The sequence below is a fragment of the Neopsephotus bourkii genome, unplaced genomic scaffold (assembly GCF_033783945.1).
Source record: "Neopsephotus bourkii isolate Nb327-2 ecotype Australia unplaced genomic scaffold, CSIRO-AGI_Nbou_v1 NB_973, whole genome shotgun sequence".
NCBI lineage: Eukaryota > Metazoa > Chordata > Aves > Psittaciformes > Psittacidae > Neopsephotus > Neopsephotus bourkii.
This window is the reverse complement of record NW_026901467.1, coordinates 767102-829128: the sequence shown is the minus strand read 5'-3', so window position 1 is coordinate 829128 and position 62027 is coordinate 767102. Positions and strand designations below refer to the sequence as shown.

The 62027-nt window shown below is 39.2% G+C and overlaps 1 protein-coding gene across 2 annotated transcripts; it reads left to right on the top strand.

The window, feature by feature from the left end:
• The first annotated feature begins 18719 nt into the window (after positions 1-18719).
• DPY19L1 (dpy-19 like C-mannosyltransferase 1) lies at positions 18720-61339 on the top strand. 2 transcript variants are annotated; one of them, XM_061359408.1, is made up of 23 exons: positions 18720-19334; positions 20135-20203; positions 25625-25649; positions 26847-26934; positions 27579-27716; positions 33122-33242; positions 34653-34746; positions 38635-38692; positions 41956-42047; positions 43793-43892; positions 45237-45314; positions 47158-47244; positions 48646-48705; positions 49295-49375; positions 50129-50230; positions 50948-51019; positions 52414-52463; positions 53532-53556; positions 55607-55726; positions 56590-56764; positions 57008-57107; positions 58479-58604; positions 59459-61339. In XM_061359408.1, exons 1-23 carry the CDS (start codon positions 19043-19045, stop codon positions 59613-59615), a joined length of 2310 nt encoding a protein of 769 aa, XP_061215392.1. In that variant the 5' UTR covers positions 18720-19042; the 3' UTR covers positions 59616-61339. The 2 variants fall into 2 exon arrangements, with proteins under 2 accessions (XP_061215392.1, XP_061215393.1); XM_061359409.1 differs by lacking the exon at positions 18720-19334 and adding an exon at positions 26113-26176.
• The last annotated feature ends 688 nt before the right edge of the window (positions 61340-62027 follow it).

Below are 62027 nucleotides of genomic sequence, written 5' to 3'. Positions count from 1 at the left end.
CTTTCCTGAATTAGAAATGTTGGCTGTATGGCGGTTTGAGATACAGTTATGCCAATGGTCTTACTGAAATCAGTAGGCTTGCCTGCTTGAAGTTAAATCAGTGTTTAAGTATTTCAGTGGCTCTGCAACTGTAAAACACTAGTGTTTTGTTGAGCCAAAGCCTTTGGGAACAAGTTGCCCATGCACCAAACACCTGCATAATTGGAGCGTTTATTTGCTATTGTCCCAGTGAAGATTCTCAGCTGCTTTCCCATAGTGTTACTTTGAAGAGATGGATGAGCAGCCATGATGACTGTAGGCTGCGTTGTGTTTCACATTTAGAAAACAGATTTATGTCCAAATTACCTACGATGGAGATGAGCAGTGCAGCAGACAAATTATTTGGAGGGTGTTATTTTCTAAGCCTCCTATGTAGATGCACAATGAATGCACTGAGTTAATGGGATGCAAGAAATACAGAGCAATAAATGGTATTTTGAATCATGAGTGAAAAGACCTTTTCAAATACACAGAAGATACTTAAGACTATACACCATCAGTTCAACATATATAAACTAACAATAATCAGTGATGATAATTCTAAGAATAAAGAATTAAAAGTGGTCTGATGCCCAAGATCCTTATTAGTCATTGATATAACGGTTGGTCAATGAGGCTCTAGGGACTTCTGTGGGAACTACAGAAGCTGGTCCTTGTTCTCCACAGTCATAACCAAAAGAATTAATAAAAACTCCTATGGTAATGCCTACCTCAGAAGTTTGCAAGAGAGGTTTCACTGAACAGTAGGATGACAATTTCTCCCAATGCAGACAGTAGATAGCTCACTACTGCAGCATTTTTAGCTCTGTTAACATAAAATTCAGTTCTACAAGCACATCCAGCAATATCTGGTATTAAGGCTGTTGGAAAACAGATTACTACAGGGACTGTGTTGACTAATTTGTTGAATTAAAATCACACAGCCATGCTGTATCATTTTGGTCTATTAGTTGGCTTTTAATTGTTTTTATTTCCACTGTGAAGCCTACCAGGCATGCCATGCATACTAATTTTTGAGTGGCTTCAGGTTTCTGTGTCCTAGAGAATCTCCTAAATTTCAGTCATGTCTTCACTAGCTTTGTGATTACCTGCTTCAAAGTTCTGCACTCTCCTGCGTTTGGAAAAGGGTGGTTGGGAGAAATGGTGACAAGATGAATGATTGCTGTTCAGATACACAAGGGGCACTCAGTTGGCTTTTCACCTGTTTTACTTCAGTGAACTATTGCAGGAGAACAGATCAAACAGGAAGACAAATTAAAGAAGGGCAAATGTTTGCAACTAAATGTGTAATTGATGATATTTAGAACAAATAACCCCCTAAAAGGAAGTGATCTAGTTCTTTGAACAGCTGCAGCTTTTCTCTGTTTAGATCCTTAACTTCTGTGTTCTGAAAGATTCATATAAGGGATGAGTTAGGTGGCAAAAATATCTTTTCCCTGTGTCAGAGGTCTGTTACCTACTCTGTCAAAGGCAGTGCATCCATAGGTATTTGTCACCTCAAGCTAGAACTACTTCTGTGCTTTTTTTGCCTAGGTCTCTGTCTTAAAGCATCTTAATATTCCTGAGAACAGTAACACGGAACTGGAGAAGTTCATGATGTCTTTAATTACAGTCTACACTGTCTTTCAGTCAGCTTCTGAGCACAATACATACCATAATTTTAACTACAAAGTACTAAATAATTCAGGTATATCAAAATCCACTCGAGTTCTCACAGAGCTGGAGTAAGTTGTGATTCTTAAACTGGTGCTCTGTGTTTCATAGGGTCTGCTGGAATCGGACTTCCTTCAATCAGGGGTCTTTCCACTGAAAATCACTCCAGTTCTGTCTGTACCTGCATTTCTGTATGCTTTTATGAGACAGAAAGTCCACTGATGTTCTCTGGTGTGAAAGCTGAGGGGGGGAGACCAGTTTTGTTCTGTTTACCTGACACCCTGTCCTAAAGTCGTGGTTGATAAATAGTCACACATCTATTACTATTTCTTCCTCTGTTCTTGCCTGGATTGAACTCAAGGCAGTCAAAAGAGGAATTAATTTATCTTGATGCAAATTGTTGGCTGTAAAATTTGCATTGATAACATCTGAACATGTACCCTGGGCTTTGGAATGGCAGGCTTCAATTACCCTCCTCTGAATGTCAGAGCTTTTAGACTTGATACACCAGTTGTACTACTCATCTTCAGCGATATTAACAAACAAGTTAGTAGTACTCAGGAGATTTATCAGCCCGACTTTATTTAATCACTCCATTTTCAGTTAACATGGTCACCCCAAACAGTACATTTCCAGAGGATGATTAGATTGTTTCAGATGGTTGAAGAATTTGGCCTCTTTGCTCCTTCATTTTACAATGCACAACTGTGCTTTTTTGTATGAACATATAAAAGTCTAACACTTGTGCCCCCTCATTTCCTTTACAAGGCTTTAAACATGTTTCAGCTGTTATTAAATGAATTAGTATGTACCATATAGCCTGCCTAGCACTTAAGACAACTTGGCATGGTTTCCAGTAGTTCTGGATGGACAACTACTTGTATTTTCAGTCACAGAAAATGTTTTCCTTCATACATGCCTGATGAGAGATCCCAAGTAACAAGGAAGAGCATAAGCTGAGACTTCAAAGCCATTAAAGATGTGGAAGCACAGCTCCTACTATGTTTTTAGCAAGAATCATGCTTCAAAGTCTTGTTTTGAAAGTCTTTGCTATAATGTTTGCTGTTTTGAAAGGTTCATGTGTTTTCCATCGACCAGACTAAATGTTTTATCAGCCCTTCATGCAGCAGTATTTTAAAGCTTGTTTTGCTACATGCTATAATATCGCGCCTATGTTCTCCTGTTCTTTCAACACTAGACAAACTGTTAGAGAACGCATGGGTCCTTTCTTTTTATTTGATTCCTCAACAGCACTTATCTAAGTTGCAGAGGTTAATTTATCTTTTCTTTCTTTGCTTGTGGGGTTTGAGACATCTGCATTTGTGGCTCCTCTTCTTAGGAGCTTAGTTCTTTCACACTTTGGGGAATAGTCTATTTACCTGTCTCAAAGGCAAAGCTGCCACTTTGACAATATAGGTGAAAACTGAATTTTGCTCCTTGAAATATGAGGGCTAGAGCTGTCTTGCCATGAAGGAAGCTGGGAGAAGCCAGAATATGAAATTACATGGAGAAGCACAAGATCAGCATGCTCTTACTGCAGCCAGCAAGTGATGCCTGCAGCCCTGCTGCTGAGCAGCTGCCCTGTATGTTGAAGTTCCCCTTACAGCAAAAGCAATTATGTTTTGCTCTTCAGGGCTTTGGTGTAAGCAAAGGTTTGGATCAGGTCTGTCCCCACCTTGTCCACAGGCACAGAAACACAGACCATTTGATGCTGAGGAAGTGCCTTGTCAGCTCATGCTAGAGCCACCTGAGTCAGTGGATTCTCCGTAGTGACCCAGCAGCTCTAGAAACTAAGAGCTGCAATGTTCAAGTCTCTCTCATGCATACAAAAACTTACGACTTAAAAGTATTTTTAACACTTGTATTATTCTGGCAATGTGAATTCACAGTGCAGCTGTGATGAGATGGACACTTTCACCAGAATGAATGCACTGGAAAAACTGGAAGACATAAATAGCAACTGTCCAGATGCTACAGTAGAAATAAATTGGAAGCTGATCATAAGATCCAAGTGGGTATTTAGAGTTAGTGTAAATAGAAATCCCAAATTAAGCAAATAACATGTAATTTTGAGATGAACTGCTCTATGTGCCAGGCATAAAACTTTGCACTATGTACTGTATGATACCAGGAGAATAGAGGAGACATTTTAAAACCTAAAATCACATGAGAAACTGCGAACCACAACAAAGAATACTTGGCTAAAAGTCACAGGTGCAATATGATCTAAACAAAACTAACCAAAGTATGGTTAGAGACAACTCTAGCTTAGGATGGAGGTTTTTATTATCACGTATTCTGAAGGAAAACCAGATCAAATATCTAAGTTTCTGTTCTAACAGATCCTGACTGAAGACAATGTTTAAAATCACCTGCAGAAGCATGCCTGAGGACAGGAAAAATCAATGTTTATGCTGGTTTTTGTGTTAGAATACACTGTTAATTCCCTGTTTACTGCTTTGTTTCTGGAGTATGTCCACATAAAACATGGCTGGGGCTAAACCAGTTATCCAAATACACAAAGACAACAAATGGGACACCCACCATGGATTTTTGCTCTATTTGTGATTGCCAACAAGGGCTGAGCATGCATGCAGATGGAGAAATTCTTTAAGGAAGGCAAAAAAGAGTCCAGAAAAGGAAATGGAGCACTTCATATCATCTTCATTTAAGTAATGAAAGCCATGAGAATTAATACATGCACCAAGCTGTTGGAATAGCATAGAGAAAAGCAGCAGAGGTCTGCAAAATTTCCCCCACTGTTGAATATGACTTAAATAATTTCAAAATGAAGAATGACTTCATTTTTGTTTCTCTCCAAACTTCACTGATGTTGGATTAACAAAAGCCTTAAAATAGATTCCTTCATCTGAAGCTGCTTTGAAAAGTAGTGCTCACGAGAAGCTGGTGAGGAAATCACAAGGTTAAAGAAAAATGCAAGCCTTAGCAAAAAATGTTACGCGATGGTCTGTACTTTCTTAGTAAAGCAATGATTCCTAAACACAATGAAGCTCGGGCATAAACCTGATTCTGTAAGGGCTATATATCTCTGTGATGGAAAGGACCGTAGCAGTGAACTTCTTCATGGAACACAACTGTGGTTTCTGCTATTTTTACTGGATTTCCTTATTTATATCTACAAGATGTTACAAACTAGTTGTTCTACTTCGCTCCACCCCACCTCGCGTGTATCAGATATCCAGATGTAGAGCTGTGAGGTGCAAGACTCATTTTAAATTTGAATATGGGATGGCTACAATCCCTATGATGTAATTTTAAGACTAAACCATGTCATTTAGGCATTAGGGCACCCTTCCTCCAATATCCCCCCCCCCCCAAGAGACACACTGACTTTTCTCTTGTACTTTTATTGTGAATTTTGTGATGTTTCGCTGTTCTTATTAAAAGCATGCCCATGAGAAACAAGTTTAATGAGAACCAGCTTCCACTGAAGGAAAAAGAAAAGGGGGAGGAGGGAGAAATAGGTTAACTAAATCTCCTTCAAAATTCAGGATACTAATATCTAAAGCACTTTACAATTCCAGTTATGTTGTCACATTTTTTTCCCCTTTTAATACTTGGGACTGGAGAGAGGAGAGTAACTTTTGTTGCTGCTGCTATGCCAGCAAATGCATTTATTTCTGATATAATTTACTCCAGTTACAATAACCAAAATAAACAGTGATGGCCAAGTGACTTTTCACTGTCACTTTATGCAGCTCTACTTAAGAATCTAAAGTAAAGGTTTTGTAGATGGTTTTTAGTTGGCTGACGAACAGGTAAAATAGGGGGTAATGAGTTCAGAATAAAATGAAAATGCAAAAATCCAATTTGGAGGAGTAGAAAGGGCTGATCTAAAAGAACAAGAACCATCATGCATTTGGGGTAAATGCGTGTTATTGTAGTCACTAAAACTATTTGACGGTGTCCTCAGGATAGTTACCACTCTTATTACCTCCATTTCAAAATGAAAAATTAAAATACTTGTTCACCCATCAAAATGGTTTTTATTTTTTATTTGTGATACATTTCCCTTTTTATTTCCAGCTGAAAAAAATCATTTGGTCTGAATTACAAACTCATTTCTGTTTCCAGGAACCACATCTTTCTTTTGACAAATTCACTAAGCACTGAACTTTGTAGCCATGTGGGGTCCTAAGCCACGCTCCTTCATTTAAATACGTCATATTTATATTATTATTCACATTCAATCCATTGTGCTTTTCATTGCTATGTGCCACAAAACAAACCACCCACCCAACACCCTCACATAAAATTGCAGTCCTGACTACTGTAAAAGATGACAAAATCTACTATTTCATTATATATTCTGTATATATAATTTCACAGACGGGTTTGTGTTGGAAGGGACCTTAAGGCTCATCCAGTTCCAGCCCCTGACACAGAGAGGCACACCTTCCACTAGTGCAGGTTGCTCCAAGCCCCTGTGTCCAACCTGGCCTTGAACAATGCCAGGGATGGGGCAGCCACAGCTTCTCTGGGCACCCTGTGCCAGGGCCTCAGCACCCTCACAGGGAAGAGCTTCTGCCTAAGAGTTCATCTCAATCTCCCCTCTGTCAGGTTAAAGCCATTACCCTCGTCCTGTCCCTGCAGGCCCTTGTCCAAAGCCCTCTCCAGGTTTCTTGCAGCCCCTTTAGACACTGGTGCTGCCCTAAGGTCTCCCTTTAAGGAGCCTTCTCCAGGCTGAACCAGCCCAGCTCTCTCAGCCTGGCTCCAGAGCTGACCTGCTCCAGCCCTCGCAGCATCTCCGTGGCCACCTCTGGACTCACTCCAACAGCTCCATATCCCTCCTGTGTTGTCCCACAGCTGGATCAGCACTGCAGGGGCGAGTCTCCCCAAAGCAGAGTTCAGGGGGAGAATCCTTTCTCTCGGATCTGCTGCTGAAGTTCTGCGGGGTGCAGCCCAGCACACTGCGGGGGTGGACCCGGATGAGCTTTACGGTCCCTTCCAACCCGAGCCAGCCCGTGTCTCTGTGAACAGCCCCAGCTGAGGTGCCGCCATCGGGCACTCTGCACAGCCCCTCTGGAGGACGGGCACCGTCCCGCTCCCCAGCCCGCGATCGGCGCAAGCAGAACGCGGAAGCGGAAACCCCCTCTCCCCGGCGCAGCACGACAGCACCGCGGTGCACGGGCAGCCCGCGCCCCCTGCCGGCAGCCGGTGGCATCGGCCGGGCCGAGGGTGGCGGACGGAGGGGGGTCACTGTCTCGGTTTGGTTTTGTCTCGGTAGCTCTGTGTTTCATGTACGTAGTGCTCAGGCTGCCGTAAAGCATCACCGCTTCTAGCATGCCTGCCAGAGTACATGTTTTTTCCTACTTTATTTTCAGCAAATATTAATGTAATAAATGCTGTCTGAACACGAGAAAACAATCAGCTCATACCCACATGCACTGCTTCTGGTTGCTTCCCTGCAGACAAAGCAAGTTGGGCCATACCTTGACAAAGTTATCTTTAAATACTTTTCGAACATGTACTCCCCACTGTAGCAGGCAGAAAACACACAGCCTGATTCTCATTCTTACACAAGACAATCTGTAACGCTCAAGGAGCCTTACAAGGCTTAAAGCAGAAGTCTGCAGCCACTTAAAGCTTGCTTTCCACACCAGGGTTGTGTAACTGAGTAAATTGTTCGGGTCTTGAGGTTCCTCAGTGTGCCACAACTCACACCTTACTCAGGGTAGAAGTATGCAGGTTGTATGCTAGTGTACAGATGCATGTATTTCCTTTCGTGGCAATCATTTTAATACATTGCAGACCTTCCTTTTGAGGCTCAGAAAGCATGCTGACAGTGTGCTGTAGAGACCTTATGATTTAGCCCCTTCCAATCCTCTCAACATTTTGTCCTCCTCCCACTCTTGCATAGATCTAAATTATTAATACAGAAGCCATCTGAACATAAAAACACACCCTGCTATTGTAAAGTGTGACTGGTGAATTACATTGAAATTGGCTAAATCATAGAATCACAGCCTGGTTTGAGGTAGAAGGGACCTCAAAGCTCCTCCAGTTCCAACCCCTGCCATGGGCAGGGACACCTTCCACTAGCGCAGCTAGCTCCAAGCCCCTGTGTCCAACCTGGCCTTGAGCACTGCCAGGGATGGGGCAGCCACAGCTTCTCTGGGCACCCTGTGCCAGGGCCTGAGCACCCTCACAGGGAAGAACTTCTGCCTAATGTCTAATCTAAATCTACCCTTTGTTAGGTTAAATAGTAAGGAATCTCTTGGTAGAATTACACAAACTCATATATGCTTATACAGAGACTTATTTCTGTACCTAACCAAGGAAAAACCACAAAATTAAGGACTTAGTTTCATAATTAATCTTCATGATTTTGGATTCTATATTCAAGTGGACACAATGAGAGAAATGGATTCATCCCCTGAAAGGGACGAATACAGACTCTGCAGGAGGATTAGAATGTCTCAGCTGGACTCCCTAGTGAAACAGGAATAAATCTCTCTAATGGAAATGCTGAAGTCCAAAGCACATGTCTGCCATAGCCCTGCCATCTCTGGGAAGTGAAGATGCATGCTTGAGTGCCTGTGGCGTTTTAATTCCCCCGTGTTCTTCCAAGGCATATTTGGAGAGATTTCAGAAACAGGAAAGAAGATTCCAATTCCATTAGTGCTAAAATTACAGGAACTGTAAAATAAGGATAGGGCAGCTTCGAAGACTCAAGTAGAAAGAGGACAGAAACTTGACAGTATTTACTGATGTAAGGTTTACAACAAGAGAAATATAAGAAAAACTTGAGGATGCCATTGCAATTTTTCTTTTTCTGAGGTGTTCGTTGGTGTGAACTCCTTTGATTTCTTTAGCCTTCCTTCCCTTCAAGCACAAGGGTTTCTGTTCTTCTTTTTCAGATAGTTGCGACAATGAGGAAGAAGAACAAGGAACATGCGATCCACGAGACCTTTGGGACTTATTTGTGGAAGCTCTGAGAAGGAAGAGACTCTGAAAGCTCTTTTGCTGCCTTCCCTCAAGAAAGGAAGGCAGCAAAAATTCATCACATGAGACAGACCCATTGCTAAATGTGTGCAACAGAGTGGATATCGTTCCATGAGAAGGCAACATTTATTGTATCCTGAGGTAGGGAACATACACACAAGGATGCCTTCTCAAGCTCTTCTATGCTTCAATGACTGACTGAGCTTTTATGCATTGTTTCAGAACTGTGAGACCTAACGGCCTCTGACCTAATATAAGCAGCAAGTCAGGGGATCCAGATTCTAGGGCCAAGATTCTCTCCAACATTTAGGTATTTCCTTTCAACCCTTAGCACTCCTTTAAAAACATACAAGACACTGAAAATACCTGAATCTGTGTTGGAGTTAGGCCTCTGTTGCACATTTAGAGTTATTTTCCAGTATAGCTTGTCCTCTCTCTTTCCTTCTGTTCTCTGACTTTTCATTGTTTTCCTCATTTATTGCCTGCTCCTCTCCAGTCTTGCTCCACACAGAGTCCCTGTTCTAACCAATACTAGCCAATTTGTGTCACAACTCCCTTTGTTCCTTGTACCGCCTCATTTTAGATCATCCACTGTACTTACAAAGTAGATCCATGGCAGACCCATTAGTGAAATTTGGGTATCTCTTTAAGACCCAGGTTAGTTTTCGACTGCAAACTCAGTGTTTCCTCCTTCTTTTAATCCCCCACCTCAAAACAAAAGCCCAGTCAAACCTTACAGGTTTGGTCCTGCTCTTCTGCTTCCAGAATTCTTTTGATTCTCTTGTTTGGGGGTTTTAGGGTTTTGGGTTTTTTTTTCAGTTGTCAAAATTTGAAGGTGTTGCCAATGTATTCCATTGTAGAAGACTGGTAATCTCTGAGTTACATTGAGCTTTCATGATAAACAACCACAGAATGGCAGCTTAGGGTAAAAGTAGCATTTTTGCTCACTCTTTCAGGAGCTGGGTGGTCTCTAGCTCACAGCTGGGTCAGGGGATATTTGGGATAAATCTTTTTCATAAAGACTCATTGAAGGATTAGCTGGTATATAATAATAAAAAGTAGGGCAGGAAGGGATCTTCAGAGATCATCTCCTTGGCTGAAGCCAAGATCAGTTTATAATTAAACCACCTCTGAAAGATGTTTATCTTACTCGCTTTTAAGAGCCTCCAACAATGGAGATTCCACAGGTCCTTTAAAGAGCCCGATGTTTAACTATTCTTTCCTTAGAAATGGGCCCTAACGTCTAACCTGGCCCAGACTGTAATTTTAGCTCTTCGCTCCTTATGCAGTGCTTCTGTCTCCTTGTAACTTTTTGCATGTTTGAAAACTGATATTACATTGCCTCTGGTTACTCTTCTTCAGGCTATTTTTCACATCCTCCTTGTATAGACTTCAAGGGTTTTTTTTCCTATGTGCATGTGTTTGGTGGAGGGGGAAATCTACTTTGAAACTATCATGGCTGATGTAAAATAGGAATGACAGTAAGGGATAAAGGAGATTATGAAAAATTCCTATCCTTCAATGGGTCAAAATCTTTTCTGAAGTGCAGTGCTCACTATCATTGGACACATTCCCTTAACTGAGATCTCACGAATAGTAACTGGAGTAAGTTGATGACTTCATGGGTGAGATATGAAACTCCTTTTCACATGCTCCAGTGTAACATTTTGTTTTTCCACAGCTGTACAACATTGTTGACTGATTTCGCCATAAAGAGATTTTTTTCATCAGTTTACCATAAAGTAAGCCTGTCATAATTTATTTTGCATTCTTTCCTCTGCAGTTTTTCCAATTATGCTGGCATTAAGACTTACAATGACAGCTGAAATGTGAAGGTTTCACACGGCTTGCAAAACTCACTTCTGCATATGCATATGGCAAGTAAACGTGAAGTTATTTTAAACCTGGTACAGGTAGTTTGTGAAGTTGTTAGTGGGCAACAAAGCTCTTTCTGTGTGAAAAGTGGGTAGAAGTTTTCCAAGGATCACCACAGCAGAAGGGGAAAGGGAAATTTTCTAAAGAGAATCATCTTTTTCTGACAGCCTTCCTGTGTTTCTCTGCTCCCCTGCATGTGATCCCAACAGCTTGTTCTTGTACCCAGAACCAGCACTAAGTATTCACCCCAGTTCCAGCATACTATTCTGCTCCTTGACATCCTTTTCTCCTTCCATTAAGCGACAATATTAAAAGCATCCTTCCTGTGAAGTATTGCTTCAGGAAAACCCGGGATTACAAGTGGGCCACAGTTTCCTTGCAGTGCAGGCCTGGGGCTCATTCTGGAGCCTCAGGTCTACTCAGTATCATTAGAATTATCTGTGGCTTTATGATGTGGCAGTTGCATGTTAAAAATGGCTAGATAAAGTCAGGTATGTCTGCTACATTTGAAATACATGTCCCATGTCCAGCAGTGCTGTTTTAGCATTTTACAGATACTTCTTATACATACAGGCATGCATGCAAACACACACGTATGTATGAGCATGTGTACACTTGAAAGTGCATTGTTTAGTGAACTCTCCTCATTTTGCTATCAGGCTAACATAAAAAAAATGAATGCTGTGCTATATTCAGGCTCCAGTCCATCTCAGTATGTACGTTGATATATATCACTAATGTAAGCTGTCTGGAAGGAAAATCCTCTGAACTCCTACGTGTCATGCTACAAGGAACCATGCTATAGGATCCCCTAATGGGAAACAAGTTGTAGCACCTTGAGGAGCTGGAGTGGTTGTACCTGCCTAGTGAAACAATGAGCCTGCTGCTGCTCTCTTGAGCATAAGAGTTGTTCTGTCAAGCTATAAATATTCAGAATGTGAAACAAATAGCATATTTTAAAAAGAAGTGTTCCCCCCTGTGCTTAACCCCTTCAAGTGCTAGCTGCTGCATGCTGCTTAGGAAGTGGGCCAGGCTAGGGGGTTTTCCTTGGCTATAGATGCTTCTTTTGATTTGAATTCTGTCTGCTAAAATCAAAAGCAGTTTTATAATGGTAGAGACAGGGTGGGCAGAGTAAATGGGGCTTTGGGGTGAGAGGGGAACTGTCACAAACGTTCTCATGTTCTTACTTATGAGAGATGGGTTGGCAGGAGGACAGAGGTGGATGGTCCATACAGAACAGTCTGTGGTGCCCCAGGGGACATTCAGAAGACAGTCAAACCACCTACAGTACCCCACATCACTTATGGAGAGAAATGGTGAAGGCAAATGCAAACAGTAGAGGAGCTTATAAATAACACCTCCATATGTAAGAGGTGATTTGTATCTGCAGAGTCAGAATGATCACGAGGAGCAGTACAAATCTGTGGCAAATGTATTTGCAATTTGTACTTGAAACACAGCCCGATTCTTCTTGCTTTGCATGTTGTGCCAGAGCTCTTCCTTATGTGGAATTACTTAACATTTACAAGTCAGGTGTGAGTCAAGCTCTGCATAGATCAGTGGTTTGTTTTAAATTAGCAGTGACTGACAAAGCAGAGTCAGCAAGAAATTACTTTCCCTGGCCAACCTGTTTTCTGTCTGATCAAACAATCCAGATCTGGCCTGCTAGTCTAGATGAAAGTGTACCTTGAAACACAAACTATTGTGTTTATTCTAGGAGAAAAAAGGGCTCTTTTTAGTGAATATATAAACAGTTGGAATATTGTTTCTTTAAACAAGATCACAGCATCATAGAATGGCCTGGGCTGGAAGGGACCTTAAAGATCACCTAAAGATGATGCAGAAAAGGATGCTTTAGACAGTAGAGGGCACTGTGACATCAAAAATAAGCTACAAACGGGGCCCCAGTACACCTATTTGTCAGCACAGCTGATGGGTCAGACGCGAAGGCGTTATTCCAACTGAAAGGGAGCGCTATTTGTTTCATAATAGTTTAAGAGACTAGAATGAGTGGTGGCGTGGAAAAATAAGGGGGGGGGGGGGGGACGACACAGTCTGATAGGTAGTATAAAGCCATGATGCTTACAATTGATCTGTATTTCCACATGGAAAAATGTTAAGAAAGGGATGAATTCCACTGAGTTGTTTGATGCTGTGACAGATCTTAATGTTTTGGGAACACAGTTGTTAAAGCCTGGTTTGGGTGCTGTTATTAGCAAGGTTTCAGAAACGTGTCATGAAACCTTTTCTCAAGTCATACACAGGATGCAAACAAGATTCCCAAGTCATGGCTCTGTCATTTAAGGGGTGTTTGATGTATAGGATCATACTGCTTTCTGTCTGGTCTGCCATTGTGCTTAGTTTGCCCAAGGTACTTTCAGTCTGGTGATAATGAATTTGTTTCTCCTCTACCTTCATTAATCCCATTAATCAGGGATTTCAGTAAAGGATATTCTGAAATCCCACTGAAATGAAGACCAGAGGTAGCAAAGGGTGAAACAGAAATAAACTTGCTAACATCTGAGCAGGCAAACTTAGCCCCTGCTGCTGTTCCAGATACAGCCGTCTGTAAGTATTTCACAGTGGTCCATAAGCTTCTCTCACTCTTTTGCCAAAATAGACTTGCCAGTATACCTCCAGCAGTGCAGGTTTGCTGACTTTGATACAGCAACATATTTCAGGAGCCCTACTGCTGCTCTGCCAGTTGTTAACTGAAAAGCTACTCTATGAGCACTTCCAGATCATTCCTTTTCTCGTGTTCTTTTCGAGTTCATTGCTGGCCTTCCCTTATTTCCACCATAAATGGTGTCCATATTTTCAATCTCGCATAAAGGACATCTGCCATAAATATAGTAATAGCTCAGCCCATGTTCTGTTGTTGTCACTTAGCTCTTACTTGTCACTGCAAGCTGTTTCCTCCGTCTTCCCTGATGCATCTTTTGGCAGCAGCTACTTAGAGACACACCAGATTAACACTGACTCTGCAAAAAAAAATGAAGCAAAACCATGGTGGCTAGAAATGCAGGTTAGGGTAAGCTGGATCCATTGGTTCTGCTTGTAATAGTGAGTTCTGTGGTCCTCAGATAACTTGCTCTACAATTTGCTCCTCCAAATAGAAACATAACGATATGCAGTTGCTGTGGCTGTGAATCATGGCATCTATGCCAAATTAGCATGACTACTCACTGTGGCCAAACGCCACGCAGTGAGAACGTGGAGCGTACAGCAAGAGAGCTTCATTTTGAAAGCTGTAAGGAGATTATGTCATGCAGAGGAGTTAAAAGTCCTCAAAACGGTGAAGTATTACAGAAACATTCCAGGCCCTGGTTGGGAGGAGATGATCGCTCTCCATGCTGTAAGAAGGGACATTGGCAAATCTCCCAATCCAGCTGCTCAACAGGGCAAAGTGCTGCTTTGATTGTTCTGTATGCAGCAAGGAAGGGTAACCGGAGATCTGTTAGACCTATGAGGTACACAGTGTAGCTTAATTTTGTTCCTGATACTCAAATTATTTCTTGTTCCTTTTTCTTTAATTATTTTTTCTTTTCAGAGCTGCAGGGAAGCATTTAAGGTAGCATGAAAATGGTAGAGGGAACTGAAAGCCAAGAAATGAGAAAAAGTCTGATGGAGAGTAATTGGGTTTTCTGAGTCACTAATGTTCTTCAGTGTTATTCTGGCAGCAGGCAGCTTGAGACTTACAATCATCTTTATAGAAATGAAGGAGGCAATTTCTGTGTCAAAGAGGGGTCTTCAGGACCTCCTGTTCTAAAACTGTGATTTTTTTTTTTTTTTTTTTTTTTTTGTTGTTGCCAGGGTAGGCAAGCTGGGTAAACTGTTCTCATTTGTTTCTACAGAAACAAGGTTACAGACATAGATGTTCCAGTTCAATATAATTATAAATATATATATATATATAAAATGCAACCGCATTTCTGCACTTGCTCCGGTTATATATTGCTCCACTTATATATAGTTATATATAGTTAAAATGCAAGCGCAATTTTTAAGTGGGAGAAGAAAATAGATGTGAACAAAGATGTGCAAGGAGAGATCAGATTGCTGTATTACTAACTCATCAGGAGCATATTTTTCCTTCTTCAGGATACAGGCAATGCATGTTTAAAGGAGTTACTCAAGGTGGAGATCTTTGTATATTGCAGAAAGAGAAATGACCCCACAAAGCTGTTAAATAGGACAAGGTACACACTGTAACTTGCTTGCCACTACGCTCTGCTGTTTTTTCCTGGCAGATTCCTCCATGTACAAACTCCAAGGTCAATCTTGCTTCCATATTTCTGCCTTAAGAAACTTCTAAGCCTTCTGCACTTCTATTCAGCCTGGTCCTCACAAGAAGAGGTCCCAACTATTTCTGTTCTCATTAAGTTTTTTCCTTAGGTAAGAATTTGCTTTTCTGTGGCTGAAGCTCAAGTAGGGTTATTAATGGGTTAAGTCATATATGGCTGTATGGTATGGAGCTCGAATTGCTCTGGCTAGCTAGTTACCTGAGGCTCTAAACTCCACATTGTGGCAGCTATGTTGCTGTCAGCACTCAAAATTGATATTTTAATGCTAGATTGTGTACATCTAACCAGCAGCAGTCACACAATTGCCTGCTGAAGAACCATACTTTCCAGGTTATGCCTTCATTGTGTACTAACCTTGGATTAAATAAACTAAGGAAAGGGAGCTGAAGTTCCCTAACTTGCTACATTGCGGTCCTGCTATTATTAAGTCTGCTGCTGAATGTGTGAAAGTGTGGGGGATCAACATAAACTTCGCAGAAGCAAAGCCCTGTGGTAGGTGGCAATGGCAGCCTTGGCATAAAATCTGGAGTGTGCTCTGAGGCAGTGCCATTGGAACAATGCAGAGCAGTACATAAAAAGGGAGCTCTGTATGGGCACTCTTACCCAAATCACCCTGGGAGAGAGAAGGAGTTGGTATTAGTAATAAACTGCAAAATGAAGGTCTCACTTGAGGGAAAATAAAAAGCAAGAGAACTGGTGGCAAGAAATAGAACAGAAGAAAAGATGATGTGCATGAAAGCATGCAAGCTCTGGACAGTTTGGTAATGTCCTGAGGAACAAATCCTGCTGGAGAAAAAAAATGGAGAAAGAACTGCCAAGGCAATGTGTTTTACTTGCAGGGCCTGGTACCTGAGGACTGTGAGTTATCTCCATTGACAGTGTGTCACATCCACCATCCAACTCAGCATCCTGGTTGGTATTTGGCACTAGGGTTTAGAAATATGAAGAGACAGTCCTAGTGATCATGGAAAACATGTTAGAGAGATAGGGAAGAGCTATCAGATACTGGTATGTATGTTCCAGGATATGCTTTGCCCTGGGAACAGCAGAAAACTGTGGAGCAATATTTTATGCATTTTGCTGTCCCTGGACAAAACACTTTGGGATAAACTAATTAAGATGACGTCTCTCCTATGGCCTAGTATATATCCTTCAGCACCTTCAAGAGTTGAGAGAAATCACATTTAATTTCAGAGTTATCACACTTCCCCCCTCCCCTCCCCCCCAACACACGTTTTGTTATAAACAGCAAGGTATGTGCGGGCTTACTGGGATCACTCCCTTTGCCGTGCTGTGCAGGATTAGTAATGGGCTGCTCTGTGTCACGATGTTGAAAATAAACATAGCACTTGTGAAAATATATGCGACTGATATGATGATATAAACCCGAGGTTTATTTCTTACTACTTGTGTGTCTTACATACAGACTGAAGCAAGTGTTGTTTTATTTTTAGATGTGTACTGCTCTGCTGCTGCTTTTCTGAAGTAGCATCGATGGTTTCCTTTAGCAATTCATAGTTGCTGAACAGACACCTTTATGTTTAAGTATGTGATGTTCTGTCTTTGCATTCTTATAGTAACTTAAACAATCTGTAGAGTCGTTCAGTTCAGTAGTACGTGCCTTTGTAATCCGGTTGTGTGAGTGGTACCTTTTGAAGTAAATTTTCTGAAGAATTTTAATAAAACAGCCTGAAGGTAATTGATTTGCAGCAGGCTGGAGCAGGCCCAGTTATTTTCAATGGTCAAGCCATCCCAAAACAATCGTTTGAACCTTAAGAATCTCGTAAGTGTTCCACGACATAAGTTAAGAAGCTCGTAAGTGTTCCACAACTCTATTGATTTTGGCAAAAAATTAAAAATAGGTTTCAGGAGTTAAAAATCAGCAGAACTCCTTAACTATCTGGAGCCTGTACATTTAAGACAGCAACAATAGACTCCTTAGGTTACTAAATTTATGACAAGGCTGCACGATTAAACCCAAATATAAATAAGAGCAGATTGTGGAACTTTTTCTCTTGGAAAGCAGGTGGGAAAATCATGTGTAGTCTTCAAATACTCAAATAGCATTGGTTCTTTTATGCTTTTGTTTATATTTAGTATATAATAAGCACACATAAGTGAAACTTCTGCGGGTAATTCACGTTGCAAGAAGGGTCTGTGTGCTCAGGAGACTGGACATTCTGTTAAGCTTGTCAAATGAAAAATACTATTTCTTCCTTGCTCATCTGTTTGAGATCAGCACACTGGCCCTTTGCAGTTATCTCCCCAGAACAGCTGGGGGTAGAAGGGCAATTTTCCCTCAACAAGCAAAGAAGTGTGGAGCTAGGAGTACTTGTGGACACAAAGGCCCCCTGTCAGTCCCATGGACTTGTTTGTTTTATCTGAGTGTAGGAGCTTGTATCTTTATACCCTGATTGTGGTAACAATCTTCCTACTACCACAGAGACAGCAAAGGCTGCCCTGTTTTCACACATTCATTATCCTGGTAACTGAATCTGAACCAAAATTACCTTCCTGTGCTAATGATATGCTGACAATATTAAATGTATTTTTTAAACACTATCTTAGTATGGTATTTGCTGTATAAGGGTCAAACCTTGTGTTTCATGGGATAGGGTTCATAAAAATAATTAGGAAAAGGAGATGACAACAAAGAGCAGAAGTTGTAAACATTTTGGAAAGAGTCCCACATCTGTTATGCCAGAGGAAAAGGGTGGAAAGGCCAGGAAAAGTAAGCAAAGAGTGGAAAGAGGATGCGGAGAGAACTCAAAACAGGTAGAAAACATGGAAGAGAAATGAAGAGTGAGCAGGGTTGAAGAAAAGCCTGAAGACAGCAATGAAGAGTATCTGGGAGGCAAAGAATATGTATGAGCAAGAAAGAACTTCCAGGGGAAAAAATAACAAGAAGTAAGGGAAGGAAGAGTGAAATGGATCCTTTCAGAGACGCTACAGTTAATGAAGAGGTTGTACCCTGCTCTATTTAATCACCAATGTCAAAAAGTGGTAATTAAATGAATTAAGCCTATTGTGTGAGTCACTGTCTGGCCACTGTTGTGTGTTGAGCAGGACAGCACAGGTAGGAGGAAGAAAGAACGTTTTGTTGTAGCTGGGTCGTGTTCAAGTGCTGTGTTGTGTATTCACCACCCTTCAAAGAGCATAAATCCGTTAGTGCAGGAGCTACTACAGTGGTTGCTGTTGTGAGGTACTGAGGATGGGTACTTCAGAAAAGTCATGAACAACATTTCTTCATCAGGGACTGTAGCAATAGGACAAGGGTTTAAACTGAAACAGGGGTCATTTAGATTAGATATAGGGAAGCAGTTCTTCCCTGTGAGGATGCTGAGGCGCTGGCACAGGGTGCCCAGAGAAGCTGTGGCTGCCCCATCCCTGGCAGTGTTCAAGGCCGGGTTGGACACAGAGACACAGGGGCTTGGGAACAACCTGATCTAGTGGAAGGTGTCCCTGCTCATGGCAGGGGATTGGAACTGGATGAGCTCTAAGCTCCCTTCCAGCACAGTCTCTGATTCTATGATTTTGAGTTTCGAGGGCCCGTGTTAGTTGCCCGCTGCTTGTGTTGAAAGCGCTCCAGCAGCCCTACCTCTGGTGGAGGCCACAGGGCTCGGTTACCACAGCACTGGCACACGGTGAAGCAAAACCACCTTTAAACTCCACAAGGAGGAGGAGGCGTTTTCTGTGGCCGGGCAGCACGGCAACAACAGAGCCAAGTCCCCTTCTGGCAGCGGGGGGAAGGGGGAGACACTCCAGAGCTCTCCAGCCTCCCTGCCGCGGGTTTCATGTGACCGAGGCCATGCTTAGGAACGGGCAAAGGAAAGGCGAAAAGGAAACCGCCTCTGGAGGGGGCGGCGGGGGGGCCTGCGTGGGGTTGGCGGGAACACCCCGCTCCCCGCCGCCGCCGGGCTGTGGGGCGGAGCGTGCGTGAGCGGCGGGGCGCTGGGAGCCGTTACCCGCCCCCACGTGGCCAACCGGGCGGAGCAGGCGGCGGTAGTGGCGGCGCAGTCCGGTGGAGTAGTCGCCGCTTGCTCCCCTCCTCTCCTCGCTCCGGTACTACGAGCTCCGCCTGCTCCGTCTCCGCCCCCCGGCCTGCCCGGGGGTGGTGGGGGGAACCTCCTCGCTGAGGACCGCCCCCCTCCCCTCCTTCTCCGGCGCGGCACCCACCCCCTGGCTCCGGCGGGGACTATGCGGAGATGGTCGTCGTGACCCGAGGCAGAAACAAAGAGTCGCCGCCGCTTAAGCCTGGCCAGCAGCAGCAGTCGCCGGGCGCTAGCCCCAGGGGCGGCCGTGGGCGCCCGCCGCACTCTCCCGGCCGGCAGGTCCCCGGCGGGGCCCGCGCCATGCGGAAGGGAGGCGGCGGCCGGCGGGGAGCCAGGGGCGACCCCCAGAGACCCTGCCGGGAGGGGCCCGCGGCGGAGGGGCTGCGGGACGTGCTGGGCCGCGGGCCGCTGAGGCTGCTGCGCGGCTGCAGAGACCGGCTCGGAGGTGAGGTGCGGGGTGAGGGGGGAGAGCCGCCCCCTTTGCCCCTGCTGGGCCGGGAGGGCAGCCTTTCTGCAAGGGGGAAGTGGGATGAGGGTCGGTCTTGCCTCCCTGCGCTCTTTCCGGGTGTCAGTAGACTTGTCCGGCACGGCGCGGAAGCCTCCGTGGTACGGAGTGGCTTCTCTCTACTGACTGGGGAAGGGGAGCGGCGGGACAGCGGCTCGTGGACACTGAGAGCGGCCATCCCCGTAGCCTCACGCCGCCTGCCTTCGGCGGGGTTGTGTCCGGCACGGCCGGGGGCAGCGGCTGGCGGTCGGCTGCTCTCCCGCCTTCCCCGGGCCCGTCCTCCAGCCTGTCACAACGGGAGGAGGTTAAAGCTGACAAGTCCCGCACCGGTATCGGAGGCGAGGGATAGGAAAAGGGCTTGTTTTGACACTTTAAGCATCCTTTGGGAGAGCAGTAAGCAACCCTCCCTCCGGTTTGTTTCTTGTTTAGAAGGGTGACTTTCCGTTTGAGCGAATTTGTCAATAGCATACCTATGTAGGAATTATCCCCTGAGAACTCGTTTTGACAAAGTTATTTCAGGACTTAAAAGCCTGATGATTTGAGTAGTCACCTTAATAGTCTATCTGTGATGTTCGAAGCTTTTATGTGTAGTTACTAACTTGCTGCATGAAACTTCTTGCAGTGTTTTTGAAGTCTAGTCAAGCTTTTTAAACAGAAAGTTGATGCTGCGGAGTTTGAGCAGTTTTCCTTTTAGAGGCTGTTCTTAATTGGTGCTTAAGGTATTTGTTTTCTTTTGGCAGTATTTGTGGATGACAGGAAGGCCTCCATCGTAAAAGCTGATAGCAAGATATGGCTCACTTTCCTTTTAGGTAAGTAGAAGGAAAACATTTGGGGGGGGGGGGAATACTGTTCTTTTTACCTTTCTTACTCTGGAGTTATAAAATGTATCAAAATGTATTTCGAAATACAACTCTGAAAACTAAAAGTGCATTGCTTGCATTGAAAAGGGACAGAAAACTTCTTACCTCGTAACTTTTGTAAAACTGTTATTGTAGGAGCTGGTGTGGTATTGGAACATTCGTAGGAAAGTAATTGTTCAGGTATTTATGGATCTCTCCTATCTAGTTATTAATTTCTAAGATTTGTAAAAAAAGGAAGCAACTCAATAAGTCATGTAATCAATATGTTTTGGAAGGGTTATGGGTAGGAGAACAAAGAACAGCAGGGGGTTGTATAGTCTGATGTTATTTCAAGAGTGAATAACAAAACAGCTAATAACCAAAGTCTTGGAAAAAGCACCAAAAAAAAATCTGCAAAATTAAATAAGAAATACATTCCTAAAATTAATAAATGTTAAATAGTAATTGTCAGATGTACCGTGAGTATACTCTGAAACCATTCTATTAGAAGACTGTCAGGGTATTCCAAAGATGCTGGTACTATTAATCACACCACCAGTAGTCCTTGTTGCCAGAGGGAGTTTCTTCAGTTTGATGAATTACATTGCAAAGCAGTAGCAGGGGAACAACCCTCGGTTTACAAACTAATTGATGATTAAACTGTTCCTGAATTGCTTTGCTTACCTTTGTTTATTCAGTGTTTCCTACACTAGTAGTTACTTAAATGATTCAGAAACATTAAACTGATGGTCAGAATTGAAAAATGCTTTCCTGTGATTGAAATCAGAGAGCTTTATCATTTCTGCAGTTGGAATTTGGCTGTGAAACCCAGATAACCAATTAAATACTTCAGGGAGCACTTTATATTTTTAATAGGAGTAAACCCTTAATAGCAAAGTATGTAACAGCATGCAGTATTGGCAGTAGCAAAGAACGTACCTATGCTAAATATGAAACAAGGGCCTTTGGTTTTAGTGTTGTTTAAATTTTTGCTGTTTTGCTGAAGCTTTAAGGTCCAGATTTTATTTTTTTGTAATGACCATTGAATTGAGGCCTTATTCTTGAAGACATCCTTTCTAGATTCTACAGAATCTTGCAGTGAAACGTCTTGACTAAGCTGCAAAAGTAGTCGATGCTTGCACATGCCTCATTGTTCCCTCATATAGTTCTGCTGTATTCCTACCTAGTCACTTTGGGGATACTTGCAAAGCTCAAGTTTCTGGCATGTTTCACATCCTGTTGTTTTACGGTGTGTCAGAATTTGTTGTTCTCTTGGTAAATGAGTTCTATATATTATGGCTTCATTCTTCTGTATTTAATTTCCAGAATTAGAATGCTTTTAATATGCCATTCATATTACTTTTGTTAGAATAGAACACAGGTGAAAATAGGAAATCTGATGAAATAAACTATCAGGTTTTACATAATAGCCCTAATCTGCAAAATTCTGATCGTACACTTTGCTTCTAGGGATTCTTAGGTTGGGTGAGAAAATGGCATCTGCAAATTCAAGTACATAGTAGCTGTCTAAATCTCTGTAGCGATAGGACTCTAGTATTCCTCTCCTTCATTCCCTCCCCAGTAAGGATATTAATGAGATTGAAGGATAGTAATTTTAGAGAGCTGATTTGCATGTTTTCCATCAGAATCTAGCTTAATGTAAGTCTGGATGCAGTCTGTTTGAAAATGCTGATTTGGGCACATAGTGGAAGTCTATGAATTAAGTGCATTGTCTCTTGAAATGCGAGTAATTGCATGAATTGCTGTGTGATTATAATAGGTCTTGGTTTTATGCTTATAATAGAGTGATATTGTGAAGTTTTATACAAATGTGTATGAAATCCTCCAAAAATAATTGTGTAAGTATTGACACTTAATGCATTGACTTTAAATAAAACATTTACTGAGGGGAAGAATCAGATTTAAATATAATGTTTTCTCTGTGATACAAGTGGTATGTTTGAATCTGAACTGTAATTTCCATATTAATAGATCAGTTATTTGCAACAATAAAATACTGCATATTTGGCTTATTTGGAACCACATGAATTTGAGATCATGAACAGTACAGCCAGTTAATGTGCATTTATTTTGACGTGTATTCTTAACTAACACATAATCTGTCTTAAAATGGATATTTTTTTATAGTTGGGGTGTGTGTATGTGTAAATGTATTTCAGCATCTAATCTGGTTGAAAATCTTAGAAATGTTGCCAAGAAATGAAATAATGCCTTGTGCAAATGTGTAACTCAGTAAGTACTAAGAAAGGTATGGATGGCTCTGCTGCTTTCCATACAATTACTGCAAAACACGTTTGTTTCTGGAATATGGTTTGCTGTGTTGCTGATGTAGCTAAATGGGCGTACCTTGAATTCCAGATCATATCTGTATTTGCTTTTCTAAAAAATGAGTTTGCAGTTCTCCATGAGAACTAAGGGAAATGTCCTTAGCATAAAAAAAAAAAAAAATCCAAACTCCTGAAACTTTCCTAAGACATTAAATTCCACTTAAAGTGAACTAAACTGAGCAATCCTTTTGTGATTTATTTTTATTCTAGAAAGCATATGTAAGAATGTAAAGTTCTAAATGAAAGCTTATGGTACTCATTTTGTAACTGAAATTCAGGCTTCTCTTTGAGAAAACAACTTTGGTGGCCAACGCGGAGCTGAAAAACTCGTAAGGAAGTTTCAGTGTAGTATTCTCCAACCTCAGCTACTATATATGAAGCATGTAACTTAAGGGAAACCTTGACTCGTAGAGGCAGGTAGTTTAGAGCTTGTTTTTGGTTTTTTTGGTGTTTTGGTTTGGTTTTTTTTTTCCCCTTTAGGTAATTCTGTTTTGGTTTTTTTTCTCTTCCTCTCCTCCTCCCATCTTGCCCAGTTTCACTTCACACATCTTTGTGTACAAAACTTCAGTGTTAAAATTGAGGTTCATAATGCATCATGCAACATTTACGACCTGCGGTGACAATGATGACAGGTATTGCCAGCAGCAGCATTGTGGTGACAATAAATCCTATCAGCAGTAGCACTTCCATGCTCTGTTGCAGGGAAAAGTGGTTTGGAGGTATACATTGGCACATGAAGTATACCTTCAGTGTACTCCTCTTCCACATAATTTTAATGGGTTTGCAGTTTTTTTCTTGTCCCTGCTGCTTTCCAGAAACAGGCAACCATATGCAAATACCATGCAGTCTGAACACACATCTGTGTTCGCTAACTCTGACTATACTCTGCATCCGTGTGCAGGCAGCTGATGTATGTTTTACTTCTGTGCAAGCACCTTGACCCATCCTGTACCATCAGGGTGGCTGATGCTGTGTGTACTGATCAGCACCGTGAAGAGTGACGCAGTGCTCAGCACCTTTGTGGCACATGCTGGGTGTAAGGATGGTTGTCCCTTCCACTTCCTCTGCTCCGTATAGCCTGTGTGAATAAGAGTGGTCGTTAACCATAAAGTTTCTCTTGGATTGAAGGCAACAAGTCTAACTGACCTTTCTATGACGCACGCCACTGCGTGCTTAGAGAGCAACCAAGACGTCTTCCGAGAAAGAGCAATGTGGTCCTTCTCAATGCCTGCCCTTTGTAGAATCACAGACTGATTTGGGTTGGAAGGGACCTTAAAGCCCAGCCAGTTCCAACCCCCTGCCATCAGCAGGGACATCTTCCACTAGAGCAGGTTGCTCCAAGCCCCATCCAACCTGGCCTTGAACACTGCCAGGGATGGGCAGCCACAGCTTTTCTGGACACCCTGTGCCAGCGCCTCAGCACCATCACAGGGAAGAATTTTTCCTTAATGTCTAACCGGAATCTCCCCTCTGTCAATTCAAAGCCATTTCCCCTTGTCGTGTCAATACATGCCCTTCTGAAAAGTCCCTCTCCAGATTTCTTGTAGGCCTCTTTTTTATACTGGGAGACTGTTACCAGGTCTCCCTGAAGCTGTCTCTTCTCCAGGCTGGACAAGCTCAGCTCTTTCAGCCTGTCTCCATAGCAGAGGTGCTGTAGCCCTTGGAGCATCTTTGTGGCCTACTCTGGACTTGCTCGAGCAGGTCCACGTCCCTTTTGTGTTGAGGGCTGCAACACTCATGCTGCCTTTACTTCCATGGTGAGCTCTGGATGTGTTGCGAATACTGCCCAAGTAAAATTGAGTGGCTTCTGCTCTCTGCAGATCTTGTCATGCTCAAGAAAGAGACGTAGACTGTTTACCCACCACTTTATCATCATTTGACTTTTTCATTTGTCCCTAAGACTGCCTTCCTTGTTCTGTATTTGTGTGACAACAGCAATGATAGTCTCCAAATGGATAAATGGAATGTAACTGCATGCAGAGTCTTACCTTTTTAGCAATTATAGTCCCAATTAGATTTGTTTTGGTCGTTGTGGTCTGTTTGGATCTGTCAAATTTACAGGTCAATGTACTCTGTAAATTAAACTTTTATGAGCTCATTAGGAAAGAAAACTACAACCATGACAAACAAGGGCTCAGTCTGCTTTGTACAGAGTAGCCCAATGTAGGAATTCACTAATTCGCCACTTAAGGTGTGATGTTACTAACTCGCACTTTCTCTAATCTACAGCTCATATCTAGTAACTCCTAACTTGTTCACCTGTGAGCAAAACTGTTATGTAGCTGATGGTGGGGGAGCTTATCTTTCCTCTTCCATCATGGTGCAGAGGGGGGTCTCCTTGATCATACTGGGAAGCACAAAAGCCTCAACAGTCCAGCTGATGCTGGATCTGCTTTAAAAACTCTGTGTAAGCTGATGTATTTATGTCTTCTAGCTTTGAAGTTTGGTCTGTACCATTTCTGTGAGTGAACAGATTCTACAGAAATTTACAGACAATCAATATGTGAGCATTATGGCTGCAGGAGACAGCAAGCTGAAGATGTGATGGCTGCATAATGGCTGTTAGCCCTCTCTGGCCACCAGGTCCTGCCTATGTGTTTCTTCTGCTTTGACTTAGCAGCGCTGCTGCTAGTATACATCAGGCCTTAGTATGAGCTATGTGTTAGCCAAAATCTGAGCAGGAGCTGAGTGAACACTCAAAGTAGTGACTTCAGAGTGTAAAAAATATTCATGTTTGTTATTTGAGAAATAATTCAGTTTTGTTATTGGTAGCTGAAAGGGGTGTAGTAGATTCTGATGGATCAACTTGAGTGATGCATAGGTGGGAAGTATTGCCTATTGCTGAATACCATAAGCATAATTTCAGATTTTCAGAGAACTGGCCATGAATGTTAATTCAGATGTTCCTATTTTTCTCTTCCTCTTGAGGCTGAGTACCTTCTGTGCATCCCTGAAGTAATACTGTAATTACTTTAATGAACATGATTTTGTGTTCAGTTATTTAAATATTTGAGTAACTTGGCACCTTTTGTTTTCTTTACAGCTGCTTTTGCAGGAGTCCTACATTGGTAAGGTTAAATTTATTGCTTGAGAGTAATATGGTATTTTAAAATAACTAAAATATAATTTTGGCTCGTATTTATGCAAGCTTTTGGGGTAATACATATATTTAGATCTTTCCTCTCAAAACTGTTTTCTTCAAGATGAATAATTCTGCTCTTGTGAAAGATTTCTTAAGTCTGTTCAGTGAAGAGCAAAGCCTACTTTCCAGGTGGAAAATTGTTGCTTAGCTATACAAATTCAGGTGCATTTCCACCTCACAGACTTTTTTTAGTCTCAGCGGATTTTGAAAGTCTTATTTAGATTCTGCTTTAATTTCTTGGTTTTACATCATCTTCTCTTTAACCTCTTCAGAAAAGTCTAGCCAATATTTTCTTTATGTACAGAAGAATGGCCTTTCAACTACTTTTTGTCAATGCAATCTTTGTGTTTCAGGTTCCCCCCTAATCCTCACTTATCTATTTTTTGTAGTATACACTTGAAGTAGAATGGCTTCCATAGTGGGTTTCCCCAGCTGCTTTTGCAGAGATAAAAAGTAACAGCTTCTGCCACCCTGTTTTTTTTTTCCTAGCTCAAAAAGAACTATTGATTTTTAGTAGATTGTTTCTTGCAAATTCCTGTTCAAAGGCAGAGTCATGTGCAGTGCTCTGTTTCTTTTTCCATCCTTTCTGAAGGTGAAGCTCCTCTTTGCAAATTTTGCCACCAAAATGATTTGCATTTTTCCTGGCTTCCCCCCCATACTTGCACCTTTATTTAAATAAAATTTTGTCTGTCAGCACATCTACACGTAGTGGCAGATAACTGTTAAAATACATGTCAAGAAAGATTTTTGGGGAGAAAAAGCATACAATACGTAACACTGTTATTTTCACCAGTTTTTAATCACTTCTTTTGTCAGGTATTTGAATTTTCTTTCCTAATATGTAGACTTTATAGTTTTAATAGCATTAAACTTTTGATCCTTCAGTTAAAATAAATTAAGAGTGTTATGACTAATTTCAGAGTAGAATTTTATAATTGCTCTATGGGTTCATATCTTTTCCATTTAAAATAATCTGAATGGAGGAGAATGTTCGTATAATATATGAGTAAAATGAAACGTTTGCTCTTCATTGAATGTTTTGCCAGTTGCTCCTTGGTATTGCTGACTTAGTAAAGGTTCGAAACCTCTATATTCAGTTTTAACTATTATTATTTTTTAACAGGTATCACATAACAACTCTTTTTGAAAATGACCGTCATTTTTCTCACCTCTCAACGCTAGAAAGAGAAATGGCTTTTCGCACGGAAATGGTTAGATTATGCTTCAAAAAAAATATAGTGATTGGAAAACTTCTGTCTATAATCTTGTGATGTTGGGCTTCCCAAAATTTCTTAATACCATCTGGATAATATATACCATCAATATATTTATACTGATGTCTTGCAACTAAGGTGCTTTACACTTTTACATGCAGAACATTTGTGTGTCTTGCAGCTGATTGCTATGAATATATCTCTTCACAATTCACTTCAAGTATAATTAGAAAATATGATTGTAGAGGACCTAAAATACAAAGCTGCAAGTATCTTAGAGCTTACTTTCACTTATAGTCTTGTTCACGCATCTCTTTAAATATTAATTTTTGAAATGGATAGATGTTTGCATACATATGCACCTTTTGGCTGCTTTCATTTGGAGAATTATGAAATACTGTGCTAGTGCAGTTACCAGCACAAATGAGAGATCTCCAGACATACTATAAAAAGGTGAAAGGAAATCCACATTGCTTGTTTCAATGGCACTAATTGGAGAGATTTGAAAAAGTAGATAGGACAAAATGATTTGACTATTTGTTGTATTACAGAATTTCATTTAAAAACAAAGGGTTTATGTGGCAGTTACTTACGCAGAAGTGTTCTCTTTAATCCTAAATAATAATTCTGCTTTCCTGTAGGGTCTTTATTATTCCTACTTCAAGATCATTATTGAGGCACCATCGTTTTGGAATGGAGTACGGGCAATTATGAATGACAGGCTAACTGAGTATCCTTTAGTGATTAATACCTTACAAAGGTTCAATCTTTACCCAGAGGTGAGCTACATTTTAAAAAATGATACCTTCTGATAAATCTTTGGTTTCTTTAGATTTGCCTACAAGTTTGTAAGAAATGTTGCTCTGGAAAATGTGGTTGTAAAGATATAGTGACTGATGAAGTGTTACTTAAGTTAGGTTTAAAACAAGACAGTTACTTGATATGTTGTGATTGATTCTCAGACTGCAAGTATCAAATGTGAAAACTTTCCAGATCTCAGTATTTCATGCCCTAAAGTTACAATCCAGTTCTACAGTTTTTGTTGTCTTTTGTTCTTTTCACTGAAAGCAAGTGTGTTGCTGACACTGCATAATTCAGGAAATACAACACATAAGGTATCAGTAGTATGTGACAATAATGCCTGTAGTGATACAGGTACTGAGAGGTTATTTCAGCGTGCATATTATGTAAGACAATGAAGTAGCACATCATAGTTCACTCTGGCCCTAAAATCCATGAATGGTAATAGTTTACTTCTGTGTTGCAGAAGAAAATCCTCTGTCGAAGACTGCTGGCTTTATATGTACTTGATGTTAGACTTATTACCTCGTTAGCTTAGGTTCCTACTTTGTTGGGGTTTTTTGTCACTAAAAAGAACATGTTTTTAATTACAGGAATGTCTGTTTTCTTTTCTCTTACGGTTTTGCCACTGTTCTGCAAACCTTTTGAAAAGGGGTATCTCCTTTGGTTAATTACACATCTGTAACTGTGCATAAGCAGCATCAGAATCAAGGACTAATAATGGCTGTAATTGTTGGATTTTAGGATTTATACTCATTCTCCTGCTTTCTCTGAGTAGAGCTACTTTTGGAAGCTATGTGTGTAAGAGTTCTCAGCATGAATGTGTTTATACAACTTGCATGTAGTGGTTTAATTTGTCTCTTAATTCCTTGCTCTGGAAGAACTAAATGCTATAGATGAGAGCTTTTTGCTACCCTCTCACTGGTTTGTTTTTTTTTTTTTGTGTGTGTGTTTTTTTTTGTGGTTAGTTTCTGCTTTTTAACTCCAGAGGGACTGCAGTTCAGTTCTAGAAATGCAGTATTAGGAGCACATGCCTTACTTGAATGCTATGAATTTATTTTCTTTACCTCAGAAAGATTTATTGACTTCACCTGTAGTCTGACTTGCAAAAATAAAAGGTAACTGGTCAGATGAGCTTGCTTTTAGAGACTCATCAGTATCACTGTGAAAGATGACTAAGTAAATTGGATGATGAAATCAAAACAAGAGCAATCAGATACAGTGGCTGACATTCTGTAAGAATGGTAGGTAGATTATTGTGCACAATGTGCAGGCTTGTCCATTCATTCATGATTTTCTAGGATCATACTGGCTCATAGAACTTGATGATAAGGTATGAATTCATTCATCTCTGCCTATGTGGGCAAGCAAAGCGGGCATATAGTCTCCTCTGCTCCATACAGTAATTTACTGCTCGATGCCTTCCTGTAAATTTTTTTAAGTGTATTTCTTGAGTACTTTGTTTCCACGTAGCTACATCTATAAAACTGTCAATAGGTGCAACTTGGTCTTTGAAGTATGTTCTCCAAATTTATCTAGCGTTACTTATAATGGAGTTGAGTGGTGGGAAGATTCATGTGGATTTATTTGCTGGCAGTGAATTTTTTCCTTCTGATACTCAGTATCCAGTCATGTTTTCGCAAAGTATTAATTTCCTATTTGATACCTTAGGATCTTCCCAACTTTTTTTTTTTCTTTCAGCACAGTAGTAGAATTAAGGCTGAATTTTAATAAAATGTTTGTTTAGTGGATTTCAGAATTAATATAATCAAAATTAGCCTTGGAATCCAGTTGCTAACCATGATGTTAAACCCATAAAAAGAAGTAGAACAATTCACTTGCAAGTACAGTTAGTAGTAGACATGAAAACTTCAAGAGAAAGAAAAAGGTAAAGTGACTCTATAACAATCACTACATCACCTGGGTAAATTATAAATATAATCAGTAAAAAAAAAAAATCTGTCAAAATCAACATGTCAGTCTTTGTAATTGTACAATATTGTAGTACCAGTAGAGTCTTGATTTTCCAAGTATTTGCTGCATAGTCAGGCTGTTTCTGTAGCTGTGGTGTTTTCATCAGTCATCCTTGATGCAAAAGGGTAGAGAGATAATGTGCTGATCTCTGTGGTGGAGAGATAATATGTCAGGTTTGCTTCCTGGATGTTCACTGTTATGGAGCAGTTTATGTTTTTGTGTGTAGCGTTGATGATGAAAATTGGAATCTGAATGATGCGCGTTGCAAAGACCGGTGTAGTTGGCATTAAAGTGCTTAATCAAAGGCACCTAATAAAAGGGGTTGACTTTGGTGTTCTTATACACCAGAAGAGTGGCCCGGCCCACAGAGACCTTGTTCTGAGACCCAGTCTTTTGTTTTCCAAGTTTTGCATTCACTGCCTCATCTGGTACAGGACAGTAGAAATTCCAAAAATGCTATTGTGCTGTAATTGACCTAGCAATTTTGTACTGCTTACTGATTCACTTGCATTTGTAATGCCCATGTGAACTGCTCCATGGGAAGTAGCTTTGGGCAAAAAATATCTTGCATGAAGTACCTAACCTGGTACTTTTGTAAGGAGTATTCATATGTAGTAACATCTGCAGCAGACACAAGCACTTGTGACATAAAAAGGTTAAGTTGATAAATAAGTAGGTTATTTTAGTGCAACATTGGTTCATTCCAAAACGTTTAAGCAAGTGTTTTATGTGCTTAGGGTAATGTCAGCTTCAGGGCTGGTGATGCAAATATGTTAGACAGATGTCTCTGAGCTGCCATATGCATTCTGTTGGCAGTGTACAAACCACTTTCAGGTGATAGGAGAAAAGATGTGGATTTGGTTCCCCCAGCCCTGTTGTTGCCCATCTGGAGATGGGGCAAATGTCAAGTTCATTTATGTGTGCATACTTAGTCAGAAGTGCCAGGGCACACGCATTCAGAAAGCCTGCAGGAATTCAATGTATTGTACTTTGCAGGACACAATATTGAGGCAGGAAGCCTTAGTCTATAAGTATGTAGTTATATGTTAAATCTGTAAGATTTACATTGTGAGAGTGTAAAGTCCACAGACAAAGTAAGCCATGATGATTGGAACCTTGGTATTAATCATAGAATAGAATCATAGAATAGTTAGGGTTGGAGAGGACCTTAGGATCATCAGGTTCCAACCCCCCTGCCATGGGCAGGGACCCCTCACACCAAACCATGGCACCCAAGACTGCCCAACCTGGACCTGAATACTGCCGGGGTGGAGCATTCACAGCTGCTTTGGGCAACCCATTCTAGTGCCTCACCACCGTTACAGTAAAGAACTTTCTTATATCCAATCTAAACTTCCCCTGTTTAAGTTTTAACCCGTTACCCCTTGTCCTATCACTACAGTCCCTAATGAAGAGTCCCTCTCCAGCATCCCTGTAGGCCCCCTTCAGATACTGGAAGGCTGCTATGAGGTCTCCACGCAGCCTTCTCTTCTCCAGGCTGAACAGCCCCAACTTTCTCAGCCTGTCTTCATACAGGAGGTGCTTCAGTCCCCTGATCATCCTCATGGCCCTCCTCTGGACTTGTTCCAGCAGTTCCATGTCCTTTTTATGATGAGGACACCAGAACTTTACACAATAATGAATTTATAGAATCACAGAGCAGTTGAGGTTGCGGAATGGATGTCTGGATATCTAGTCACAACGCTCTTCAGAGTGAAATGGAGCAGGTTTCTCAGGGCTGTCTCTGCCTGTTCCAATGTTTGATCATCCTCAAAATAAGAAACATTTTTCCTACGTATAAGTGGAATTTTCTGTATTTCAATTTATCATCATCTCTTGTCAAAAATCTCTCAGTTATCCTTACTCTATGGCCTCCTTTCTTGGGCAGCCCAGAATGAAACTCAGCACTGGAAATACAGTCTTAGCAGTGCTGAGTGGAGGGGAAGGATTGCCTCTCTTGTCCTGGTGATACACAGTTGAGAATACATTTGTTTTTCTTTGCAACAAGGGCTTATTGCAGGCTCAAGTACAGATTGCCCACCAGAAGTCATAGGTCCTTTCCTGCAACACTGGTTTGTGGCTGGTCAGCTCCAGTCTGTAGCGGTGCGTGATATTGTTCCTTCCCACTGCAGGTCTTTGCATTTCCCTTTCATGAGATTCCTGTTGACCCACTTCTCTAGCTTGTTGAGGTCACTCTGAATGGCAGCAAAAGCATCAATCTCTCCTTCTGATTTTGTATCATGCACACACTTACTGAAGATGTTCTCTTGTGCCATCATCAAATCTTAAGGCATAGAACGAAATTGGCACCAGATTAAAGAAACCAAAACCCAAACATAAACCATCCACAGCTGTCCCCTCAGCTACCAAGACAGTCATCTCAGAAAGTTATGAAATTGGGCAGGTGTGATTTCCCCTTTACAAATCCATGTTGACTGCTTCTAATCAGGTTGTTTGGGTTTTTTTATCCTTAGTATGTTCAGAAGTGGTTTCCAGGACTGTTTATTCCATCATATTTTCAGAGGTCAAGGTGTAATTCCCTATGTTTTCCTTCTGAAGAATGAAGTGACATGAAGAGTTTTATTAATTGTATGGGGAAAAGAAAGAGGGAATCATCCTTCTTGTACGTGTTTTTTGTGACACAGGGCCGAGACAGCTAATACTGCAGCGGTGAAACCTATTTTCAGCCTAGGAACCCCTGGGTTATAACTTTCAAAGCAGTTCAACTGAAATGGCCACATTACTCATTTATGAACTCTATAAAGTCAGTTAAATCCTGACAGCATAGCTTGGTAATGTTAGCTAGTGACTGCTGTGAGATGAGTCATCATTTTTTTGTGTATAAAATGCTGATGTTTTCTGTGTCGGATGTTGAGATTTAATTTGGGGTTTGTTATAAAAACATAAAAACCTTTGCATGGAAAAAAATGGAAATGCTGTCTTACATTGCATCTGGAAGCCCTTTCTAATACATGCTTAAATTTAACCTATCATAGTTTATCTGAGTAAAAACCCTGAAGTCTTCATCCATTATATTCTTGCCAGGTGGAAAAAAAAATAATGGATTTTAATGGATTTAATTTGGCCAACTGTCCTCTGTCAACAAAATCTGAGATTTTAATATCTGATAAACAGAAGATGGTATTGAAATATATAATTTTTTCAAATATTGCAGTTTGATGCATGGAATTATTTCTATTCTAAAGCAGGCAGAATTTTAGTCTATTAATGAACACTTGGTTTATGTCAGATGTGTTTAGGAAATTATGGTCAAAAAAAGCAAAGTAGTTGAGAAATTCTGGGTTTAAAAAGAATCCTGGGTGACGGCCATTTGTCATGGGAGGTTACCTTGAGCACTGAGTTGATCTCAGTTCCTTTTCAGCAGCTTCAAATCCTGTTTTCCACCCAGGTGGTCCTCGCCAGCTGGTACCGTATCTACACTGCCATTATGGATTTCCTTGGTGTACCTACAAAGATGTGTTGGACTGTAAACAGAGGAAAAGGGCTTAGTCCTGTTGAAAGCTGTGAGGGTGAGTTGTGTTTTATTCTAGCTTCTTCTGGAAGCATATAGTAGTGGCTTGATGTATTTCAGAAGTAATAAATGTTCCTGTGTCTTTATCACTGACATGTTTTCATTTGGCTAAGCCTGTGTTTTCGGCAGGTTCCCAGCAAAAGTGAGAAGTATGAAAAAAAGATACTTTGAAGAGCACTAGGGGTGAAAATGTGGGCTTTGTATATTAGATAGCTCCTCCTACCTAGGTTGAATTGGCTGTACTGTACTTCAAAACTTCGCGTTTGTAGTCTGAGCCTTTGTAATGTTGGAAGTGTTATAAAAATAAGATCTCCTAATGGTAATTGGAGGCCACTATACCTGTGTTAAATTTTTGTAGCTTTTGTAGAATCCCCAGTGCATTCTGAGTTCCTACATTCCAAAATCTTACTCTTTGTATTTCTTCCTCTAAGTACAACTTGAGAAGTGGGGAGGATGGGGAAACCAGTAACAACCAGACTCCTTTTTGGAGAAATCTTGTGTAGTGATTCTGCTGGGAAGAATCCTCTTCCTCTTGTTACCTGCTATTCAGCATAAGAATTCCAGTCGTATACCTTGATTATTTTTTAATTTTTTTTTTTATATCAAAGCTTGCATACTGCCATTTTTTTTGTGGTGTGTTGGGTTTTGTTTTCCCACATTTAAAGTATTGGCTTGTCAAGTAAGTATTATGTGATAAAAGTACCATGTTGAGAGGCACTTTTGAGATGTTCTACAGTCAGTTAAAGCTGAGTGATAGATGGTAGCTTGTAAAGTAATTTCATTTTATCATTTAAAATGTCTTTGTGTGCCGACAAGTTAGTGTTTTTCCTTTGACAAAGGCTATAAGAACTTTCTTCACAGCTTGACATAAATGGAAATAGTGAATCATTCAGAGCAATAAATAGTGAATATAACTTTTCATTCCTGTTTTCTGTAAAAACAAACCCAAACCAACAAAACTGCCAAGTATTGAGACTACCATGTTTGATGAGCATAACATCATCTTTCTTTAGAGAACTATCTTGCTGTATTTCCAGCAATGGTGAATACTAATTTCTACATACAAAACTATGAAGTTTTACTACCTTCTTTAGAGTGAATAAGGCTTTTTGTGCTGTACTGCTGAAATGATTAGAGCCAGGAGGGTATACAGAAATAATGGGAAAGAGAGTAACAAAAGCCTGAACACAGAAGTGAATGAATAAATTGAAAGATGTCCTTTACTGGAAAATCTCTTGGCTTCTAATGAAACAAAGTAAAGAGCATTGGATGTGATTTGCTGTCTTCTTTCTGTAGATGTATTAAGGTAATATACTGTGTGTTGTATTATACCGATTGTATGGTGGTTTATAAGCAATGTAATCTTTCCTCTCTGTTTAACAACATATATTAACTGTTTGTTTGTTAGGGTTGGGAGACCCTGCTTCCTTCTATGTTGCTATGATTTTTCTTTTGAATGGATTAATGATGTCGCTGTTCTTCATATACGGTACATACCTCAGGTAAGGCAGTTGAGACATATTTAGTTGGTGCTGTAGTTTTTTTTACATGGAATTTGAACAACTGAATGCTGAAATATTTTTACGGGATACTGCTTATTTGTTGGTACAGTAGTGGTGCTTTTTATTACATACACATTGCAACTAAAAAGATTACTGCAACAGAAAAGCTTTTTGCTTAAAATGATGGTGGTAAATCTCAGTGTGGTGCTATCTCATTGATACCACCAGGTTGTGGATAAATCAAAATGTTGTATGGGTTTTGTAATGGCTTTTGACATGCTTCTATTCTTAAAATTATCAGTGCAGGTAATCTTTTAAAGAAGTTTGGATGGCAGTATGTTTTTAACCAAAATTGGAGTTTTCCCAGTGCTTTGCGTGAAGTCATATTGCATGTCTTTCAACTCTAACTTAAGTGCGAAGGCAAAATATCTTTTAAGATGGTGCATTCTTTTGGAGATACGTACACAATTCCTTTTTTCTATGAATTTCTGTTTTCAGTATCCTTAAATTTCAGGAACTGTAATATGCTTTCATACAAAAATAGACTCTCCATTCGGCAGAAAACTGGAAGTGGCAGTTTTTTTCTGCTTACCTCTGTTTTAATTTGTCAGTTTTGCAAAACAGTGAAAGACTGCTACGTTTTCCTCTGAGAGATGTGATTGTTTTTCTCCCTTATTCCCTGGCTTTGCTGTCTTTATTTATTGTTTTTTTTTCCTGCTCTCCCTAAAGTTTGTGCTCATAGTTCATATAAAGAATGTGCAGGGCAGGAGCTGACAGTGAAAAGGGGAATTTGCTTAGTACAACTATTAGGTGTTTGTGGGTAAAGCATATATGTTTGTATTATTAAATACATTCCTATGTCTCATGTTTTGAGGAAGTAAATAAATTTCAAATATTCATATAATTAACATGTCATTTTTCTCTTAAAGGAAGTGTATGGAAACCCATATTTTATATGGTAATGTCATTGAAAAATTAGTAAGGTCTTAATTTCTCAGTACTTTATCAGTACTTGGCCAGTGTTGAATATAAATAGCTATCAAGTATTGATAGCAATTGAGATTTTAACATAAATGATTTGCAGTATAGATCTGTAGTCAAGATAACTAGGATATGCATGCAGTTCTTCCAGTGTGTAAACCACTGGCTTTCTGGGGTTATGACAATTAACAAGTGACTCTGAAGTTTCCTGCAGATAGGATTTTGATCTTATTTATTTATTTGTTCTGATGAATATTCATAGTTGGATACCAGATCAAGATGAATGCTTAGTCACTAAGGTTCCTCTTAGTCAAAGGAAAGACAGAACATTTACTTTTTTCCGTAAGGTGTGAAAAGTAAAATAACTGAATCTGAAGTAATTCCATTCTACTACACTGGAGTAGGTAATTTTGCGAACCGGCATAAGTCTTCTTCATAAAGCTGATTTGTTTCTGCAATGCATTTTGAAAGGCTTTTCATGGCCTGACTTACTTGATGGTGGTAAACCATCCTCTGATATTTCTCTTTATTTCCGAACTCATTAGCAGCTATCATTTCAAGTTTACATAATTGTGGGATAGGTTTGTTGTTGGGTTTTTTTTTCTTTTTTTTTCTTTTTTATATATATTCATAGAATGTGTGATCTTTTTGTTACAGCCTGTGTTTGCTTTTAGCCCTTTTGCAACTTTGACTAGTGATGGAAGGTGGTAGGAGAGTTTCTTGTCATTCTTTTCTAAGCTAGCATGTGTTCTCACATCTGTGCTCACTGTACTCCATAATGAGCTTGTGGAAAGAGTTACACTAGCAGAAAGCTAGGTGCTTTTGTAGGACTACTTCTTTGTTGTAGAACTTAACCAATTTCCCCACAAGCTTAGAAGATTGCCAGATACAGTATGTCCCTGCCCTAGCACTCTGTGTATGGTCTATGGTTATGAAATGCACTTTAAAATCTGACATAGTGCAAGTTAGTCTCAAGCTCTGAAGCATTCTTTGTTAAGATAACTGAAGCAATATGGTGAGAACTCAAGCCATTTTTTATTATTTTTTTTATGGGCAAAATAATGGCATTTGAATGATAGGTACTTTTTGCAGTTGTAAGATTCTGCCTCCCCCCCAACCTTCCCTGCCCCTCTATTCTGGTAGTCAGGGGACAAAATACTTAAGCAGATTGTCAAATACTGTGTCTGGAGAAAATTTCCTATATTTCCTTCTGACAGTACTTCTCCAATATTTTGTTTCTTGCGTGTTTATCAACAACGAATTACAGCATTTCCCCAGATGACTTTAAGCTCCAGTTTACTGTACAGAGGGACTGAAAGACCAGCTCTTTCATTATTCCAGAGGTCACTCTTACTGCACAAAGCATAACTGTTTTCACTTCTTTTAAGAATACTATGTATTAAACTTGGACTATTCTCTGTTAAACATGGGGCAAGTAGGTTCCAACTGAAGGGCATGGACTTCACCATTTGTAGCATGGTGTGGGAGTTTCAGTGGAAACAGTTACCTTTATACTGCTGTAGAAAGGCATAACTACTGTCTCATGTAAGGGGTAGCATTGCACTGTTAGAAGACAACCGGTCTGACTAAACACTATACATAACCCTCTGTGAAACAGGCTCCATTCACTTCCCTTTCTGGAAAAGATACCGGCGAGGTTCATTTGCCTGTTGTGTGCTTTACATTTGCTGATCTTTTCTCATGTGACAAAACAGTGATTCCTTATAAAGGCTGCTATCTCTGAAGCACTCATAATACAAACAAGACCTTTGTATTCTGGGCTTCACGGTTTTATCACAATATTAACCTTTACCATGGACGTTGAATTTTGTTTCTGGTTTGGGGTGCTTGGGTTTGTTTTTTTTTCCCTATTTTTTTAGTTTGTTTTGTTTCTGAGACTAACATATTTAAAAACAAGCTCATTCTTTTAGTCATTTTGGGCTTCAGTGTGGATGCTTTTAAAATCCCTGAAATGAAAGCTTTGCGTTGCATGATGTGCAAGAATGCACAGTTCTTAGAGATTGTTTAGCACACAGTTGGTATCTTTAACCTACAGGTTTTGCACCCAGAACTCACTGATTCTGTTTAATCTGTGTACTGGTGATAGGTGAAGGATCTGGAAGGATCTGAGGGTTATTTGTATATGCTGTCATTCATAGTAGTAGTGCACCTGTTCTTTAACAAAATGTTCTTTCTATCAGAGGACATGAGTAAATACATATCTAATCAGATAAACAGGTACCTTACCTAAGGCTGTCTTGTGGTGAGGTGTATCTATGTAATATCTTTGGTTTTAGTGGTGACTCCATGGTGCTAATTATTCAGCAGGTGAATTTGATTGCTTCAGAAACATTTAAAAATCCTCAGGGGCTTAAAAAACTTTCTCATGTTAACATCACAGTGTCTCACGTAAGAGTTAAATCGTATCTTTTGTTGACGGTGTCATGAATTAATTAAATATGTTTTTGAACATATTTGATTTGATTAAGTTAACATAGTCTTGGATACAGACCAAAATTCCGTCTTGGTCTGAGCATGTAAATTTCAAAGTTTTCTGCAAGGGAAGAAATACTCCATTTATACTGCCTGGTTTTTAGGAAAAAAAAAAAAAAAAGAGGAAAGTTTGGCACTTTCAAGTCCAAGCTCTGGGTGCAGCAGATGAAGCACAAGTTGTAATGATTTAAAGCAAAGTTAGTGGGGAATGGAATAACTATTTTCAAAATTATTGACATTAAAATTGCTGTTCTGCAGAAAAGAGCTGATGATCTGCTCTGAAATGAACGTTATCTTGCTAACTGGTATTTTCATATTGTATATATTGCTTTCCCTTGATGCTTGAAAGCATCCCTCCCAGTAGACTTAGCTGTACGTAAGTGTTGCTTCATGTTTTCTCTGTTCTTTCCACAGTGGGAGCCGTCTAGGAGGCCTTGTTACTGTGGCATGTTTCTTTTTCAACCATGGAGAGGTAGGTCTCCCTCTGCAACCACCACCTCCTTTCTTCTTTCCTTTAAGCTAATTCTCATTTCCTTAAAGATAATGATGTTGGTTATTTGTTATAACCCAAAACTGTATAGCACATGAGTGCTGACACACACACAAGCAAAAGGGCAAATAAATACAGTACTGGTATATTATAGCCAGGATACACAGCATTTAGAAACTGTATATATATATAGAAAGAGAGAGAGAAAGAGAGAGAGAGAGAGAGAGAGAGAGAGAGAATTCCAGTGCTAAACTTCTTTAGTAAGCTGCATTACAGATAAAAACCAAACAGAACTATCATTTAAAACATCTCCCTGTGGCCCAGTCTCCCTGTCATGTCATTGTTTCATACTTTGGAAGAAAATTCACGCTTTTATTCTGATACACTTAAGCAGTGCTTCTGGGTTTTAATGTTAATTTTGTATATATAAATGTATATAAATATTTGTTCTATTTTATTTAACATGCAGCTGTAGTGTTAAGATTTTCTAGCTGGAAACGAGCTACCTTATGATTTTGCTAAGGGTTAAATTTATGATTTGTTTTCTTTACTGAGCTGAACTTGACAGAAGACTGAGTAGGAAGAATATGAAATTGCCCATAACAAAATCACAGATGCTTCTATTCATAGTGAACTTTGATAGTTTGCTTATGAAACAAAAATGTGTATGATGAAATAGCTATTTTAATTTTAAGTTTAATTTGAAATACGTTTCTCTAAATATCTTCCATCACTCAAGCATTTTATTTGTCAGGTCCAGACCAGCTAAATGTTACAGTTTCTACACTGTTTTTTTAGTGCTGTAAGAGGCTAAATACAAAGTTTTTGGGGGGTTTTCCATTCTTAATGGCATTCTGAAGTTAAGTGAATGTTTTGTCCTTTGCTAGGAAATACTGACTGAGTAGGCACTGTTTTGCCAAGCCTGTAAAGGTGATAAAATGTAACTTCAGGAAGGAGCAAGTTGAAAACTGCAAAGGTAGTGGTAGCAATAATGAAGGGAAGCATTTACTTCACAGGCAGTTCTCATCCATAGGAGACTGTAGGAGAGCTCATCTCTATGGATGACTTGGGGGAAAAACACAGTTAATGTGTGTATTTTGAAGAATGGCATGAAATTAGGTCTGCATAGCTCTATACAGATGGCATCTGGGCTTAGGTGGAGCTGAAGTAGGATGACACTGATTCAGGCTCAGCTGTATGGATTTCTGGAGAGCTATTACTCTTACAGAGCAATACTTACCTACTTACAGAGGTGCAGTGTCCGATTTCAGTTGGCTCTTTGCATTTGTACTGCAGTTAATGATCAGTTGTTTGATGTTGTGCATATTGAATTATGTTACTACGTGTACTTGTGGTCTGGCTTCATTGTGCATACTTGTTGAATCACATGAGGGGTATGCATGCACATGTGTTTATATAAGAAAGCTGTTTTATTTAACTCTTTCATTGTGGAAGTCATCTTGCGTGTGGTTCAGCAGCACATACAGTGATGCTCAGCCACTCGCTGAAAATTTGCTTTTGTTTTCTGGAAGGATAGGACTGAGCAACATGAGTAAGCCTGATCTGCAAGTCTAGGCATCTCGGATCTAATGCTGTGTAGAAGTGGTTAGCCTTCTGGCATCGAGCTAATGATCTTAAGGCAGTATGTGTTTATTTGTGTTGTGCTTGTGCTACTGTGTTTTAATGATTTCAAGCTTAGATGGAGCTGATGTATTTATACCTGCAGCAAAGTTCGTTTACAGCCTTGATAAATCATCCACAGATGATAGCCCATAGAAGAATGGGCTACATTAGTCAATCCACTTTTAAGGAAATGCTTCCTTTTTATGGTTTTATATGCTCATCATTTCTTTCCTGTCTTCATCTCCTCCAGTATTGAAAGATTCGGTAAATGAAATGTTGCTATAGTCTTGAAAAATAATCAAAAAGACTGCTTTAGAATAATCATCATTATATTTACTGCTAATGAAAATAATATTAAATAACCACATCTGTGCAGTCAGCCGGAGGCAGCATATTAGTATATATGTTTATGAAAGATTAATTTTAATGGTAATCTTGATGCAACTTTTACAGAGAGTGCTTTTAGACAGCAAGGACTGTGATTCATGTGATGAGCTTCTGCACTTTGCATTTATTTTACACTGTTCATTTAATGTATTTGTGAAATAGCAAGACAGTAAGGAAGGAATGGTATCATGTTGGTTCTAGTGACCTCCTAGGTAAAACAGCATTTTAAAAAGTGATTTTAAGATTGTAGCAAGTGAAGGAGAAGAAACATCCTGGCATCAATATTGTATAAGATTTCATAGATTCATTAGGGTTCATGTTAAGTTGAACGACTTTTTTTTTTTTTCTTGTAGTTGTAAAGAACCTATTTCTAATTGTTAGTACAAATCTTTTGCTAACCATTTCAAGCACATTTGTTTGTATGTCAGAGTTGTTCTGTAAAGTTGTAATTATGCTTTTGATGGTCAGTGCCATATGCAAGCACTTTTTACGTACAGCTGAATATAAACAATGAAGATAATAGTTATAGCTGAGCCATTTGCCATGAACCTCAAGAAATTAATGGAAAAAAAAAAAAGGCTTTTTAGTTGACTTCATTGTATTATGCTTTGCTGTATTAGGGTTAAAAAGCAAAGTATGCAAGTTAAGAGCTTAAGAGCTCTTTAAGAGCTCAATTTCATGTGTTAAATTCTACCTGCATACTTTTGGAGGGCAGCTTTGGATATTACACTTCCTGTGCTTTTATTAGTAGAAATGTGAAATATTTATAACCTATAATGAAGAGTATGTTGGTTTATACTTCCTCTCTCCACACACTTTCTCCGTCTAAGTGTGGCAAGTAACTGCCTGAATTTGGAGAATGGTTTTCATTTCTTGAGTGAGTTAGTTTCAGTAGAAGCAGGGACAAGCAGCTGCTGTTCTGGCTTTTTTCTTGGATGTTCTCTAGCTGCCACATTTAATTTTGGAACAGCAGTGATCTATTTTAATTAAACAGAGCATCAGAGACCTCAAGTCTGGAAGCCGCTTCCTTTTTCCTTCTCTTTTATGCTTCCTGGCTTGAGTTTTTTTTAAGTTTGTGAGCAAAATCTGATGTAGCTTGTGGGGTTTTTTTTTGTTTGATTTTTTTGTTTGTTTTTAATTGAAGTATCTGTGGTCCATCTTTCTGATATACAAATGCATTGTTTTATGGAAACGTAGCAGCAACTGTTATCATCTAACCCAGTTCTTACTTTTAGTGCACTCGTGTCATGTGGACTCCACCTCTTCGTGAAAGTTTCTCATACCCATTCCTTGTGCTTCAGATGTTGCTCTTGACCTATATCCTCAGGTACTTCTCAATTTATACGTAGCTCTTTACAGTTATTTAAAATGTTGAATGTAATAAGACATTTATTTAAATGCATTTATATAAGTGCCTCTGTGTGCTATAGCAATGATATTATTAACATAGAAACTTTCCTGTGGCTGTTACATTGCAGACGCTGCACCAGTAGAACTGCAGTCATATTACTCACTTATTAAAAGGAAAAACTTTGCAACTTGAAGACATGATTAAAATAAAAATCAGAATTACTGTGTTGACAAATACGTGTCTAAACTAAAAATCAGAATGTTTGGTTGATGTCACTTCCTTCCCATGAGAAACAAGCTGATACTCCATCAATTGGTTTTGTGCCTCTTGGAGAGTGGTATGTTGGTTGCACTCTAGAATACGCCTGTGCTATGCAACAGAGAATGCTATAGGCACTCATAAGCTAGTATGTTTGTACAGTTTTCTGACTAACTAGTCTAATTAACTAGTTCAATGATTAGAGCAACCTAATTACATTAATGCAGGGATGCTCTTGAGTTCTTAGCCCTGCTTTTCCCTTGTTTCTGGCTTGCAGCGTGATTGCGTTATTGTCTTGCCTCTGTTTTGAAAAATAAGCATGATTGTTAATACTTGAGGGCTTTTCCACCAGCTCCACTGCATCAGATTTGCAAAATATTTATGATTTAGATGAACATTGTACTTGTAGCCCCTGTTTTTCCTTTATTAGCTCATACTGATTTGTAGTTATTGATGATTAAACCAAAAATATTTCCTGGTTGTCACTAATTTGTGGTTTTTAGGTGAGGGAAAGCTACATACTGTGTAGAAAAATATTTTGAGGATTTGTAGAGGGATTGCTAGATGTCATATCTGTTCATTTAATGCTATATTGTGAGGTCAAACAGAATCTGAGGAAGTTACACTTTAAGTTAGGTGGTCAGAGCACGTACGTTCTATACCTATAATTATGACACTTCTGGATTAGATAGTCACTTCTGTTCTTCACATCTCGGTACATAAATAGTAGTTGGGCTTGCATATTGATGAGAAGTAGATATTAATCTAAGCATTTCAGAGCAAGGTTCGAAAGAAGGGATAAAACATTTTAACTTCCTGTTTCTCAGTTACAATTCCTGCGTCAAGAGCAGCTCTGTTTAATGTATAGCAGTATTCCAATGAAGTATAGCAACTATCTTTGGAACAGAGACTAGAACTTATATTCTCCATTATTCCTATCAGTTGTATCACATATATATAATGTATTATTTAATGCATTAGACTCATGCCCAGCATGACTTCCAATAGAAGTTAATCTTGAGGCTTTGTAAAAGATGCTGAAAAAGATATGTAAATATGGAAGAAATGGGAGACAGAGGAGTGAAATTGCTTTCAAATGCAGACTGTTCTGAGAGCAGTTATGATCCCAGCTGAAATCGGAATGGTGGTGACATGCCTGTAGGTGGACGGTGGCAAGTTACATAGGTTGGCCTGGTGTATTGCATGCTTCCAGGAGAAGGCTTGTTTGGTAATGAGGGACTTAATAGTTAAGAAATGTTAAGCATCAGAACTATTATTTTTAGAAACTGATGGAGAATGGATATTAAATTTACTTGAGCAGTGTTATTTGTGGTTGATCACAATTACTAGCTAAGTTCCAAGGTAACTTTGGTTTTGTTGCAGTCTCAATTGTACTTTTCAATAATGTGCAAACACCTGTGTAATTTTACTTACTGATGCCTATTCTGTCTCTTTTTCCCAAGGATTCCGAATATTAATACGGGAAGCTTGATTGCACTGTGTGTTTCTAATATCTTTTTCATGCTTCCCTGGCAGTTTGCTCAGTTTGTTCTCCTAACACAGGTAAGATTATATTCACCTCTTTATTTTATCTAGGTAAATTGACTGTCATGGACAGACAGCCACTGGATTCACAACTATACGGATGCTTTCCTTTTAGCCAGATATCATTTTTCCTCTCCGGGAAGATTCACACCATTTAGCGCATCAATATTTTCCTAGTCTGAAACTTAAAAATTGACCATTTACACCACTCAGCATTCTGGTTCTGGGAGCAGAAAATTTATTTTCCCCTTAAAAGCAGCCACCAGCCTGAGATCAGTGTATTAGAACAAGTGCAGAACAAGAACAAACTTAGTATATTGAAGTACAGAAATAAAAAAGGTATCGATCTTGGATCTCTTTAGGCTGTTCTAAATTTTTAAATGGAGCAATGTTTGCATGGCATGTAATATCTGGCATGATTTTGCATGATTTCCTATTTAATTTTAATGAGCCTGTCAATCGTGGCATAATATTAGTGTCTGAGAGTTTAAACAGTTGAGATAACTTTAGCAAGTGTTGAAATACAGCAAATGCTAATGTGCACAGAAGGCTACTGTCATATAGCACACTTTCTTAGTGTTCAAACTGATTGAAATACAGCCCACTGATTGAAATCTGTCTATGTCTCCATCCCTTTTCATTTGTCTGTCTTACTTGGATGTTGCCTGGCTTGAGTTGACAGCTTTGGACAATCAATATATGCTGCGATATGAAAGTTTTCTAACTGCAGAAGAGGAAGCCATTAAATTCTGTAAAAATTATCACTGTAATGTGTTCAAATGCTGGGCCTAAAATTTGAAATTGCAGATTCATAATGTCATTAATTTCCTAGGTGGCTTTTAGTAGAATCATAGAGTAAGTTAGGTTTGGAAAGGACCTTAAGTTCATTTAGTTCCAACCCTCCTGCTGTGGGCAGGGACACCACGCACTAAACCATGTCAACCAAGACCCCCTCCAGCCTGGCCTTGAACACTGCCAGGGACAGAGCATTCACAACAACTAAGCTGTCTAATCAATCACTCTCATTTTTCTCAGCAGCAAATTATGGGTATTCCTGTACTTTGCTGAAAAGTTAAGGCTAAAAAATGTTGATGAAAGGTTCTTTTGGTTGGTTGGGGAGTTTTGGTTGGTTGGCTTTTTTACATCTAAGGGTGAAAGATGATGTTTTAGTGCTGGGTTTTGGTGACTTAGGTTTTTATAAGTACTTAGCAAATAAGTAGCAAACAAAGTTAATGATTCTTTGAGTAACTAAATCTCTTTTCAGTATGAATAGCTAATGATTGTTTCAATAATCTTTCATTTTTGTATGAATGTGTATACCACTGCAGATTGTTTTAACTTCTCTTTCACTTTTGATTCTAGATAGCTTCATTGTTTGCTGTGTGTATTATGGGTTATATTGACTCCTGCAAATTACAGAAGATACTCACTGCTCATATGGTAATGCTTTTTAAAAAAGTTAAATCCCCTCAAGTAGGTCAGAACACCAAAAGACCCTTTTTGTCTGCAGTGTTTTCCTTAGTTGCAAGGTGGTTGAAAAGATACAATAATAAGGGATGGAGGGGCCTGTATATGAATATTTGATCTTATGCATAATTATATCACAGTGTTAGAAACTAGGATCCCTGTGGTGCACAGGAGTTTTTGAACTCCAGAAAGCCTGCCAACCTAAAAGATATGTAGAAATATTTTTCTTTCCTTTCTCTCTGTTCATGGACTTGAAGATACTGCCTCAAGCAATGCACTGGAAAACAGACCAAGTAATTAGGTAGAAAGGTAAAAAAGGCAGCTTTCATCTCAGGCCGTATGTTAGCAGAAACGAGATAATAAGGTGTTATTAAGTCAAAATTAGAGAATACACTCTTTATCACTGGGGATGAAGAACCCCAACTAAAACTGGACTTGGAAGACTGTTGTAGTCTTGACCATTCAGAGGTGTTGTGGCTGGGGAGATGTTTAGAAAGGAGGACAAAGAAGATAAACTATTAGTCTGAGGGAAAACCATTTTTTCATACATGGGTGAGAAAGCAAGGGAACATAAGTAAAAAGTATGCAAGTTTCTGTATAATTATCTTATTTTCAGGCTTAAGATTAAGATAATCACAAGTTTTACTACAAGTTTTGCTGTTTAAAGTGAGATTACTTGTAAACTCAGCAGAAAGAGAATGTTTACCACAGAAAAGCTTTGAGCAAAATGGTATTTCATACGTTTTCAAATGTATTTTGAAATACAGGAAATGATAAAATAAGGGAAGTGGCAAGTTCTTATATCTTTCTGACATAAACCTGGAACACCAAATGCTTGTTCCCAGTCAAATTTGCCAAGAAAACTTGCAAATAATCATCTCAGTTTAATAATCTTCTGACAGAAGCAGGATGAAATACTTAAGCCTTTCCACTTATGTCAATAGCTGTATCATATTTTTGGTGCCAAAGTGTCATAAAAAGCCACTTTTCAGTTAGCTAGGCAGTTAGGTTATATCACAGAGAAAGCTTAATGAGGCTGTGTACACTGCCAGTCTGTGTTTTGTGGTGGTTTTAGTTTTTGCAGTCACCCCCCCTTCTGTGTGGAAAATGAAAGCCTATGTCAGGAGGGGAAGAGAAAAGCTTGCATATTTCAAAAGTAACTACATTCTTTTTCTTTAGTCCTCTGTGTAGAAGACAGATTGATCATTGATTTTACTCTCCAAGACAGAAAATGTAATTCAGCTTGCTTTCTGTTAAAAAGAAAGCACAGTAGATGAGGATGACAGATAAAAAATGTATATCAGCCTTGACTTTCAACCTCATATAATTAAGTGTGTATAATCAGAGTGCTGCTTCCTTGCCTTTGGTGAAGAGTATATGTTAAATATATACTTCTCGGTTTGGAAGAAAGAAGACAACAAACATTTTGTTCACCATTTCTGTGTCTGGGCAGGATTCTGAAAGATAACAAACAGGATGGAGAAATAATACTGTCATTTACTGAGTATGTTAGGAATAACTTCAAAACTGTAGCTGTTATATCATGTAGGGTGAGCTAGTCTTACGATCAAGTCTTTTTGTCTCTTAAATACTTCTAAAATATAAGTTAGCATAATAATCTACATTTGGCTACCTGTTGCCATGAAGTCCTTATAACAATTTTTTACAGACCAGTTCTGTACACTGGAGTATCAGGCTTGCACTTGCTGTGAAGTTGGTGTCTTTAAATTGAAAGCTGTTGATACAGGGTAAATGTTATACTTGGGCAGTTCTAACCTTTTCTATTTTAAATCTAATTATTTTTATTGTCTTTCAGGTAGCTCTTGTAGTGTGTTTTATTCTGATGTTTGGTAATTCAATGTTATTGACATCATATTATGCTGCATCTTTAGTAGTTATCTGGGTAAGTTGAGAAAAAAACCTCATTTAACACACTAAGATTGTAATGCTGTACTGTTATGTATGTGTTGATATAAAATGTGAAACTGCTGCATTACCAGATAGTTGAGAAATCTTTCACATGAGAAACAGAATTATACTTACAAGATAGTTTATGAATGGGTAAATACTAATTAAAAACCCCATGTATTTATACCAAGACCTCTTCATAAGAGAAATTAAGTTAATGTTAGAGTCATGGAATGGCTTGTGTTGGAAGGGAGATTAAAGCTCACACATTTCCAACCCCCTGCCACAGGAAGGGACACCTTCCACTAGAGCAGGTCGCTCTAAGCTCCGTCCAACCCAGCCTTGAACACTGCCAGGTATGGGGCAGCCACAGCTTCTCTGGGCACCCTGTGCCAGCGCCTCAGCACCCTCACAGGGAAGAACTTCTGCCTAAGAGCTCATCTCAATCTCCCCTCTGTCAGGTTAAAGCCATTCCCCTTGTACTGTCCCTGCAGGCCCTTGTCCAAAGCCCCTCTCCAGGTTTCTTGTAGCCCCTTTAGGCACTGGAGTTGCTGTAAGGTCTCCCCTTAAGGAGCCTCCTCTTCTCCAGGCTGAACCAGCCCAGTTCTCTCAGCCTGGCTTCAGAGCTGCTTCAGGCTTAGTTCTCTTGTTATTATATTTTTCCTGTTTTTATAGAAATTTAAAATTTATCACGTATGTGTTCTTGACCAGAGTAATTGGGAGACAAGAACATAAGCAAGGACCAGTTTAAATGCTTCTTTACTGATTGTTAAAACAGAAATACAGGACAAATGATGAAAACTGGTTCAAGACTGTTCAACACTGCTGAGTCATACTACCCTGTTAGTGAAATTACTCACTGAAGGCTCTTCATCTAATAATTCATTATCTTAATTTTTCCTTAAATACAAATAACAACTCTCAACCTCTTTCAGTTTCCTATAGGTTCTCTTAATGGATTTATGTACATAGGAAATAGGAGATAAGATTGTGTGGACAGATCTAGTTTAGCATACTACAAATCGTCTCCATTTCTGATTCCTGTTGCCTCTCCAAGAAGGTTGGGCTGTAACAGCATATGTAATTCAGTTTCCCATCGGCTTTGATTCAAAGAAGCTTAAAACTCTGTAATACAGAATCATACTCGTTAAGGAGTAGAATAGTCTTCCATTAATTGTATATAAACTGCAGTAAGAGATTTTATCTTAGTGTATTTTGCCAGTGCAGGATGAAATCAGGATATTATATATTCATATTTAGTTTGTATTAATTATGTAGGGGGAGTTAATAAATAGCTGTGTGGCACAACAAACAGAAAAAAAACTCTCATCCAGGGTACTGGAATATTTTGTTACTATATGATACCTGAAAATGTACATTGATTTTTTATTATTAGGGAATTCTTGAATTGAGTCCAAAAGTCTTGAAAAGCAGCAGAAGAGAAATCTATGTATGGGTAAGGAATATCCTATATTTTGAATTTCAGAATATGGCTTTTTGTTTTAGTGAAATACAGGAAAGACTTCTGGTTTAGTAGTAACTGTAGATACTTGCTTTATACTTTCTTCAAATTCTAACTTGAGATGATCTTGAGAAAGTACTATAAATCAGCAAATTCCTCCAGAGATTTGAATGACCAGAGTCGTACAGCCTGATAATATGGAGAGCCTATTGTGAGAAGTAATCCCTACACACTGGTGTGTGTGAAACAGAAGTGAGAGTTAGGCTGTCCTACTTAAAGTTGACTATGGTACCACCTCTGCTACAATGCTGTGTGCAGCAGTAGAGCCATAATATAAATCAGTTGCACAACATTATTTCATCTGTAATAGGAAATACAAATAAACCATTAAAACACCCCAGAGTACTGAAGCTTGGGGAGTGTATTTGGTTAGGAATGATTGTGTTTGTTGGTGACAACATAGGGGAATTTGTAACTAGTAGCTAAATTTAGTGAGCCTTTTGAAAAAAGGGAATGTTTTTTTAGAAGTTTGTTGAGACATGTTAATTTCATTCTGAATATATATATATATATTCTTTTTAAGGTTATTGAAGGATGTGCCTGGTTATTTGGGACAGTCACCTTGAAATCCCTAACTTCCTTAGTGTTTGGAATAGCTGATGATGTAAGTTATCTGAGTATATGTTTAGTGTCTTCCAAAAAATGTTTAACTCTGAATTGGCATCTTACTGATACACTTTCCTGAAATCCCAAGATTTGTATTGCATAAATGGGAGGATTGCATATTTGCTTTCTCATTTGCTATATATTATTACTTTTAGGTGTTATTACTACAGTTTGTATAAAGGCAAATGTTTTTAGTCATGTGTTAGTAAAACACTCTGGTGTGTTTGTTTTTAAATCCGGATTTAGAGAGCTTTATTTTGGATATCTTCTACCTACACCTTTATTTATTTACTCAATTTCTTAGTTCACTTTCCTCTGAAGCTAATTTTTAAGATGCTTTTGAATTCCTTGTTGTAACTAGGGCTCCTTGCTTCACTTCAGCCTCTTTATTGTCAGATGCTACTGCTAAAAGCCTGTGTACAGATATGCATCAGGGGCAAAAGATGGGAAGCTCGTACCTTAAAATAGGAGTATGCATAATTATTGTTGAACCCAGTTGCAATGGTAACAGCCTTTTTACGCTGTTTTCTCCTTTTTACTTAACACAGTCCAAACTGTGTTACACTCAAAGATGTCATTTAATAGATTTTTGGTGTTCCTATAATAATGTTGTAAATGACACAAACTTCTGTTCTAATTAAAAATGTTTCTCATATATATTTAAAGTACTTTGTTGTGGAATACAGGTCAGGTTTTGCTTACTACATCTTTTTTTTCTTTCTTCTTCCCTCCTACCTGTGTATCCTACCAGGCTCACATAGGAAACATATTGAAATCTAAATTTATTGGCTACAAGGATTTTGATACGTTAATGTATACTTGTGCTGCAGAGTTTGACTTCATGGAAAAAGAGGTAATTAGATCAAATAGATGATTATGGAAGAGGGAACTTCTTGTTCTATCTTAATTCATAACTTAAAACATCTGAGAGCCATAACCTCCTACTGCCATCGTAAGTTCAAGTACTTAGTCATGAAATTAGACAAATTATTGGACTTAAGCTAAATTTAACTGGTTTGATTTCTTCTAAATGAAGTAAAACCAAAACTGAGTTTTGATTTTGGATCTAAGAACTGTGTTTGTTTGTATGAAAGAAGTGCTTGCTCAGGGATGTATGAAAGGTTACTTCAGATTTGATGGGGCTGTCAGGACCTGGTTTAAAATATCTTGAAAATGAACTGAGAGCTGCAAAGATCTTGTGTGGTAGTTTTAGATTACAGAAAAGCATCCTAGTTTAATGTTAGTAGACTTTTCTTCGTTCGTCAGTATCTAGATAGGCATAACCTATAAGCAGTCTAAATTTCAACACATAGCACTCAAATTCAGATGAGATACAACTGCTTTTCAATCTTTGGATGGCTTGCCAGAGAACTGGGAATAATTGGTAATGACTCTAGTAGTGCTATGATCTCTGGTGTGATTTGAATTTCTTTAAGCTTGCTTTGTTCTTGCTGTATATTTAATTTTACATATTACTGAAGGAAGAACTCTATATGGTTTTCTTTAAAATTACTATTGAAGTGATTATAGGTGAAAGGGAAGCAATTAATGCAGTTTATTTCCATCATAGACTCCAGTAAGGTACACAAAGACTCTGCTGTTGCCAGTTGTTCTGGTTGTTTTGGGGGTAATCATCAAAAGGGTAAGTGATTGTTTTAATGAATTATCTTTACCTTCAGTTCACTTTTCTGATTGCTTTGAAGGCATCATTAGATACGTTGAGATGGGAAGAAGTTAATGTGGTGGCTGGGTGCCTTCCAAGCAGTGTTCTTATTCTCCATCCTCAGGGTAAAAAAAAAGTTGAAAAAGGACAAGGAGCTCACTCACTGATTTAATGTCATGAGCAAGACAGACTTGAATTGGGGAAAATGAATTTAATTTATTGTCAGTTAAAAATAGATTAGGATTCTGAAAAACAAAAGCCAAACATAAACCAGCTTCCCTTCATCCCCACCCCCTTCTTCCCAGGCGCAGTGGGCCACTTCCACAGGTTTCAAGTCTTCAAAGAACTGCTCCAGCAAGGGTGCTTTCCATAGGGTACAGTTCTTCAGGGACAGACTGCTCCAATGTGTGTCCCTCACAGATTGCTGCTCCTGCCAGAAAACCTGCTCCTGTGTGAGCTCCTCTCCAAGAGCTGCAGTTCCTGCCAGGAGCTGCAATTCATTCCAGGAGCTGGGCTCTCCATGGGTTTCAGCTTCCTTCAGGGCATGTCCACCTGCTCCGGCATGTTGTCCTCCACAAGCTGCAGGGTGATCATCTGCTCCAGCATGGTCCTCCATGGGCTGTAGTCTGAAAACCTACGTCACTGTGGTCTCCAAGAGATGCAGGGGAACTTCTGCTCTGGCACCTGGACCTCCTTGATTTAACCTTGGTGTCTTCAGGGATGTTTCTCTCCCAGTTTTCCCACTGCTGTCTCATAAAGCTGTTGCACAGTATTTTTTATCTTTTCTTAGATGTGTTATCAACAGAGGAACCACCAGTGTCAACTGATGAGCTCAGCTTTGGCCATTGGTAGATCTGTTTTGAAGCTGGCTCTGTCACACAGAAGCCACCCCTGCAGCCCCTCTGCTACCAGAACCTTACCATGAAAACCCAGTGCAGTTAGATGCAGGGTTTCAAAATACCTACTTAAATTTCTGTGTTCTCTTTACATAAATTTCTACAGAGGTTCAGTCCTGAGTCAGTGGTAAAACTTGCTTTGATGTTAAGTGCCCCCCAGAATTTTGTCACTTAAGCTGATGAGTGCTATAACTGAAGTTTATAACTGTTTTTGTAAATTTGATTATGTATAATCCATGTAAAAACAGCTTACAGTTTATACAGGAACAGATGGGATAACTGCTAACGGCCTGGCTAATTAAACATCCTCAAAAAGAAGTTTCTACTAAAACATTCTATGCCTTTTTTCTTGCCATTATCTTCCAAATGAGATTACTCAGGTGTAATTTAACGTAGCAAATGTTGAAAATGCTTCAGAAGCTTTAGAATGCTTTTGAAAGTTTATTCATACTTGTTGTTGGCTCTTGTTTTCTTCAGGCAATTAAACATCTTACGTGGTCCTTATCTCAGGCGGGCCAGTGTGAAAGGTAAATATTGTCTTCTTTTTCAATGTAAAACTGAATTAACTGCTGGAAGTTTGATTCACTGTCTGATAAATAGTTCATAATTCCACATTATGTTGGTCCTTTTTGAAAGGTAAATTATGTATAGTTGAGTTACTGAATGGTTTGGATATACTCTATGTAGTATTTTTTATAGGATGTCTAAAAGTAAGTTTAGCTGCTTAACTTAGTTTTAGACATCTTAACCCTCTTCTCCACAGATTTTCTATGTAATACTTTTTCTGCTCTCTTCCTAAATCAGTATTTATTTATGTGCCTATTTGCTTTTCTCCTATAATCAGTGAATGAAAATTCTTCCCCATTAATTTTTTTCTATCCAGGTTATAAAGATACCTGAGTTTCATTTTTAGGAAGGGATCCCAACCGAATCTGTTTTGTTTTCTAACTGTCTGTAATCCATGCTCTACCAGCCATTTGGCATCATCTGTTTGTGCTGTGATCAAGAGCAATCAGTTTGTCTGACTGAATGTAGTTATTACCCCGACATATCACTGACCATTTCTGTGATTTCTGCTTTCCATCGTCTAATGACTGTTACCAAAATTTCCACAGATGGGAGCAGGATTCAGCATCCTGTCTTCACACACGTTTTTGAAGAAGTATACTTGATTTTGACTCTTCACATTTGTATTTCCTTCTGAGAATCCAAAATTAATCTATATAGTACCTCGGTAAATAAGTGACTCTACTTTTGGTACCAGTGCTCTGCCTGTTTTATGCTGCTGAGATTTAATTTTCTAAATAAGCTGTTCTATAGATAAAATAATGAATGGAAGTAATTAAAAAGCTGCTAAAAATAATCTTAGTTTTCCAAATTTTTCCAAACAGATATAGGTATTGAGGAAGATAGTTAACTGATTAGCGCGGTGTATTTCAAAGCTTGCTATAGAGGGGGAAAAAACATAATCTGTGCAGGCATTGGTTTATGCTTACTGGATTAGCTTAGTCGTTTAGAGCTGCTATAGATGACTTTAAGGTAAAACCAGGGCTTCTGTAGTACATAAATAATGTGGTTTTCTGTTTTTCATTCAGAGAGGAACGTTTTAACCAGGGTGAGGTAAGATTCTTTTTCTACACTATTTCATTTGTGTGTTAATGCAGATATTCCAGTATTGAAATACCAATTGCTGATACGTGGTTTATTTGGTGAAATACCAGTCTGCTGATACGTGGTTTATTTGAAGCTAAGTTATTAGTATCTTTTATTCCCTGTGGGTCTGGTATGTCACCAGAATAACTCTGGAATGTTGAATAAAAAGAAACATACTAATTAATGATGGGGTGCCAGTGCAAGAGAGGGGTCTTGGACTTTTGCTGTGGCAATGCAGAAAGATGTTGAACTGGACTTTTCATTTTCCCAGTGTAGACTTAGAAGAAGACTGATTCCTTTACCAGGGTTTCACATAGAATCATAGAATTGTAGAATAGTTGGGGTTGGAAAGGACCTTAAGATCATCAAGTTCCAACCCCCCTGCCATGGGCAGGGACACCTCGCTCTAAACCATATCACCCAAGGCCTCGTCCAACCTGGACTTGACCACTGCCAGGGATGGAGCATTCACAACCTCCCTGGGCAACCTATTCCAGTGCCTCACCACCCTTACAGGAAAGGATTTCCTCCTTATATCCAATCTAAACTTCCCCTGTTTAAGTTTTAACCCATTACCCCTTGTCCTATCACTACAGTCCCTAATGAAGAGTCCATCCCCAGCATCCCTATAGGCCCCCTTCAGATACCAGAAGGCTGCTATGAGGTCTCCACGCAGCCTTCTCTTCTCCAGGCTGAACAGCCCCAACTTTCTCAGCCTATCTTCATATGGGAGGTGCTCCAGTCCCCTGATCATCCTCATGGCCCTCCTCTGGACTTGTTCCAACAGATCCATGTCCTTTTTATGTTGAGGACACCAGAACTGCACACAATACTCCAAGTGAGGTCTCACAAGAGCAGAATAAAGGGGCAGGATCATGAGTTGTTAAAATTCTGTTTCGAGACATGCCATAGTGAAAAGGATTCTACATGTGGTTCTTTTGATAAAATTATGCCCAAAAATGTACTGCATCCAGCTCTGGAGTCCTCAGCACAGGAAAGATGTGCACATGTTGGAGCAGGTCCAGAGGAGCTCATGGAGATGCTGTAAGGGCTGGAGCAGCTCTGTTCTGGAGGCAGGCTGAGAGAGCTGGGCTGGTTCAGCCTGGGGAAGAGAGGGGGAACGTACTGCTATCTTTCAGTACTTAAAGGGAGCTTACACGAAAGATAGGGACAGGCTTCTGTAACAGGGCCTGTTTTGATAGGACAAAGCATAATGGTTTTAAACTATCAGAGGGTAGATTTAGACTAGATACAATGAAAATATTTCTTATGATGAGGATAGTGAGACACTGGCAGAGGGAAGCTGTGGCTGCCCCATCCCTGGCAGTGTTCAAGGCTCGATTGGACGGGGCTTAGAGCCACCTGGTCTAGTGGAAGGTGTCCCTGCCCGTGGAAGGTGTTCCTGCCCATGGCAGGGAAGTTGGACTAGATGACCTTTAAAAAGGTCCCTTCCAACCCATCCCTAGGATTCTGTGAAATATAATTGAATGGTAGATCTCTTATGTGGTTTTGTTATTTGCAAGTGAGTGAGGACAATGTAAAATGTTCTTAGCAGCAGGTTTATTTGTGGTTTGTGCTATGGGAGTCTCATGCCATTCAAAATGTGATAATCAGAGCCATTTTTGCAATCAGTGCTTTTATCTCTGATTTATCACAGCACTTGTGGAAGTTCTAAGTTCAGTGTTAAGAGTGGTGACATCTCTGATGCTGTTTAACCATTTCTGAAAATACTAAAGAAAGCTGCCTGTGATTGTGTGATTACCAAGGATGATTTTTATTTGCTTCTTTCATTCCATACTTAGGTATCTTAGGTATTAAATGGTAAGGTCTCTTTGCCTCTATAAAGGGGTTATACAAGAAATGTTACATATGTTATTGTCTGCTTATGTTTTAAACTCTTCTGCGTAGCTAGCCATTTCTTCAGCTTCTTTTGGGTTTATTGTTAATGTTTGTCCTTATACAAATGAAAAGTATGCAAATATTCTGTTTCTGTGTGTTTGTTGGGGTTTTTTTGCAGCTGGTGTACCATGCACTGCAGCTGTTGGCATACAGTGTCCTAGCTATTTTAATCATGAGACTGAAACTGTTTTTGACACCACATCTATGTGTTATGGCTTCCTTGGTGTGTTCAAAACAGGTAAGGTCTGTTTTTAATCCTATAGCTATCTCACTGTTTTTAATGTTACCCAGATATATATCTGAAAGCAAATATCAGTATGTGTAATTGCTGAATCTGAGTGTACCAGTTAGAATAAACCAGATTATATTGCTTGTTCAGAAATGTGGTTACACAAGTTCTGTTTGCCCCTCTCCCCAGATAAAGCAAATGTAATGTTTTATGCAGTTTGTCCAATTGTTATTATAGGCGTTGAAATGCTGTGTATTGAGCTTGTGCACAGGGAGTCATTCACTAGCTTTTACTGTATTTACACTTCTGTACCATTGCATGTTTTTTATTGACTATTGATTTTATGCAAACATTGTTTGACTGTTTACACTGTGTTTTCACAGCTCTTTCCAGCTTACTGCCTTGTAATTAACTACTCATTTCACATATTTATGAGTATTTGCTCAGTTCAAGAAATGGAAGAGTAGGCTATAAAGCAACATTAACCTTATATCCCCAAAATCTGCTTTTCTGATGTTTTTGGAAATCTGTAGTATAATCTCTAATCCATGTACTACAGGTAGGAACTCTTGATGTAAATAGGAGATAGAAACTGTAGAAGTGCATTTAGCATTATTAAATCATCTTTACTTGCAGAATTTGACTTTAAAAGCTACATTGTCTTTTTGGCTTTTAGAATTACAAATATGATGCCCTATACTCAGTAAATATGAATAGTTATGAGATCTCACTGAAGTTTAGCATAGAAGCAATAGCAGAGATGTTTCATATTATAATATATGTTAGGTTTCTTATAGAGAAATAAAAACGAGTTGTGCTACATACAACATTGCAGAATTGTTGTCTAGAATTAATTGATGCTTGCATTTCAGTTGTTTGGATGGCTCTTCTGTAAAATCCAGCCCAAAACGTTGGTCTTTGCTATTTTAGCATTGATGGCTATAGAGGGATCAGCAAACCTTCAAACTCAGTGGAACATCATGGGAGAATTTAGCAATTTGCCACAGGAGGAGCTTTTAGAGTGGATAAAAGTCAATACCAGACAAGGTAAACTGTTGAATAATTTATGATGTTCCCCATTTACTATCATAATGAATATGTTACTCTACCCATTCAAGAAAAAAAGATGTATTAAATCTCTGTTCTTAGATGTTTAATTATCTAATGAGTACCCTACCTTCTTAGTGGTTTGTTTTTTCTACAGGATTACCATTAAGATATTGAAGGTTGCTTCTCTGCTTTTACTGCTTGATTCTTCATTTCAAACATGCCTTTCATTCTGTATTTCAGATGCAGTTTTTGCAGGAGCAATGCCCACCATGGCAAGTGTTAAATTGTCTACACTTCGTCCTGTTGTAAATCATCCTCACTATGAAGATGCAGGATTAAGGTAAATTTTGAAGTTGAAGATTTCTTTTTATTTGCTATTCACTCTCTTAATTTTGACGTACAGTAGGAATGTTTTGATGTTGTATTGTAAGATTTATTCAAACCCCATAGAATTCTATTTGTGATTTTAGTCAGACTGAAAAAACCCATGCAGTGTTTCTTCAGGATTTGTGTTTATCAGGAAGGATATACTGTAGGATATGATACAGCTTCCAACCTACCGGCAAAAAAAAATCAGGTTATAATTATGGAATTGAAATTAATGTGTACTGTTACATCCTTTCTCCGTTCTAGTTACTCCTGATATTGCAGACAAACTTGATTTTTTTTTTCTCAAGATAGGCAGTTGAATTATTCCTTCCAGCTTTCTGTGCTTAGTTGTCAATTTTTTCATGGTAATATATATAATTATTGAATTATTAAGATGAGTTGAAACTGAAATGTTGTAATGGAATTACTGAGTTTTGTACTTTATTTTCCAAATTTAAATGGATTTATTGGAAAAGCCCATTCATTTCTTTTGTTAATTATTTTTTTATCATAGCATTATTTTTGGTAATTTCATAAAATTGGTTAAAAGCAACAACAAACAAAACAAAAAATGCAACAAGAAAACAAGATAGAGGGGGATAAAGGAGAGGATTAGTTTTACATGCCTTAGGTCCTTAGTTCTTTGTCGTTAACTGGTTTTAACTTTTGGTTAGCTCTGAACTGGTCAGGCAGTTTGACTAGATGATCACTGTAGGTCCCTTCCAACTGAAATACTCTATGACAAAAATACAGGACAGGGAATGTTCAGGGAAAGTAAAGCAGAGATGAGACAGTGTCAGAAAATGAACAGGAGTCAGCGATGTCATGCTTTGCACAAAGGCAGATATAGTTGGGTAGTACAAGCAGGATCAGTGTTTATAAGTGATGATTTTGCTTGATTCAACATAGGCAGACATCAGGGCTTGCACTCTGCATTTAAAGATGCCCAAATTAGGGTGATAAACATGACCTTTTGTGGGGACTCTGGGCAGATGACTTCTTCTGATGACCTCCAGTCCAAGCAAGGTCATTCCTAGCCTTGAATATTGTATGGGGAATGCATTCCTTTAATATTTTTACATTTTCTGTTCACAGTAACTATGGATCTTGTTACAAAGTTGTCTCCTGCTACATAAAAAAAAAAGTTGCAATGGTGTATACATTGTTCTTGTAATCATATTTGTGAAGAAATGATCACGTTAAAGCAAATGGCACTATTAATTTAAACTTTGTTTTAGCCTAGTTGTCTTGTGAAATGAAAAGCCTTCCTGCCCAGCCTAAAGTTAGAGCTTCCGTTTTCATGCCGCGTTGCTAGCTAACTTCTGTATTTCTCTTTTTGAAGGGCCAGAACTAAAGTAGTGTATTCCATGTACAGTCGAAAACCTGCAAAAGATGTAAAAAGAGAATTGATAAAACTAGGAGCAAATTACTACATTCTGGAAGAGTCATTGTGTGTAAGCAGAAAAAAGTGAGTCATCTCTCTCTAACAAGAATGAGGTGCTGCTCAATTACATAGTCCAAGATTCGCTGGAGCTTTGCAGTGTTGATCTGTGCTTTATTAAAGTGTCCAAAACACATTTTGTTCAGATATTAATAAGTATAATTAACTTACCCACATTAGCAACCCCATGGTCTTTGCGTGCAGCTGAAAGCTGTGCTGCATGTAGTTTTAAACTTCAGTGTAAAATATATAAGAGATTCACAAAGGAAACAAGTCATTGTGATGGCAAGAACTGATGTGTGTGTGTATAATGAAAGCCTACTATGAATAAAAGGTGCAGAATAAAAGACAGCTCCAGCACCAAGATATTATGGCCATTGCTTGTCACTGCAAATTTTGTCACATTTAAGCTGTCCTTAAGGAAAAGCTCTGTTCCTCCCCAACTCTTTTTGTCCTTTAGAACATGATTACTTTGGATTTTTTATTTTATTTTGTTTGCATTTAGAATCTCTTCTACTTCTTTGCTGTTATCTTTGACAAAATTAGGAAATTCTCTGCAGTTCTACCTTTGAAAGGTAACTCTGCAGGGAATTGATGTTGGCTTAAAAGCAAAGAGCCACTACTTTTTTTGAAGGTGGTTTTATTTCCCGAGTTTTGGTTAGAAATACTGAGTGTAAGCATTACCCTCCATTTTAAAGGAGGTTGTAAGGGTCCTGGGTAATGTATATTGTATAATTTGAGTTGGTTTATGAGCTTCCTCCTCCACATTGATTCTTAATAACTTTATCACCACAAAAGCAGGCTTTTTTTTTTTTTTCCCAAACTGTATGGGTTTTGATGTCATTTCTTCATTTTTCTTTTCTTATTCATATGTTTTTCAGGCCTGGCTGCAGTATGCCTGAAATCTGGGATGTTGAAGATCCTGTTAATAGCGGCAGAGTTCCTTTATGTACCCTTATGAGCAAGGATTCCAGGCCATATTTCTTCACAGTATTTGAAAACAGCAACTACAGAGTCTTAAAGATTCCAAGGGAATAATATTTCAATACAAAGAGCCACCAGTCTTTCAGCTTTTTAAAGTAGTAACTATAAGAATTCTAAATCAGAAATACCTTTTCTACTAGACTTAAAATGGAAAAATGTGTGTTTTATTTTTTTTTAACCATTTTAAGTGAATTCTGATTATAGAAATATCTTAAACCTAACAGTTTGGATTTCTATTTCAGGGTCAGTCCCTTGAGATTTGCTATGCAAATGATTATATGTTTGCACATTTTATTTAACACTGATCCAAAAAGAGTTAAAAGTAGCTATGGAAAGTTAACTCCATTCTCAAAACCAATGCTATTGTGAAATGGGACTGTCAGAATGTCTTAGCAAAACAGGTTTGTTTAAAGCTTTGGTGCTAGCAGCTAGGAACAAAGGAATGGTGCTATAGCATTTGGCATCACATTTCTCACGTCACTTGCATTACCCGTCTCCCTTCTGGGCAATGTGATACTAGAAATTCTCTTAAAAGTCACGTAGTTTCACTAGTCATGTCTGAGAGAAATACATGTTTTCTTTGAGAGGATTAAGAACATCATTTTGGTTCACTTAACAAATGCTTTTAAGCTTGCTTTTGAAATGGAGAAAAGTTTGTAGGCAGACTTGAAACTTCATTATTAGGTGCATGTTCTTGGAATCTTACTGATATTAAAAAAGATGACTAATAAGGGTAATATTTGCAGTGAGCAATAGTTTAGCTTCTCAGTGTCCAAGGATTTTTAGCATTCGTATGCATTCAGAATAAGCTGGCATAACATACATGACATTTTTAAGGGAAAATGCTTTATTCAGGAAAAATCTGTCATAGCCTTAGAAAGATTCTAAAATAAATTCTTCGCTGCCTTAACTAGACCTTCAGCGCCTAACTTGATGAGAAATTACCTTCAAAATTCATGCCCTATTTTCTTTCCCTCTGTAATAGGTCCTACCTGGATTTTATCATCAGCATTAAAGAGGAATGAAATTTAACCTGGTTTGTGGTATGGATGTAGTCAGTTCTGTGGGTATAATTGCTCCAACTCTATTAGACTGGTTGTGCAATTTTCCTGTCATCTTGGTGTCACACCGATATTCTAGGTAATAGAAGATTCACTTTCCTAGGTACCCAGTCCTGTAACTGACTTGGTAGAATTTGTGTGTGGTTATTGCCATTGAGAAGTATCACAGCAAGTGTCATTCTACTTCTAAAGTCAAGTGTTTCTCTGTGTATCATTCATGTCTTGGTTTTGTTTTCACTTGTTTTTCTTTGGTTCAGACATCAGTCTATTGGTATGACTGGTCTTTTTAGCCCTACTAGCATCTAGCAATATTAGATGCTATAGGAATAGCATCTGTCACGTCTGTATCAGTATCAACTAAATGGGATCTTATGATAAAGTAGTAGTGTAACAACTGATGAGTATTCTAAGACATCTTATTTTTTTAGAGATCTGTTTTATTGAGAGGGCAAGGGAGAATGGCTGAAAATGCATTAGCTTTTTAACTTTTACAGAATAGATTTTGGAAACATTTCTATAAGGAAACTATCACAAAAAGGGCTTTTGGGAAGTCACTTTTTAAAATGTTAATTGAATTCAAGGAAGTGGGGGGAGGAGATCTTTATATAAACATTGTGACTTAGTGTTACAGCACAAAAAGGAACTGTATTTTTATGAAGTTTATGCCAACTGTTGAAATGTACTTACGTGGTTAAATAAAAAAGAAAAACATGGAAATTGTTCTCATGTTTCTGATGAATGCTGCGTTTCTGCTCTTCTAGTAATTACACTGAAGTTTAATACAGTTGCAACAGCAGATGTGATGGAAGCTGAACCCTGATAATTAAACCAGACCTCCTTTTTATTTGGCATGTCAGTGCAGCAGTATGTGAAATAACAGAAAATGTCAAATACGTGTTTACAGGCAAAGTGAACTTGGAAGGCAACTCAGAATTCTTTCTCTTGTTCTAAGTTTCTAAATCCTGTTAATCAGGAGTGAAGCCCAAATACTGGTAGAAGGAAGAAATATTTGGAAGCTAAGGTTCAAAGGTCATAGAATCATAGAGTGGTTTGGGTTGGAAAGGACCTTAAGATCATCTAGTTCCAACCCGTGCCATGGGCAGGGACACCTCACACTAAACCATGTCACCCAAGACTCTGTCCAACCTGGCCTTGAACACTACCAGGGATGGGGCATTCACAACATCCTTGGGCACCCTGTGCCAGTGCCTCACCACCCTCACAGTAAAGAACTTCTTCCTTATATCTAACCTGATCTTTCCCTGTTTAAGTTTTCGCTCGTTTCCCCTTGTCCTGTCGCTACAGTCCCTAATGAAGAGTCCCTCTCCAGATGTACATTAGTAGATGTTCCTCACTGGATGGGTAGGCTGTTGTTAGTGAGTACATGACCAGACGCTCTTTTCAG

Bases quoted from the DNA above. Each gene is read 5' to 3' on its own strand.
- DPY19L1 (XM_061359408.1), top strand. From the start codon at position 19,043: ATGGTCGTCGTGACCCGAGGCAGAAACAAAGAGTCGCCGCCGCTTAAG. The intron at 48,706-49,294 runs GTAAGGAATATC...ATTCTTTTTAAG, and splicing joins GAAGAGAAATCTATGTATGG to GTTATTGAAGGATGTGCCTG. The intron at 52,464-53,531 runs GTAAATATTGTC...TTTTTCATTCAG, and splicing joins CAGGCGGGCCAGTGTGAAAG to AGAGGAACGTTTTAACCAGG.